The 71,442-nt window shown below is 48.8% G+C and overlaps 1 protein-coding gene and 1 non-coding gene across 2 annotated transcripts; one reads left to right on the top strand and one right to left on the bottom strand.

The window, feature by feature from the left end:
- Positions 1-23,237: 23,237 nt before the first annotated feature.
- TRNAS-GCU (transfer RNA serine (anticodon GCU)) lies at positions 23,238-23,311 on the bottom strand. Its single transcript has one exon. It is a non-coding gene; the product is annotated as a tRNA-Ser (tRNA).
- An 843-nt stretch (positions 23,312-24,154) lies between these two features.
- MMD2 (monocyte to macrophage differentiation associated 2) lies at positions 24,155-57,525 on the top strand. Its single transcript, XM_077828737.1, has 7 exons — positions 24,155-24,165; positions 37,639-37,765; positions 50,176-50,336; positions 52,782-52,856; positions 54,061-54,162; positions 56,805-56,874; positions 57,322-57,525. Exons 1-7 carry the CDS (start codon positions 24,155-24,157, stop codon positions 57,523-57,525), a joined length of 750 nt encoding a protein of 249 aa, XP_077684863.1.
- Positions 57,526-71,442: the final 13,917 nt, after the last annotated feature.

Raw genomic sequence — 71,442 nt, forward strand, 5'->3', positions numbered from 1 at the left:
AATGCCCAAGATCACAGATACCCATCTCCCCCTTTGCACTGGCAGAGTGGCTGAGAGCAGTGGAGATGGATTTACTCACATTCCGTAGCTGGTCACAATTTAGGACTAAGGAGCCAGGGGGATGGATGGGGTTCAGGGGACTGTTCCTCACTGTAGCTCACATTCCCTCTCGTGGTCCAAGTTTGTTAGCATTCCGAACACTTCTGGACATGCACCTTTTTTCCAAACCTGTGATGGATGGTTCTAAACTGCAGCACAGTCTCTTCCTCCTTGCTTTGCTGATTTATAAATTGATGGTGATTCTCTGCAACATCCAGAAGCCAGCAGTTATTGAAATTAGATGCCATCATGATAGGCACACGTTCGAAACAAGGAAAGGTTAAAAAAACTGGACATGTTCTTCTTGAGAGAAGATGAATGAGAGGGGGAAGATAGTCTTCAAATATGTTAAGGGCTCTTAGAAAGAGGATGGGGATCAATTGTACCCCATGTCTACTGAAGGTAGGACAAGAAGTAATGGGCTTAATCTGCAACAAGGAAGATTCAGGTTAGATATTAGGGAACACTTTTTAACTCTAAAGGTAGTTTAGTTCTGGAAGAGGCTTCCAAGAGAGGTGGTGGAATCCCTGTCCCTGGAGGTTTTTATCAACAGGCTGGACAAATACCTGTCAGGGATGGTCTAGATTCAGTCAATCCTGCCTCAGCACAGGGGGCTGGACTGGAGAACTTCTCAAGGTCCCTTTCAGCCCTACATTTCTTTGATTAGATGATTCTATGAAATAAAAGAGAGAGACCACCTTGTTCCTTCCGCTTGTGTGTTATACCCCTTCCCCCACCCTGTATCTGTCTTGTCTGCTTCTAATCTAAACAGGGCATGGACCTTCTCTTTGTTCTGTACCTGTAGAGGGCTAGCACAATGAGGCCTGGTCCAGGACTAGGGCTCTTAGGCACTACGGTAATACAAATAATAATAGATGTAACTAAGTAAACACCTAGGGGCACAATTCTCCTGTCCCGGGATATTAGTAACTTTCCATAACTTTTAGTGGAAGTTACTCATATCTCAGGGGAAGTGAGACCCAGGCCCTAGAGCACAAATACTCTGGGGAAGGTATCTGAACATGGGGCGGGGGAAGGTGGGTCCATGTGGGCTGGTCTGCCCAGCTCATTTGATTGCTTGGCTGGGATGTGGGGGAATTTCTCCATTTCCAGCCCTTGAGATGATATTCAGTTCAATGCAATTATCTATCCACCAAGAGTCAGATGAAGCTGTAGCTCTGGAGTTATTCTGCAACATGATTTGTGAGATTTTAGTTGCTATAACAACTGAATTAATGCCTCAAAAATAGGAACTTATTTTTCCTTCAATTTGCCTTTTGCCCTCAGAACCCAGTCTATTTTGGTCCTGACAGTTCATTTCAGGTGTCCCTTGCCAATGAATTCTGCAGCCCCACATGCTGCTCCACATGGGGATGGGCTCCCACAGGGACTGCACTTTCAGTTCATTAAGCATTACTTGTCGACTTTTTTCCTTCTCCAAAAATGCCTGTATTATGTCTAATGAAAGGTAAAGGAGCAAATAGACATCACTAAAGAGCCCTGGCAAACGCTTCTCCACAGTCATGAAGGGCTGGAGAAGCAATTTGAAATAAATCTCTAAGTGTGAGCAGCAGGTGTCTAGGAGCAGTTCTCAGAAATTATCTGAATGCGAGTGTCAGTTTTGGATCTGGGGCCTGGGTACTGTGGTGCTGACTGCTCATGGTAGGAGAAGTAGATCAGAGAGATGCTATGGCTTTACTCCTTTTCCTTGCCCTCTGACCTGTTTCATCTAAGGGCAAGCTGTAATAAATTTGTCCACTCCATCCCTTTTGGGCTGTGCAGGATACGGCTCCAAATGTAACAAACTGATAACATTTGAGGTATACCCAGGAGTGCTTTGGGCACTATATCAGAGAGTCCTTAGGAAGCCACGCCACTGAGTCAAATTTTAAAAAGTCCCAAACAAGCAAAGAAATGTTGTGCAGAATCACCTATGTATCCCTTTGCTTTCTTTTTCTTGATCACTGGCTGTTGCCCATTGGTTCATGCTGCCCCAGTCCTTGACCGATAGGGAAATACATTCTCGTACAGAAATGAATTCCCCCATGGAAACTGTCCTTCTCACATAACTGGATTCTCAAGAAACCTGGCTCTCCTGGCTACACTTCCTGACTGATTGCAGCCAAGGTTCCTGTTGTGATTCAAACAACTGAGATGAGTTTTGAATTTTAGTTGGAGGGAGCGAGGTGGCACGGGGGGTCATTGGAAGCCAAGGTTTAAATCTTCCTGATGTCAACAGTTAAATCAATTTGAAAGTCTTAGCACAGGACTTAGCACTTAACCTAGTACTGCATCACAAAATCACATAGGATTATCATTAGCAGACTTCTAAGAGAAGTTTAGGAATAGAATATCAGGGAATGCTGCACATCAGGACTAAAGCTATGTCTCTACATGGAAGGTAGGGGTGCAATTCCCAGCTTGCATAGACTCGTGCTAGTTCCTATCAAGGTGGTGCACTAAAATTTGTAGTATAACCACAGAAGCACGGGCTAACTACCCTGAGTATGTACCCACACGGTCCATGCTAGGAGGCTGTACCACTTTAATGATACCATTTTCAAACCAATGTCGTTACAGCAATGCAAAAGCTGTGTGTGGACAAGTCCTTCTATCATTTTAAAACTGGTCATATCCATTTAGATGCTACCTCTACATTTTCAGATGCAAGCTAAACCGATATAAGCCAGGTTTCAATCAGTTTAAGAATGTCCATGCACAAAGCTGCACTGGTTTAACTAGACTGGTTTAAAATCACACCTTATGCTAAGCTTCCTTTTTTTGGCCAAATATTACAAGATGGCCTGGTCTACACACAGAATTGCACCACTTTAACTAAAACTGCTCTACAGATGGATTCAGTTAAACTACTTACATCAAGTTTACATGCAACTGGTTTATATCAACTTGCATTCATACGTAAGAGCAGGGAGCTGGTGCCAAATTCTGCTTTGGGGACATCCGTGTACATGGGGGAACACCACTGGAGGCAATGGAGTTAGACAGGTATAAAATAGGTACAAGAGGAGAATCTAACCCATTAACTGTTTTCCTGGAACTTCCCTCTGGCATCGGAGCAAAACCAGATCATGTTTCTCCTGACTGGGAGGGTGAGCGCCTTTAAGACCCTGTGCGCCTGCAAAAAGGACCTCTTTTGTTGAATGAAAACACACAGGGCTACTCCCCCTCTAACTCTGCTCAGCCTGGCTCCTTCTGTTTGTGGCAGTTTTCAGCATCTAAGTTTTTTAGGGGACGGGGGAAGGTAAGAGACATAGATAAGGAGAGGGCTGTTGCCCCTCCACCCCATGGAACCTTTAGGGAGGAGGCTGCCCTATGTCAGAACAAACTTCCTTCTTTTTTCCCCTGTAACTGTGCAGGAAGGGAGCAGAGCGAGTGGCGTGCATTTGTGTGGAAGGCAAATCTCCAGTGCATTCAGCGTAAGCACATCCATTAATGCACATTATGTGGACTAGTTAGGGGGGAGGGGCAGAGATCCAGAGTAGGGGCAGGCACAGAGGGAAGGGAGAGGCCTTGCATGAAAGGCAAAGAAAGGGAGAGTGATGGAGGCAGAGGGAGAGGGACAGGAGCTGGGCTTCCCAGCTCCCCGGCAGCACCATTCTGTGCAGAGCCCTGCGTAGCTAACCGTTGCACTGCTTCATCCCCCTGCTCCCACGTGCTGTTTAAAAAAGGTGCATTTAGATTGAAAGGGGAGAAACATCCCTCCACCCCTCAGGGAGAGCAGCACCCCCTAGAAGTGCAGCTCCAGATGTCTCCAGTGCCTCCTGGTGCCCTCCAGGATGCCAGGGCGGAAAGGCACCATCTCACCAGCATCCCAGCTTGAGACAGCTTGGTCCTGGGGGAAGCATGAGCCCTGTGTAGAAAAGAGTCACCTCGCCAAAACACCTGCGAAGGCGAGGAAGGCCATGCCCTCGCTGGGAGCAAGCGAAGCCGACGAAGGGCTCTAGGTCTGGGGAAGCACTGAGTGATTCTGCCCATCAACAGCTGCTCACACCCACTTTCCCCCCGCACTCTGTCTGTCTCTGTCCATCTGTCTGCAGCTCCACCCTTGGCATGCTTTAATTACATTTTAAATTCAAATCTGCAGCTATTTGATCCGCTGGGTGTATTTATAGCTCCGCTCAAGCTGGCTGTGTGGATAAGGCAGGTTGGGCAGGTTGCTGTGACATGTGGGGCAGGATGGGATTGCTCACTCGCTTTCCTTCTTTTCCTCCTCCTCATCGGATTATTTTGCAGCAGGACCCACGTACCCTCCCTCCATCCCTCACACACACACACTGGCGCTCTCTTAGGTTGCTTTTGTTTTTATTGTATTATTCTCTTGTGCAACAGGGGGCGGGAGAAACTAAGGGTGGCCTTGATTTTTCTCTTTAGCATTTTAAACACACACAGAGTGTTTGGGTGGGGGAGAGAGAGAGAGAGAGAGAGAGAGCTGATCCTTGGTCCTGTGAGTTGCTACCTCTACATGCCTGAGCCAGCAGACAAAGCAAGCACGGATGAAGTTGGTACGGTTACCCCGGGGCATGCCATTTCCTCCTTGGGTCAGAGGAATCACAGAGACTCCCCTGCCCCCTGTCCGCTACTGAGCTGAAAATCTGCCTCTGGGATTTAACCTGCTGCTCCTGAATTTCCTCCGCTCCTGCCTGTCTCACTCTGCTTCTTCCTCCCACCTTCCCCCGCTCTTCAACACTCCCTGGACCAGAGCTGGATTCTGATGGAACTGCCAAGATGTTCATGTCCAGAATCCTGGATTTTCAGAAGACAAGATATGCCAGGTAAAGCCAAGTGGTTGTGTTCTAATTCCTGTAGCTGAACCATTTTGCATTGTGTTTTGAAACCCTCCAGGATCCCTCCCAACCTCTGCCCTTCCCTAGAGGAAGCAGGGAGTGAATTCCAGGGTGGTACTTGCAGGACAGAGTGAATTAAGCTGACAGTGGGCCTTGAAAGATGCGGCGCTCCTCAGAGCATAGGGCACCTGCAGGGCTGACACCCTTGCTTTGTTTTCCTGGTATAACAAAAATCCTTTGCACTTTCATAGCATCTCTGCAGACCTGAATGAATTCAGGCTCACAACATCCCAGGGAGGTAAGTATTACTAATCCCATTTCATTAATGGAAAAACTCAGGTAAATGTGGCCCCTGATTTTGGGGTGTTTCAATATTTGGGTGTTCTTCTTGGAACACTTTGACCCAGGGTCATCCTTTGGAGTTGTGGGTGCTCAGCACCAAGGAGCAATCAGCTCCCCACAAGTGGTGGTAACTTGTTTTAATGGCTCAGGTGTGTTGGGATACATTACAGTGGCACCTGCTTAAGAGGATACCTGATGAATGGACAATCCTGGTCAAGGGATGCATATTCTGTGCATCCAACCACAATACAATGAAACTCAGGGCATCACGCATGTTCAAGAAAGATGAATTCAGACTGGACTAGGTGCAGAGAAGGGGTACTAGGATGATCAGGGGACTAGAGAGCCTATCTTTCAAGAGGAGACAAAGAATTTGGCTTGTTGAGCCTAGCAAAACGAAGGCTTGTTCTCTCAGAATACATTCAGGAGGAAAACACCAGGCAGGGAGAAAAGCTATTTAAGTTAAAGGACAATGTTGGCATAAGAACAAATGGGTACAAACTGGCCACAAATACACCAAGATTGGAAATGAGCAGGTTTCTAACCATCAGAGTGAGATCCTTGTACAGCCTTCCACTAGGAGTGGTGAGAGGAAGGAACCTAACTACTTTTAAGGTGGAGCAGGATATCTTTTTGAACAGGACAATATGATGGGGATGCCTGTGCTAGCAGCGGATGGGACGCAGTGACTCAGGAGATCCCTTCCAGGCCCATGTCCTACATTCCTATGTAAACTGCAACAGAAAATTATTGTCATGCATCTTAGACAGAGGAAATGCAATGTACACCTGAATTGTGCATTCTAGGCCTGAAGGTAGGCTTAGTGAGTCAAATGGAAAGTATAATACTTTATACAGTATCATCTGTAGCCAGACATAACGTAATGTTGCAGTGAAAAGGCTCTATGAAACGGTGTTTGAAAACAGAATTTCTGTAGTGAATTCAGTGCTGGGGAAAGGCGTGAAACAGATGGTAGCCCATTAAGCTGAGTGCTTTATGCACAGGACAGGGACACTACAGGCAACAGCAGCACAAGGTGCCCTGCACACAGCTCCTTAGTCTGTGTGTCTTAGCCCTGACCTGGACGAAGCACCTGAGAGTTCAGTTCAGTCTCTGTATCTCTTCAGTCCTTAGCCTCTCTCCCAGCTGCTAATGCCAATTCCTGTGGTGGGGGTGGTTTCTGTGAGGTGGAGAAAAAGCTGCTGAGTTGACAAATTCCAAATGGTTATCAGATTTCTATTGAAAAGCGGCTTTCCTAGTCCGTTTGTCTTAGGAACCGAGTTTGAAGCGGATATACACAAATCCTGAACGAAGACTCTCTTCTCATCCTTCAGATGCCTATTTAAATACCATGTGTTCCTACTGACGGCCCTTCTGCAATTGTATTGTTCTCCCTATTTACATGTGGGAAAATGGGTGAGTTACAGGGCGATTGTGGGTAATGCTTTGTAACCTTGTCCAGTACAGATCCTATTTTAATAACCAAGAGAATACAGAAGGTTTTTTTTACAAAGTGCAATAGGAAAGTGATCAGATCAATTAATTGATGTAGATTTTCTGGACACAGAACCAAAGTAATATTTCGGAAGCCACTGGAGCAAGCCCTCTTTAGAAAGTCCCTCTGTCCAGTTAGAGAAACTGATCTGCTAGATGTAACTGAATGCATTTTTTGTGCAACAAGTGTTGCATGTTGAATAGGTTGCTAAGAGCCCATTGTTAGGACTGGAATAGTGGGGGATGTGAGAAGAATGCGGCTTGCTCACTGAAAATAGGTGCAAGGCTCCTCTCTGTCTTCTCTTTGTCTTCTCTGGGAAACAGAGACTGGATTTAGGAGCTGAGGAATCAGCCCAAATGAGCAGCATTGTACTTTTTTGCATGTTAAGATGAAGCTTCTCCCACATATAACCTAAGGACCGAGCGTTTGTTTTTCAAAGTCTTTTAGCTGAAGTCTTTTGATAGTTCTTCATGGAGCACAAATGATTAAAATATATCACAGTGACTAGCTGAGTGCTAGAACTGGGCAGTGCCGTGCTGAGCAGGAGACCTGAGTTTGATTGCCCGGCTTGGCAAGATCTGGAAGGGCTGGGGACCAAAAAAGGAAAGCCTTGTACTTCAGAGATTTCAGGGTAGTGACCGCGCTCAGTATATATTGACTGGTGTTGAAAGGGAGTTCTTCAGCCATCGCTCCTTGGCTGGGAGTTGGAATCTGAGTTGGGGGAATTTATGGAGAAGGGGGTTTAAAGTGCAAAAAGGGCCAAATTATACCTTACCACCATGTGTATCTCAGTGGGAGGAGAGTGACCTTATGGAGTTTCCTTGAATTTCCCCCCCAGGGTGATCATGGAGGAAGCAAGAGATGCAGCTTCCCAGTCCCAGGAAAGGGAACTGCTCCTTCCTCAGAGGGCCAGCCCCTCTGCAGCTCCTTTCTCCCCCTCCCCCGCCTTGCAGCATGGCTCCGGTTGGTGCTATTCTGCCCTAGGACTGGCTACCCACGTGTGCAGACATGGAGGCTGAGTTACTAGTGCTTCAAGCAGCTACCCATTGTTCATGGGAGAAAGATGCCATGGAGAGCATCTGCTCCCTTGTACATCTTGTTCCTTCTTCTGCATGGTTTGGGGGATGGGAAGCGCATGCTAAGGAATCCGGATCCACTGGGTTCTGCTGCCTTGTCCTTGTATAAGCAACGGGCAGGATGGGACCCAAAGAGTGACTGGTGGGGATCCTTTGAACACCCTTGCTCTGCCAGACCCACACATTATAAAGGAGATCATATCTTCCCACACACATGTAGTTCATAAGCTTCAGCTGCCATATCAAGATAACAGGGGAAATGCCATGTTTTCCTTTTCCACCATCAACAGGTGTACACAGTTTCAGGCTGTGCACCAGAGAGGAGCATTATGAAACAGAGAGGGAAGTTTCCCAAGAACCTGAGAGTGAAGCCATCAGGGAGATGCGCTTGCTGTGCATTTGAATTGGAAGTAGAATCTCCATCTACAGCTTAGCAGAGATGAAGCCCAAGGAGGAATGGAGCCAGATGTCCATGACCTAGAAAGTGACACCAGGCTGGTTCCCTTTGTTGGGCCCTTGGACTTCTTCCCCATAATCTTTTCTGCACCAGGCATGACAGGTGTGGTGCCAGGCTTCTCCGGCAGCTTTCCCTGTTCACCAGCCAAATGCCTTGGCCGTAAGCAGCCAGAGCCTGACACCTTGTGTGATTAGATGGGAGCTGGGTTTGGAGCAGGCGAAGTGCACCACTTTAAGATAAACCGTGCGCAGCTGGATGGGAAGCATGCTGTAGTGGCACATGGAAGCTCAGCACAGGGAATTACCCTTAACGGCCAGATTCTGCCACCCGTAAAGGATTGGAAAACAAGTCTTATAGTGAAAAACTCGAGCAGCTCAATCTGTTTGGCTTAACAAAGAGAGGTTAAGGGGTGACTTGGTCACAGTCTATAAGTATCTACACAGAGAACAGAAATTTGATAATGGGCTCTTCAATCTAGCAGACAAAGATCCAATGGCTGGAAGCTAAAGCTGGATACATTTAGACTAGAAATAAGGTGCCATTTTTTTTAACCGTGAGGGTAATTAACAGTTGGAACAGTTTAGCAAGGGGTATGGTGGATTTTCCATCACTGGTCGTTTTAAACTCCAGATTACATGTTTTTTTTAAAAGATATGCTTTAGTTCAAACTGGAATTAACTCAGGGAAATCTGATAGCCTCTGTTGATGATCACAGTGGTCCCTTCAGACTTGATAATCTATTAATCTTATTCCATATGCAAGCCCATTGATTGCAAAAGGACCATTCCTGAAGTAAGACACCACTTACTCAGCACAAGTAACGGGGGCAGAATTGGGTACTATGGTAGGGAGAAGAAGCCAAGAGTACCAGTCACAAAGTCTGTGCCAGGACCAGTACACATGGGAGTGATGGGCAACTCAGTGGCATATCTGACTCAGGAAGGTGGGCATGTATTTTAGAAATAGGTGCAGGTATAGCCTGGCCTCTCAGAAAGGCATCAGATGCATCTTGATACAACTTGGAGGAGGGTGGGAAACTTTCACTCTTGTGGAGTTGATTGGCCCTGGAAAATAGCATAAATTCTTGATCTCATAAGAGGAATTTGGAACGGATTCTTTTTTGGTTTCTTTTTTTTTTTCTGATTCAAGAGAACCAAGGAAGGAAGAGATTAATGTCAACAGGTCATCAATAAGTGCCCTGGAAAAATAGCCAATTGAAAGAACTTAAGCAATGAGAATTATATGAAAGAAAGCGATCAATGTGGGTGTATTTTATGAACTGTCGGATAAGGCAGGAGAATGTTCCCTGCTCGGGGGCCAAGAATGTTGCCCAAGATTCATCCAGGGTTGGCTCACTTCTAAATGTTAAATGACTTCAGAAAGAGAGGGAGAAAGAAATTGAAGAAAGTATGTAACAGCAGCGAAGAAGAAACTGAATTTGATTCCATTCCATGAGCAAGAAAACCCTTTATTCTCTGGTAGTGTATTCAGCTAGATCATTTGTATAAACAGGCCCCTTAGATAGTGTCTTCTGCTTTATTCAAATTTTCCACAAGAGCTTCCCTTTGGCACTAGCATGTCAGGCCCCCGGACAATCTGACTAGAGGGCTCCCAAGGAAGGCTGAGTACTGTAGATTGAAAATGGCTCTCACAATATAATGGAAAACCAGCTTCAGTTTGAGACACTGCTCGTGGCCCTGTGTGTGTGAAAGAGAAAGAGAGAGAGAGGGAATGGGGGCCGCAAAAGCATCTCAACTGTAAAAACTTCCCCTCTGTCATTTGTAACTTGGTGCTGCTCTGTAGTGCGTAACATCCGTCTTTGAGAACAATCAGCTTCTGCACAAAGGGCCTAATTCAGCCATGACGTAAATGTCAGTGTCAGTTACACCCTAGGTGAAAGCAGATCAGATTCCAACTGCTTTATCTTACCACCTCCACTGAGCTGCTTTTTTCTGCTATGACCCCAGTCTGACACCTCGACATATCAATTACACTTGCTTTGCACACCTGCTGAATGGCAAATAAGTGCAAGTTACACTTCTTTGCCATTGGCACTTGTTTCCCCAACTCACTTACACTCAATGTGTAATTTACCCCTCCGGCCACATCACTTCTGCACTTGACCCAGAGGCTCCCATGGATATTGCACCTGCTTCTTACACTGAGTTTGAGTGAGGTCCAAAGCCTTTGTTATTATTTATGAATGTTGTTGCCGATTTTCAGTAAAATATGGATTCTTTTTACATAGCTGGGCCAAGGACAAGTCCTGGCTCCCCTCCCTTTGGGCACACAAAAGCACTTTCTTTCCTTTGATAATCAAGAAACAGAATGTAAAGGAAACACGATAAAAAGCAACTTGAGTGCGGACTCTTTCAACAGATCTAGAGCACGGGTACATAGGGGGAAGTGCATGCTGCGGATGGGCAGAATCATAGTAATTACCTGACACAGGTTCAAGATTTAATTTATTCAGGTAAAAGGCCCCAGATTTTATTCCGTTTGTCTGTTCTTGCCCTGGGCAGGTAAGCACAGAATAACAATGAAAACAAAAGATGCAATGAAAGATGCCAATTAAATTTCCCAACAAGGAAACTATATTTGGAAGCAGGGGTGCTGGAACAATATGTATAGTGGGAGTGCTGAGAGCCGTTGAACCAAACTGTAAACCCTCTATATAATGGAAACCACTTCAAGCCAGGGGGTGCGGCAGCACCCCTAGTTCCAGCACCAATGTTTGGAGATGAATCCTTTATATATTTAAGGGCCAAAATCTGCCCCCAGATATCCACTGATCCATTGACTTCACTAGGAATTGTGTAAAATGTATCCAAGCACGGAACTTGAACGTAGTTGGAATCTGCTTCCTAGCCAGTAAATGCACAGATCCAAGTACAGTGCACAATGACAAAGAGGTACAGAGATGGGTCAGAGACGTACATGGATTCCATACAATAGGACGAAAAGAGAAAGGATGGTTCAGGCAGCACATGGGTAAATTTCTCCTTTAGATTGCTTTGTTCAAATCCAGCCCAGCTTGGTGATGACTGAAAGTCCTTGTCATCCAGTGAAATGAGTTTCATGGGTTTCTGGCTCATTCCTGCTGGGTAGGTGCACACATCACAAACATCACCATTGTAATTGTCATCATGTAACATCAGGATGGGATGTGGAGAATGAGTTACCCTCAGCTCTCCAGAAGTAATCCCTCTAGGTCAGTGGTGAGGTACCTTGGGAGCTCTCTTTGGGTATCTTGCATTATCACTGCCCAAGTGTAATGGAGGCCCTCAACCTTAGAGCACCCCCTGGAGGCCCAGTGCAGCACCACCATTGTGTCTCAGCCAGTTTCTCTGAGGGAGGATTTTAGTAAGTCCATGGAGGCTTGTCTATTGAACAGCACTCCAGCAGGGGTCTAGTTTTATTCAATCTGAAAAGCCAGAGCCTCACACACGGAACTGCTCCCCAGCATCTCTAGCTGAAGGAAGGCGGGGGGGGGCTGAGTCAACCCTTATCATGTCCAAGTGAGGCCTTCATGACCCGAACCCTTTTCTAGAATCAAGGGCCTCTTGTCATTAACTGGGGGAGAGTCTTTCCTCCAGGGTCCAGGTCCCCATGGAGGTCAAACCTCAGGACAGAATATAATTCCTCTTTTTCCAGGCCTTCTGCTGTTGCCTGGTGAAGTATTTCATGGGAGCCAGGTTTCTCTGAGATGCAGCATTCATTGTCCCTTCCTTTCAGAAACTCTCCCACCAGGAGCATTCTTTCTTTGTTTCCTTTGCCTGTGGGCCCCACTCACCAGATTCCCCTGAGAAGCCTTCTCCGTATGTTCTGGGAACTGTTCCTCTTCCCAGCAGCCTCTGTTTCTCAAGTGTAGGCCTCCCTGTGCAAAGCTTCCATTTATCTTGCCTAGGTGCGTCCCTGCCTAATTACCTGCCTCCCAGCAGCTCAAAGAGTGAGCACATTGAGTGTAAGTGAGTAGGTAAAACTGAGCTGCCTCATTCCTCCTTGTGGAGCCAGTCAGAGGTAGGCTGGGTCCCTGGCCCACTCAGAGGGCCAGCTATTCTCAGGCTCGATGGTATGTCTGATCTAGGAAAAACAGAGGCTATCAGTTCCCAGCATATCTATACCACACCTTTCACCAACACTAAAAGAAGAGACCCAAAAACCCCATAATTAGCACAGTAAGACCAGAAATGATGCGGAAATGAAGTATGAGGTTAAGCGAGATCCAAAACATGGAGAGAACAGTGCTGCTTGTCCTACATTTGGAGTACCTTTCTTTGTCGATCCGTGGTGGAACAACTGCTCTGCAGTCAGTCATTCATTTTGCTTGAACTGCAGGGGGTCTGGAAAGTTTTGCCCCAGGCTGCCTAGCAAATAAATCTTGATATGTCTGAGTATGTGAGGTTGGCTTACACCTGCTCAGACATGCCCTCCGAGGGACCACAGGTGCCTTGCACAGCTGTTTTCTTTTTTCCCCCTTAACCCATGTTGGACAAAACTATGGCAGTGAAATGCTTTAAAAATTGATGTGGTCCATCGCACCGAGTACAGAGCTGCTCAAAAGATTAATGACATCACAGATAAGTGCTTATTTGAGCCAGGCTTGTGCCCCGCCTTCCCTTCCCAGGGCGAGATTCTGCCTCTATGTGGACCCAAGTAATCCCACTGAAATCAATGGGGCTACTTGCAGAGTAAGGTGCTGTAAGAGGCTGGGCTGTTCCTTTAAGGACATGCGACCAGGGAGCCAAACAGCCCTGTTGCATTAGCAGATCCAGGTGGGAAAGGATCAGATGATCCCTACAAAGGGCTCAGAGTGAGAGGGCTCAGCTGGAGGAAAGCTGCAGGAGGGATGATGGCTCCTGGAACTGATCCTGGAGCTGAGAGCGATATAGAGTGCAAGGCCTCTGGGCCCCTGCAGCCTGGGTTGGGGACAGGGGTAGCTTTGTTTTGTGTTATTTTGTGAGCTTTCCTTTGAATTAATAAACCATGTCCCCAGGGAAGGCCTGAAAGAGACTTGGATGTGGCATTAGCTCAACCTGGGCTGCGGAGACAGGCTGGCACCCAGCAGCCTCCAGGCAGTAGTTTGTGTGAGTGGCAGAAGTGTGAAATGGCCCATAGCAACAAACCCCTGATGAAAGCAGAGAGCAGTCTGGTCTCACTGAGTAAGCAGCTCTAGCAGAGTTCATTTGTGCCTCAATTTTGGCTCAAGAGCAAACAAAGTATCATCTTAATATACAATGCATCCTCTCTGGGGAGTATGTCCTGTCCTGGCAGGGGGATGGACTCAAGCCTCCAACAGGTCCCTTCTGTCTCTAGCAGCAGTCTTGGCCCCATTGGTGCTGTACAGTCCCCATGTAACTACCCTGCACTGACTGATAAAATGCACAAGAAATTACAAAACTGTTGACCAATGGGGGATGTCCATGAGTGCACAAGACAGAACTTTCCCAGGAGTCACTAGACTATGAAACTGAGCCCTGAAAGAGAGAAGAATGCACGCAGGCCTCACTGCTCTTACAGCTAAATGTAAAACTTGTTTTCCTGACTTGGCATGTACCCATGGTACAACACTTTCAATAATTTCAACACACACACACAAGGAAACAAACTAAAATCCATGAACTAAATACTTCTACAGACAGGAAAGAGAGAAAGGGTGTTATTTTTATTTGGAATTCTTGCAAGGTGTTCAGCTACAACAGTAAAAGAGGTGTCATACAAGGACCTAGATGGCTAGATAACAAGGCGATCAGAGTCTGAGTGACCACAGGGAACGTGATACAACAAACAAATGGTGCAACTCAGAGTTTGTGTTTCACCAGAGCCAAGTGGAACTTGAAGCTTAAAATTTTCACGTTCTGTTCAAAATCTAGACCCTGCTATTTCTGAATGTGACACAATGTGAGTCCCCCTGATAAAGAAATTGGCATACTCCGCATCAGTTTGCAGAAGTTAATTAGCAGAGATAGGCCAGAACCAAACCTTAGATCCAAGCATCCAAATGTCAGGAAAGCTTGGATCCAGATCTACATCCAGCCCCAAAATTCGCTGCTCAGGATCATCTCTGGAAATTAAAGGATTTTATGCTTGGACTGACAGAAAGGATCAGATGGAGAAATGAGATTTAAATAATTATCTTCATTCTTGACTGGCTACACTGCACTGCCCATCTTTAATAAAGAATGTTAGCTGAGAAAACGTAATATTAGAGATGGTCAAACGGTTACCAACAACATGCATTAAAAGCACAGCTAGTGAGTAGTTTGCAAACCAGTCGCGATCTTCAAATGTTTTTGTTGTTCATAAATATTCACTGAATAATCTGGATAGCTTAGTGTTATTTATATTGCAGTAGCATCTAGAAACCCCAGCTGAGATCAGGGCCCCATTGCCCAAGAAGCTATGCATATGTATAAGGAGAGGCAGTCTCTACTCAAAAAACTTATTATTTGTACTAGAGAGTAGAAGTGACTTGCCCAAGGTCGGATGGTATATCAGCAGCAGCGCTGGGACTAGAACCAAGGTTACCTGACTGCTAGGCCAAGGCCTTACGACCACACTTCCCACAAAGTGTTTGTCTCAACTATACACCAAAGCAGCCTGGAGCATCTGACAGCTCAAGAGAATGGCATGTACTTATTCAGGGGCTTTGAAATAGATGCCGTGCCCGGGGATGCTTTGCAGAGTTTTGTGGATCCGTTAACAGCCTGGACCGAGAGTGTTAAACAGGGCAAGATGTCTGTTATACCCTTTATTGAGGTGATGGGCCAGATTCTCTGGTCCAGAAGGGCTGTGCTCTCTGGATAAACATAACAGTGAGTAGCAGCGGCGTATTAACGCCTAGGCCGACAAGGCCTAGGCCTAGGATGGCAAATTTGCAGGGGTGGCAAATTTATAATAGCAGCCAGAGGCTGCTTCCCCCGGCGCTGATTCACGCCCTCTGCCCCCGGCCCCGCCCCAACTCCACCCCTTCCCCGCCCCCTCCGTGCCCCTATTGATCCCCTTCCCCAAATCCCCACCCCGGCCCTGCCTCCTCTCCTGAGCGTGCCGCGTTACCCCCTCTTCCCCCCTCCTTCGCGAAGCTGTTTCGTGCACAAGCACTGGGAGGGAGTGGGGAAAAGCAGGACCTGGCTGCGCGCTCAGGGGAGGAGGCGGAGGAGCAGAGGTGGGCTGGGGTGGGGGGCAATTATTTCAGGGCCTAGGGGCGGCAAAATCTTCAGTCCACCACTGGTGAGTAGAGGTATGTTCGGACCATCTTTGTAGTCCCTATATCCTGTGGCTAGCTCAGACTAGTCCCTGATATGAGAGCAGTGCAAAGACTGCTTTAACTTATTGCCGGTACCCCAGGACTCCAAGGAGCCAATCCAGCAGCCATTGTTGGTGTACAGGGGTGCTCCAGCCATATCCTGTCATGTCCTTCATGCCAGAAACTCCATTAGGCTGGCACTTTGCCATGTAGGGATTCTCTTCGCATTAGCGTAGCCAGCTCAGAGGGCTGCCAGAGAGGCACATACTAAACAGAGTAATGGTCAGTATTTCTCACAGTAACTACTTCTATAATACGACCTTCATTTCTAGTATCCGGGCACGTAGTATTGTATCTGCTCCCTGACTGGTTGGCCGAAATATTTTAAACACGCAAATATCAACTAATACATGTTGGGGGCATTCTTGCTAAAATTTGCAAAAGACTTGGGATTTGCAAGCATTTTTGCAAATCAGCCCCCGTTTGTCAGAAAGCCCACAAACAGCAACGGAAATGAGCAGCAATTTAATCTCCAAACATGTTCAGTCATCCATGGCTTTAAAAAATGATTTGCTATTATCCCAGTATCAGGAACGGCCATGTAAGAGTTTGAGTTACCACAGAAATAAATGTGATAAAATATGCTGGAAAAAATATATATCTACAGATATGGCGGGGATCTTCAAAGGCACGTTACTTGGCAGATAGGTATTAGCTCTTGTACTTTAGAGGGCGTAGGCGCCGAATCCGTGGGTGATCCGGGGCTGGAGCACCCACGGGGAAAAATTAGTGGGTGCTCAGCACCCACTGGCACCAGTCAAAAGCGTGTCTCTCTCACCAACAGAAGCTGGTCCAATAAAAGGTATTACCACACCCACCCTTTTTCTGTAATGTGAATAGCCTCCCTCCAAAACTGGCAGAGGTGCTCGGAGGAGGGGGCAGAGAGGAGCAAGCAGTGGGCAGGCGGGGGAAAGGGCAGAGAGGGGGTGGGGCCTCAGGAGGGGGCAGAGTGGATTTGGGGCCTCGGGCGGGCACCCACCGGCAAAACCCACTCACTAAATCCCAGCCTTCTATATATGGATTTGGATGTGTGTACATTGTATGCGTAGGGTTGCCAACTTTCTAGTCGCACAAAACCGAACACCCTACCCCCGCTCCTTCCCTGAAGGGCCCCCCCCCCCCCCCCCCCCCGCGCTCACTATATTCCCCCTCCCTTGGTGGCTTGCTCTACTCCACCCACACTTACTTTTACTGGGCTGGGGCAGGGGGCTGGGGTGCGGGAGGGGGTGAGGCCTCTTACTAGGAGTGCGAGCTCCAGGGTGGGGCTAGAAATGGGGGGTTCACGGTATGGGAGGGGGCTCCAGGCTGGGGTAGGGACTTGGGGTGTGGAAGGGAGTGAGGGCTCCTGCTAGGGGTGGGGCTGGGAATGAGGGATTTGGGGCGCAGGAGGGGGCTCTAGGCTGGGGGGTGGGGCCAAGGGATTCGGAGTGCAGGAGGGGGCTGCTGGTTGAGGCAGGGGGTTGGGGTGTGGGAGGGGGTGAGGGCTCTGGGCTGCAGGTGCTGGCTCTGGGGTGGGGCTGGGTATGAGGGGTTCAGGGTGTGTGTGGGGGCTCTGGGCTGGGGCAGTTGGTTGGGTGCAGGGTGGGTGGCTCTGGGCTGGGGCAGAGATGAGGGGTTTGGGGTGAAAGAGGGGGCTCCAGGTTTGGGAGAGGCTCAGGGCTGGGGCAGGGGGTTGGGGCTCGGGGTTGGGCTGCGGGCTTACCTCGGGTGATTCCCGGTGACGGTGCAGCGGGGGGGGGGGGGCGCTAAGGCAGGCTGCCTGCATCCCCCACATCCGAGGCTGGGAGCAGGACTGTGTCGCCGAGGGGGGGGGCACGGACAGGGGTAAGGGGGCAGAGGCCACAGCTGGGGGTGGGCGTGGGGTGAGGAGCGGTGCCCCGGGTAGGGGCCGGTAGCCAGGATCCCACGTGTGGGGCCAAGAGCAGAGCCCCGGCGGTGGGGCCAGCAGCCGTGGCCCCAGGAACAGATCCCCGGGAGCGAAGGCATGGTTGCAGGGTTGGGGCCAGAGCAGGGCCCCAGGGTCAGTGGCCAGGACCTGAGCCCCACTCCCCGCAGGTGAGGTGAGGGGTTGGGGAGCTGACGGCCGGGAGCAGGGCATAGGTGGGGGAAGCACTCCCTGCACCCCTAATTCCCACACCTATTCTGGCACCGTGCTGTGTCCCCCCTGGAAGCAGCCAACAACCAGCAGGTCTGGGTCCTAGGCAGGGTGGGGGGCAGGGGGAGGAGGCTCCACGTGCCCCTCTCACCCGCAGAGTTGGGCCCCTCCCCCCCGCTCCCATTGGCCAGGAATTGGGAATGGGGAGCCAGTGCTCAGGGTGGGGGCAACGTGTGAAGCCCCATGGCCCCCCTACCTAGGACCCAGACCTGCTGGCCGCTTTTGGGGCGCAGTGTGGCGCCAGCCAGGACAGGTAGGGACTAGCCTGCCTTAGCGCTGCAGCACTGCCGACCGGACTTTTAATGGTTGATCGGAGCCACCAGGGTCCCTTTTCGACCGGGTGTTCTGGTCAAAACTCGGACACCTGGTCACCCTATGTATGTGATGCGTGTATATGTGTGTATGTATTGTTGCTCTCTGGGCCTGAGCAGTTAGCCGTTACTCAGGGCCTTGCAGGGTTGTTTCTGTTAGGGAGAAAAATCAGTAATGTGAGTCAGGTATAGTCTTGGTTTATGATTTTGTTTATTTACAAAGAATGTACACAAAGTCCTCTTTCCCTGCACACAGTCAAAACAAACAACAGCAGGCAGCTTCCTTACTCAGAAATCCCCTTGGGTGCCACTTCAGCAAGCTCTGTGCCCAAGAAGTTCTGTCTCTCTGCTTCCTTTCCTGGTCACACTCATGCCACTCCTCCTGGCTTTCTCTCTGACAGACATCGCCTAAAACCAATCACTCCATTTAGTCTGAGTCACCTTACGGCCTAGTCCTCGGGCAGTAGACCCCTGCTGTTTTTATTCTTGAACTGCGTCTGTTGAGCCTGAAAGAGTGTTTGTCTTTGGACCCAAGACTCACCATCCTGTTTCTTCGCATCTTTTTGCATTGATATACATTGTGTGTGTTATTGTGCTATTGTTGGAATCCCATTTTTCTAGGCTGTGTATAAACACATGAAAATACACGGCCCCAGCCCTGAAACATATGCCATCTAGGAAGACAGGTGATCTAGATAACGAGCCTTTTGTATTTCCATTTTTCGGACTCACTCTGCTCCCTCCAGAATGTTGCCAGTCCCTTTTGTTACATTAAAACAGCACAGAGAGAGAATGCTTTGTTCTCTCACCCGCATCTTCCCAACACACACCCACTCTGCCCTTGTCCAGGATGCTTCCATCTGAAATGCATGCTGCAATCAGTCCAAAAGCTGAAAGTGGCAAGTTGGTAGCAGGTTGAATTCCACCGAGGGGAAACGGATTGTAAAACCAAGAGCAGATTTAGAGTCTTTTTTCCTCCCAGCATGGAGGGCAAAGGAGGACGGAAGTTGTATTTAAAGTGTAGGACACACAAGGCTGAACTTTCCGAACCTGAATTACCATATGTGCACATAGGAGCTGGGAAAGGAGCCCACAGATGCAGAGAAGCGGGCGCTGAGTACAACACGTACAGATATGAAGGCATGTGTGGGTGTTTTTGCAGATGGCAGTACTAGATGGGGTTAGGATTATAGTTTCCATTTGTAAGTTTCAGTGGGAAAGCTTTCCCTGCAGCCTGGTAAGAAGGTATTTTAGAATTTTTATAGTACAGTCATTTGGTTTGGGCAAAACATGTTATTGTTACTGCAGAGCTTGGGATTTTGTTGCTGGGACTCCCACGTGTTGGCACAGGACCCATGGTCTTGATCATTGCTTAGGCGAGAGCTGGGGAAGAGGGGTTGACTTGCTGTAAACAGGGGAGACTGGAAGGTCAGGAGGGGCAGACACGTAGGGTTGCCAACATATTTAAAAAATAAGGGACTATTTTCTTAGCACCCCTGCCCCATCCTCCTCCCAATATTATCATCATCATCATCATCATCATCATCATCATCATTATTAATAATAATACTAAACAGTACTCACCTACCCTACATACCCAGGGTGTTTCTTGCTGCTTTTTGCAGCACTCAGCAACTCCAAATCTTGTTGTACAGAGATGAAACAATAAGGGACGTCCCTTGTAATAAGGCCAGAGAGGGACTTCCTGGCACTGGTGATATCATCTGTCAGAGGCCATTGCTTTTCTATCTCTTGCTTCGTAATGAGACGCTGTCACTGAGCTGATCGGGGCTGGATTTATTTGCCAATTCCATGATGATTTCTGGAGTGAGTGTGACGGATGATTGTCAGGGAAGAGGCTAAAGAATAATCCTCTTTAGTGGTTCGGAAGAACCGACAGGGCTGCTGGGTGTTGGCCGGGGGAGGGGCAGTCAGTACCAGTTTGCTCTGTCTGAAAGATCAAGGAATGAAATTAAAGATGGGCCAGAATTGGAGAATCTGGATGTTCCCCACAAGTTTAAAGTGGTTGCCTTTGGTGTCCTTGCCAAACGGCAGCTCACCTGCTGCCCACTCATGTGATTTTTCCAAACCTCTCTTCCCCACCATGTTGTGGTGTTCAGTAATCACTCCCAGCCGAGGAGTCAGACAGAGGCTTGTTACTTTCAGTGTCTGAGTTCGAACTGATCACTGTTGCTTAACATGAGCCTCTGTGTAACATAACAACCGGTTGCAACTAGCTTTCGCCAGAGCCTTTTAAGGGTACAGTTCCCCACATACATGACAGATACCACAAAAATACATGGAGCAGCAATTCTCCTCCTACCCAGGCCCACAGCTGAGCACCTACACCAAAGTCATTGCTAGTGTGAAGGGCAGCAACGCCATTTAAATCACTGGAGTTACACCAGGGCTCAGATTGGCCCCAAAAGCATCATGCATTCATACAGAGAGACACCAGACACATTCAAAAGCCAGCATCCCAATACACAGAGGCACTGGTCAGCACTCGTGCATATGGGCAGATGGAGAGTACACGTGCTGACACCCATCTCTCCTTTTAGAGAGTGCTGGTGTTTTCTCACAGCCACCCCTGAGCTCAGTCTGGGGCTTGTCTACACGACAGGTGCACTAGTTAGCAGGTTCACCCCCACCCCCACCCCCCCCGCATGTAGTAGGGGCAGTACTTGACTATGTTCCCCCGCACAGGGCTAGAGCCTTGGACAGCACAAAGTTTTATCAAGGGCACAGTTAGGTCCTGTCCAAACTACAGAATGGTTGTAAATAGGTCAGGGGCCTGCTGTGCTGTAAGCAGATCCCCTGGCTTCATCTATTTGTGATGTAAATAAGGCCTGGGACATGCCCTCACCCCCCTGGGCTGGCTGAGTGTCTAAGCACTGCAATTATTCTTGTTTTAGCAAAGAGCTGAGAATTCCCAAGGGGTGGGTTTCCCCAACAACTCCTTCCATTTGACAGATGTCTGCATATCCACATCGTGTTTTTTCCAGTAGACTCCCCTATTTCAGTCTCCAGCAAGTGGTTACCTGTAGCTTTGTGTCATGGTGACTTTTCTTGATGTGAGAGCTACAAGGAATGTGGCCCACGGCGTAACCTATGGAAAGTGTGTGGGGGAGGGATGGCTCCAGGAGTCGTACTCGTCCTGCTACTGTTAACACCTGGCATGCAAGGGGTTAAGTGCTTGAGACAGGGAATTGGTAACTTGAGGGAAGGAGCTTCATCTTTGTATGTGATGGGCTTTCAGTGACCCGTCATAAGGCCATTAGCTGAGGCCTGTCCATCAGGTTGGTGGTGTGGGATGTTCTTAGCACCTAGATCTCCATTCAGCCTGGGTGGGCACACTGTTTAACAAGACAGGCCTAAAAGTAGCTGCTAGTATGGGCCTATTTACCATATTTACCTATCATAGGTTAGGGGCTATGTAATTATATACCCCATGTATTCATTGGGAATGGAGACAAGGGATGTCTTGGTGCAACCTCTTTGACTTATTATTAATTACTAAACAGACATAGAGAGCACTGTATATGTGCATGGAACTTTAGGGAACAATGCAATGATCGGTCCCTGCTTCTAAGATGTGACAATCATGCTGATACTTTCCAGGGTTTTTGATTACCACTGGTGCAGCTTAATGCCTGACCACAAGGGGTCAGGATTTCTCAACAAGAAGCATTTGTCCTCCTGGCAAGTGCCCTGGTCCCATCTCTTGCCAAGAGATTTTTCTAGCCACCTGCAGCCTGGAAAACTGTGTGCGAGGGAGGTTTTATGAGCGCTTTGCGGGGGAGTGGCGGGGGGGGGAAGACTTGTTAACTCTCACATGGCTTCCCCACAGGTGTATAATGTACACATCCCAAGCTTTATATCACACTAATCACCTCTTAGTAGAAATAATACCTAGCTGTCATATAACACTTTTCATCAGTAGACCTCAAAGCACGTTACAAAGAAGGTCAGCATCATTACCCTCCTTTTTATTTGGGGAAACTGAGGTACAGAAATGTGAAGTGACTTGGCCACGGTCACCCAGCAGGTCAGTGCAGAGCAGTCCCCTGAGTCCCTGTCCAGTGCTCTAGCCACTGAATCACACTCCCTCCCACTGTTTGCTCTTGCTCCTCCTCATGTGTATTTAAATGGAGGTTTTGTCAGCATAAATCTGAGAAGGACACACTATACGCAATTGGGGAAGCCATGTCTGAGTGGTGCAGCTCCTCCCACACAAGTGCATATAAACCTTTACCCCACATGCCATGATGTGTTCTGTCTATGCCTCAGGGAGTGTGTGAAATCTCAGTGCTTCAGATCCATGAGCCTCAGATCATCCACCTGAGTCTTCAAGCTCCCAGATGCTCTCACACCCCACCTAACATCTAAAATCTGGTTTTAACCTGTTTTCCTCTCTACCCTGCACAAAGCGAGAGCTAGAAAGCAGCTCACAGGTCTGTATGATGCTCAGAGCATCCTCATTCTTGGATGACAGGGAGTAAAAACACAGAGAGAGAGAGAGGGGATGAATATGGGAAACCAGCTCTGGATTTTCCTTTGATTCTGAGGGACAAGAGTTTCTTTGTGCTGGAGTCAAGAGTTGTGGGCATGGGATTTTTTGTAGCTTGCTCTCTGGGAAATGGGGCCAGGATCAGACAGGCCTGAAGGAGGGAAATGGGAAACCCTTTGGCAGCAGTTAACAACCTGTGCATATTAATTCTGGCAAAGGCTGCCATCCTCCCATTTAGGACTGACAGCTCCACAAAGCTCAGCTAACTGTCTGCCAGAAGCAGCCACTGGAGAGAAAAAGGGGCTGGAAGCCCTCTTGTTCAGTTGCCGATGGCTCTCGTCTGTAATGGGGTGCAGCACGGGAGGAAACAGATTCTTCATGGTGACCCTGCTAACTCCCTCGCCTGGGGCAATGAGTGCATTTCACACTGAGCTTCTTCCAGATCAGAGAATCATAGAATATCAGGGTTGGAAGGGACCTCAGGAGGTCATCTAGTCCAAGCCCCTGCTCAAAGCAGTACCAATCCCCAATTTTTGCCCCAGATCCCTAAATGGCCCCCTCAAGGATTTAACTCACAACTCTGGGTTTAGCAGGCCAATGTTCAAACCACTGAGCTATCCCTCCCCCCAAAAAAGGGGCCTTTGAGCTCTTAGCACGTCTTGAGTAGCAAGGGGTGACCGCCATCCCCAGGTGGGCTTGAAACACCATCCTTTCGGTTAGCAGCCGAATGCGCTGACCCATTGCGCCACAGAGACATGCTCCTGCTGGAGCCTGTGTGCAGGAAATTGTACTTACTTCTTCCTTGCAGGAACAGAAGCTACCGCAGGGAATAGTGTGGGAGCCCATCCCACGACTCCCCTCCCAGCCTTTCTCAGCAGTAGTCGCTGGATGGGATAGTGTAGGAGCAGGTTTGATGGGGGAGCTCAGTTACTCCAGTCCCAGCTTCCCTTAGCTGCTGTGGGGCATCTTGAGGTAACTTTCTATTTTGCCTTCTTACAATTTCTCTGTCTAGTTCCTTTATGGGATGCCATCTAACCAGGTATGACTGGCAGATTGTTAGAAGCTGGCATCAGCACTGCTGTTTGGAGTGATCTGTGAGGGGAAGAGGGCTGAGTCACTGAGATGGAGGTGTATCCATCTCCTCATTCTAGAGTCTTAGGGCAGAACGCATCCCTTCCCAAACACTCCATCTCCCCTAGAACAAATAACAGCAGTTCCTCCAATCTTCTCCCAAAGTTGGCCTCCATCATGGCAGCACGGGTGAGTAGCTGGCCTATTTCCTCACATGTGCAGCACCTATGTCTAGTCTTTCCCTTTCTCTCATCTCCATTAGGTTGGGTGTCATGCTGTCCGATAAGTATATTATCTAGTGTTTTATTGAATGTTTTAAAGGGGTATTATCAGATTGTTCAAGCCCTTAAATGTATCTTTCATTCCTTTGTCTCCACCCAGGGATGGATGGAATCATGTGTCTATACTACAATAGGATGTAAAATTGCTACTGTCTTTGGATTTTGTGTTTTTTAAATAGTGAAGTATTTTTTAAAAAATCCTCACATATTATAATTTGGGATGTGACCACTTGCATGAGGACTAACATGGTCACCAGGTATGTCAGCACACTGCATTGCTAATGCTGCAGTTTGGGGTTTGTCTAGACATAAAAATTAATCCAGAATAAGGTAGCGTGTGATTTTTTTTAAAAGCAGATTAACTATTCCTGATTAACTCCATGTGTGGATGCTCTTGTTCTGGAATAAGAGTGCCTTGTTCCCATTTAATTTAATCCATTAAATTAATTTGGAATAAGGCACTCTTATTCCAGAATAAGAGCATGTATGCATGGAGCTAATCAGGAACAGCTATTCCAGAATAACTGCCTGTGTAGACAAGTCACTAGACTTGGCAGGGCTCATGTGAAGTGTCACTAGCCCAGAGCCAACGGAATAGGGAAAGTTAATCTGGGGACTTCAGTAGGTAGATACCGTCTCTTTAAACACCATGAAAATTGGTCAGTTATTTAATAATGTAAATATATTTTCTATTTCCCTGTGTGTTTGTGCAAGCTATTGTGACGAGTTGGACTCCTCGTTCAGGGTGCCTCTGGATGTGCTGGGGTCCCACTGAGCCCGCCTGTCCCACCAGCTTGGGTTTCCCTTACTCTGTGCTGCTGTGACAGGCTCTCAAGCCCTTTTCCAGCACACACACAAGTAGGGACACACCCAGCTGTAGAATCACACAGAGTCTGCGATCAGCTCTGTGTGGGAGGACTCAGCTAGGGGAATGGCCAGCACTTCTGTGCACGCACCCTCTGGAGTGTAAATCCAAAATTATATTGTCTTGCGTTGTATAGAAATCTATATAGTGCAAGCTCATGAAAGTCGCCCCTCTCCCTCAATGTGGAGGAAGATATGGACAGCTCAAGTGTAATTAGAATCTCCGGTGCCCTCTCCTAACGGGGCTGTCTGAAGACAGGTATTTCATCCAGACAGCAGCTCAGGTGTAAGGCTCTGATGGCTGTCCTTCCACTGGAACGGGCAGTGCTCCAACAGGGCAGCCCTGCAACAAATGTACTCTAGGAAATAGTAGAGGGAGGGTGTAGCGTGAAGCTCACAGAGATGATGGTAGAAATCCTGCTGGAGGCTCATTCAGCTCGTCAGACTCGAGGCAAGCTGTTGTGGGTGAGGCAGGGAGATAGGGTGGAATCAGTCTTAGACGATGGATTTTGGCCCATTTGGCAGCAGGGTCCATGAGGGAAAGCCTGGAGCAGGGAGAGCATTGAGACTGTAAGCTCTTCGGGGCAGGGATTGTCTCTCTGTTGTGTGCAGCGGCTAGTGCAGTACAGTCATGGTCTGTGATTGAGTTGCTAGGCACTACTGCAATGCAATGAATAATGATGGGATCAAAGGCAAGAGCTGGGAGATGGAGGAGACAGGATGCCGGGTGGCCATTGTTTCATTTTGTTTTCACCAGGGGGGCCAGACTGGAGGATAAAGCATGTGAATGTCTACAGGCCCCGGCAATGGAAAGCCCAAGGGGGGAGGCTGCAGTGAGGCAGAGTATCAGCAACCTCCCCAGTTGCAGGACTCCAGGGCAGACCAAAACGTGGCTGGTGCTGACTAGGGTCCACCTGTGGTTATTGTGGCTGGGAGAAGCACCCAGCTATTACAGCCTCTCAGCGTCCTCGAACAGCTGGGCTCCCTTGCCCCTGGTAGAAATTAAAGCTGTTCCCCCACAGGGAGTCATTCCACCACTGGCCCTCCTCTGGAGCACAGCAGGCCCAGCCACCACAGGGGTATGTGCATTGTCAGCAAGTGCCAAAGGCGTCGTGCACTTTGCAGGATCAAGCTCGCAGTACAAAGAGGAGCTGGGTCGGAGGATAGGGTTTGTGAGCAGTATGGAGCCTGAGGAGGACAAAGTACAGTCAGAACAGCCTATTCTCATTTGAACAGGCACATTTAGGTGCTGCATGCTCTGATCATCTAGACATCACTAATTGCACCTGGTTAGAAGGTGCTTTGCTTTGTCTGATCAATGCAACCAGCCCAGCTGCTGCTAGGAAGTTTGTTCAGAATGCCCCATGGAGCATGCAATGGAAGGCACTTGGGGAGTGGCTACTTGATTTGCTGCTGCAGAGCCCAGGAGACATCCTCTCTGTTCCTTGGGGCTTCTGGTAATGAAGCTGTAGGCATTGGTTTACATGGGGTCTGTAAGGGGAGACAGACCTTCCTGATTTGTTGAGGCTGAGGAGAGAGACCTTGTGGGGTTTGGGAATGAGGAGAACAACCCAGGAGAGAGAGGGACCATGACAGCGCATGGTTACTTTGAAACTGCAGTGAAACCAAAGCCGCCTTGGATTAGAGCGGATGAATCCCCAGGGGTTGAAAGCTCAGGCTGTGGGCACTCCAATGTGTGTCAACATGTAGGCAAAGCAAATGGGAAATCAGTTACATGATCCAAACTCCAGCTTTGCAGCTCGCTAACTTTAAGCTGCAAAGAAACTCACTAGGGGGTCAGACTTTCAAAGGCACAATTTTGTGCCTGCTCAGCTCCCAAAGAGCTTTGAAAATCTGTCTGTCTCCACAATTCTCCTTTGAACTCAACCTTGCAAAAGGGCTGTGGAAATACCAGCCCAGGCACAAAATCTATTGCCTCTCCTGTCCCAGGATGCTAATGGGGGGGTCTTATTTATATTGTAGGTTTGCCTGAGGCATTACAGACAAGTCATTGGCACAAAGCATTCAGTCTACAACATTCAAATTTAAAGGTACCACAGCGAGGGATGACAGTGAACAAAGGGAGTGAGAGGGGATGAGTGTGGCAAAATCTAATCGTACTCAAAAAAGGTTATCCCAGACAAATGAATATGTAGAATTTTATAAGGCTACATAAGCCCCCAATCAAATACAGGCCTACAAGATGGAGCACTCAGTGGTCAGATTCTTCTCTCAGTTACATTGGTATATGAGTCCAGAACAACTTGACTGACATTAATGGAGTTACTTTCCATTCCCATTGGTGGCCCTGAGAGCAGTGACAGGCAGTTTGACCAACTGGGAAGTTAGGTACCTGTGTTGTATTCTTTGTGGAGTTTTTGGACAGGTCTTAGTCAATAAATCTAGATCCCCATAGGGCCGTGGGCCTCTCCAGCCACATCAGCTGCTGCCCAGCTGCTATTGTTTTTTACTTATCAAATACTTTTGTGTTAAATTGGTGCTGGTGAAAGTGCTGGACTGGGAGCCCTAGAGACTGAATTCCTTGGCATGTCCACAGAACAAAGCACAGCACAGACAGCTCCATGACAACCTTCCCATCCCTGATTAAAGAAGCCACCTCTAGGCATGAGCAGACTTCCTCCAGCCCCGGCCTGTCCTGTGGCTATCAACAAGGGAGGTGGTTGGTGTTGCCTGTTCAGGTGGAATTGGACTGAGACTATCAGCTCAGCATCTAAAATCAACCTGGACACTTGAGCTAACAGCCCCGCATTTCTTCGTGAGGGGCTGGAGTGTGTTCAGCAGAGGCTCCATGCTTGGTCTGACTGAGCCCAAGGCTCCTGACTGCTTTGGAAGAGGTGGGTCGAGTTAGGAGGGGCTTCTTTTTAATTGGGGAGCCGCGTTCCTCACCACTGCTTTGTAGGCTGGTTTGTAGATCTGGTTTTGCACAGACAGTGGCAAAAGGTGAGTTCTACATTTAAAATGAAAATAATTAAACTCCTTGGTCTCCCCCTCTATCCTCCCCCCGAAACTGCGCTCATCGGAGTGTGAGGACCATCAGTCACTACTGACGGGGAAAAATGATCTGAAATCTCTCTGCCTTCACATCAGAGCATGATGCTCACTTCAGCTATGTCTACACTTAACACAATACAGCAGCAAAGGTGCAGCGTGTCAGTGTAGACATGCACTACAGTGGTGGGAGGGATTCTGTCCCATTGCTGTGGTTAATCCACCTCCCCAGGAGGTGATAGCTAGGTTAATGGAAGAATTCTTCCGAGGTCCTAGCACTGTCTACACCGGGGGTTAGGTTGGCATAGCGACATCTCTCAGGGGGATGGATTTTTCACACCCCTGAGAGACACAGCTATGCCAATGTAGGTTTTCAGTGTAGACCAGCCCCAGAGACCCCGCAGACCCAACCGCCCCTTGACAGGTGCATTACCTACGCCGATGGGAGAACCCCTTCTCTTGGTGTCGATAATGTCTATGCTGATGTGCTACAGAGGCGCAACTGAAGAGCTGCTGCTGAGCTGCTGTAGTGGTTTAAGTGTAGACAAACCCAAAGGGAGGAGGAAACAAAGGCTTTGTCTACACTAGCACTTTTGTTGGCAAAACTTGTCAGTTGGGGTGTGGAAAAAAAACACACCCCGATCCACACAAGTTTCACTGACAGAAGTGCGGGTGTGGACAGCGGTATGTTGGCGGGAGATGCTCTCTCGCCGACATAGCTACCGATGCTCGTTGGGGCTGGTTTAATTATGCCAGCAGGAGAGCTCTCTCCCGCCTGCACAGAGCCGCTACATAGGAGACCTTAGCTGTGTCGCTGTAAGGAGCATAGTGTAGACACAGTCAAAGATGTGAAGGCAAGAAGGAAAAGAGAGAGAGAGAGAAGTAGAAGAGATGAAAGAGGGAAATAAATACATAAAATCACAGCCCTGGCTACCTCAGGGGAGGAAGGCGGCAAAATTAAGCCATTGGCCTATTGTGAAGTTACATCTGATCTCTTGGGAGCCACTCAGATAATACAGTGAGGGATGCTTTTATCAGAACCTAGATAGACTGATCAGAGCTGAATTTCCAACAAATCCCAGCTCCCACTCCCAGGCCCTTGAGCCATCCGGTCCCCTGGCCTAGCTCCACTGTGTGTGTGTGTGTGAGGATATCCTTACATGCTGGTATTCAGTTCTGCCATTCCTGGACATTTACTTCCCTGCCCAAGTTCAAAAGGCGCACTCCCCCGTCCCAAGGGCCTGTGGGAATCGGCGTGACACATGCCCCTGAGGTCAGCCTCGCTTTTATTATTAATAATAATAACGATCATCAGAGTCGGCATGGGCGAGAGACAAAGTGAGGTTTTGTTTTTTAAAAAAATCTCCTCGTGCGTGTTTCCAAGGAAACTGTGACATCACCGAAGAACCCTGAATGTCTGGGCCATGCAGAAAGGATTTAAAAAAAGAAAGAAAGAAAGAAAGGAAGAAATAAAAGCACCCAGATGGGGTTTCAGTGAGGCTCTGGACAGTTACCTAGCAACTGTACAGTAAAATAATGTCCTGTTGTTGGAGAGAGATTGTTACAGGATGTTGGGAAGGAATGCGAACAAAATCCGGGCTCAGGCAGGGAATTAACAGAGCCAAAGCTCTCTTTGTTTGCTGGGGCCTGGCTCGGGGGGGTTATTAAAGCCTATTAGTGAGACTAATAAACAGGGCCAGGGAAGTTGAGTAGTAAATGCACCCATGTGTGTCCCACAAGAGTAGCCCCGACTGAACAGAATAGGCCTAAGTCTCAGTGACAGGTTAGATCCAGGTTGGTCAGTTCAGCATTGATTTATTTTTATACAAACCAGGTCTAACCATGGCAGTGAGGCCAGGCTGTGAGCCAGCTGTGTTAGACCCTGGGATTTCTTGCCTGGGTGTGAAGGGTGTCGTCTTCCTCTGGGTTTGTTCAGCACCTAGGAACTAGAATCGTAGAATTATAGGGTTAGAAGAGACCGCTAGGGTCATCTAGTCTAACCCCCTGCCACGAAGCGGGGGGCCTTTCAGTCCTACCATTGGGCAAATAGAAAATGATAACTGGACATGGGCCTGCACTGGGTGATGCAGAACTGAGCCATTCCAGGAGGCAAGCTCCCAGGCAAGCCAGGGGAACATGCCAGCTGCTACACCCCTTAGGCAGGTGCAGCATGCATTCCTCTCTATGGCTGGCCCACTCTGCCAGCCAGTGGAGGGGGAAAGCATAGGCCATGGCTCCAGCTTCTTCCCACCTGAGAACACCTACAGGAGCACTGCTGGGGTCCTGCTATTGTACTCAAGTGACCGTGCAAGTGAGCACTTCGTGTGGCTGTGTGTTCCTATAGTGACTGGCCCCAGCAAAGATAAATCCTGCTACTAAAGCCTGGTCTATAGTACACGGTTATTTCGGAATTAGCTGAGTTACTTCGAAATAAAACTGATTCCATCCACATGACCAAACCAGTTTTTTCGATTTAAAGGGCTCTTTAATCCAATTTCTGTACTCCACCTTGGCAAATGAAGTAGCACTAAAATCGAGATCACAGTTCCGGGTTACAGGTACTGTGGATGCAATTCGACGTTATTGGCATCCGGGAGCTATCCCAGAATGCTCCCTTATGACCACTCTGGACAACACTCTCAACTCCGATGCACTAGCCAGGTAGGCAGTAAAAGCCCCGGGAACTTTTGAATTTCCTGTTTGGTCACCATCAGCACAGGTGACCATCAGCACAGTCCACCATCACAGGCGACCATGCAGAGTCCACCATCACAAGAGACCACGCAGTCCCGGATTCGCAGACGAGCTCCAGCATGGTCCGAACGGGAGGTACTGGATCTCATCGCATGTTGGGGAGACGAATCTGTTATGGTAGAACTATGTTCCAAAAAAAGAAATGCAAATACATACGCTAAAGTCTCCAGGGCCATGACGGAAAGAGGCTACTCCAGGGACACAGAGCAGTGTCGTACAAAAATCAAGGAGCTCAGGCAAGCGTACCAAAAAGCCAGGGAGGCAAACGGGCGCTCTGGGTCACAGCCCCATACATGCCACTTTTATCGTGAGCTGCATGCAATTATGGGGGGGGGTGATGCCACCACTACCCCACCACTGTCCATGAACACCTGCAAGGGGGGAGTAGAACGGAGCGAGGAGGATGAGTTTTTGGAGGACAAAGAGGAGGAGGAGGAGGAGGACAGTGCACAGGTGGCAAGTGGGGAATCCGTTTCCCCCCCTAGCCAGGAACTATTCTTAACGCTGGAGCCAATAGCCTTCCCCCACTCCCAAGGCAGGCTCCCGGACCATGACCCTGGAGAAGGCACTTCTGGTGAGTGAGAGCTTGTTTGGAGCCACACGGTAGGGGGTGGGGGGAAACCCAGCCGTGCTGGGCTGTTCGCGTTTAGTTTAAAGGGCTCATCCCTGCTCAGAACCTCATCAGAGCCACATGGTTTGGGGCAGGGGGGAGAGGAGGGTGTTGTGTGAAGTGATCATCCCAGAGAGCCCACAGGCCCTCCTTTTATATGGCAAACCCACCAGGCATTGCTTGCTATGGGAAAGGGGGCCCAGCAGTTTGAAAGCATTGAAATTAATGTGGAAGAAGCAGAACCCCACCTGCCCCTAGGGCTTACCATGGCTGCCTGCAAGCTGAATTCTGTTGCCCAGCCGCATGTGGTGGCTTACTCACACCAAAGTGGCAGGCACTTCAGTATAAGAGGCAAAATGCAACCTTGTACAGAAAGAACATGTGCTGTGTACTATGAATTGCCTGTTTCACTGAGAAAGAGTATCCCCTTTGTTCTCTAAAATGTATCTTTTAAAATACTACCCTTCCTTTTTCTCCTCCCTTAGGTGCAAATGTTTCAACGTGGCCCCTATCTACTCAGTCCCAGAGGCTGGTCCAGATTAAAAGGCAGAAAAAATGAACTCGGGATGACATGTTCGCCAAGCTCATGCAGTGCTCCCACACTGAATGCGTGGAGGCAAACAATTGCGGAGTCGCGTAAAGCATTACATGAATATGAAGAGAGGAGGGACGCGTGCGATGAGAGCACGCAGGATGCTATGGTCAAGCTCATGGGGGAGCAAACTGACATGCTCTGCTGTATGGTGAATCTAATGCAGGAAAGGGAGCAAGACCACAGACTGCTGCTGCAGCCCCTGTATAACCACCCTCCCTCCTCCCAAAGTTCCATATCCTCTTCACCCAGATGCCCAAGGACATGGGCGGGAGGCTACGGGGACCCACACAGTCAACTCCAAAGGATTGCACAAGCAGCAGAAAGCTGGCATATCCGAAATTTTGATTTGGTTTCTGGACTTGTCCTTCACTCCTCCTCCACCCCGCTAACCCAATACCTGCTCCCCCCACCATGTCTAGCTTCTTATTTCTCTCAATGTTTTGTGCAACAAATAATAAAGAATGGTTTTTAAACAATTGTGACTTTATTTCCTTTCATATATATAGGAGGCAGGTAACTTTAAGAGAAACAAACACAACTGTCACACCGTACCCTGGCCAGCCATGAAACTGGCTTTCAAAGCTTCTCTGATGGGCAGTGCGCCCTGCTGCGCTCTTCTAATCGCCCTGTTGTCTGACTGTGCAAAATTGGCAGCCAGGCGAGTTGCCTTAACCTCCCACCCTGCCATAAATGTCTCCCCCTTACTCTCACAGATATTGTGGAGCACACAACAAGCAGCAATTACAATTGGAATATTGGTTGTGCTGAGATCTAACCAAGTCAGTAAACTGCACCAGCGCGCTTTCAAATGTCCAAAAGCACACTCTGCCACCATTCTGCACTTGCTCAGCCTATAGTTGAACTGCTCCTTACTACTGTCCAGGGTGCCTGCCTACGGCTTCATAAGCCATGGCATTAAGGAGTAAGCTGGGTCCCCGAGGATAACTATAGGCATTTCAACATTCCCAACAGTAATTTTCTGGTCTGGGAAGTAAGTCCCTTCCTGCAGCTGTTCAAACAGACCAGAGTACCTGAAGATGCGAGCGTCATGCACCTTTCCCGTCCATCCCACGTTGATGTCGGTGAAACGTCCCTTGTGATCCACCAGTGCTTTCAGCACCATGGAAAAGTGCCCCTTGCGGTTTATGTTCTGGCCGCCCACGTGTTCCAGGGCCAAGGTAGAGATACACATTCCATCTGTCGCCCCGCCGCAGTTAGGGAACCCCAGCGCATTAAAGCCATCCACAATGGTCTGCACATTTCCCAAAGTCACTACCCTTGATAGGAGCTGGTCAATGATTGTGTTGGCTACTTGCAGCATAGCAGCCCCCACAGTAGATTTGTCCACTCCAAACTGATTCCTGACTGACCGGTAGCTGTCGGGCGTTGCAAGCTTCCACAGGGCTATGGCCACTCGCTTCTCAACAGTGAGGGCTGCTCTCATTTTGGTGTCTTTGCGCTTCAGGGCAGGGGACAGAAAGTCACAAAGTTCCATGAAAGTGGCCCTACGCATATGAAAGTTTTGCAGCCACTGGGAATCATCCCATACCTGCAACACTATGCAGTCCCACCAGTCTGTGCTTGTTTCCCGGGCCCAGAATCAGCATTCCATGGCATGAACCTGGCCCAACACCACCATGATCTCCCAATTGCCACATGCCGTGTTTCTAGGAAGTCTATGTCCATGTCCTCATCAGTATAGTAATCACGCTGCTGTCACTTCCTTGCCCGGTTTTGCAAGTACTGTACATACTACTGGATAATGTGCGAGGTATTTACAATGGTCAAAACTGCAGTGGAGTTCTGAGCGGGCTCCATGGCTATGGTGCCTGCACAGGTCATCCTGGAAAAAGGGCATGAAACATAGGAGAGCAGAGTGGCAGTGGAAGAGGTGCTGTTTGGTTCACGATAGCCAAAAAAAGGCAGGAAATGGCTGTCTTCTGTAGCTTTCATGGAGGCGGGAGCCCTGGACAGACAACATGGAGAAGCTCGGAAGCGCAGCAGTAGTGGGAGAGCAGAGTTGGCGGTGGAAGCTGTGCTGCTCGGTTCACGATGGCCGAGCAGAGTTGGCAGCGGAAGCGTTCGATGAGGAAGAGAAAGAGTAGATACTAGAGATTACATAGGAAGACGAGAGGAAAGGCGAGGTGGATTCATAGTAGCAGGAGAGCAGCGGTGCACCGTCTGCTGAAAGCAGTATGGCGTCTGCACACCAAGAGGGCGTGAAATGATTGTCTGCCCTAGCTTTCACGAAGGGAGGAGCAACTGATGACACATACCAGAAACACCCGCGAGAATGTTTTTGCCCCATCATGCACTGGGAGCTTAACCCAGAATTCCAATGGGTGGCGGGGACTGCAGGAACTGTGGGATAGCTACCCACAGTGCACCCTCCGATATTCGATGCTAGCCTCGGTACTGTGGACCCACTCAGACAAATTCACGCGCTTTAGTGGGGACACAGAAGACTGAATGTATAAAATTGCTTCCGAAAATTCAAATAGAATAATTTTGAAATAATTTCATACTGTAGACGTACCCTAAATGTCAGATTCCTTTGGCTCAAGTGGCATGGGCGGTTTTGAATGCTGAAGGTTCAGCTCCTGCTGATGACCATGATATCCCTACCATGTTACATCTCGGTGCTGTAAGATCCTAACGGATGCTGCCATGCAATGGAGCCATGCCTCAGTGCTGGAGGGTCTTTGCTGCTATGTTTCAGCACAGCATCCATGAGAGTCAGATCCCTGTGCATAGGATCCTGGGGAATGACACTGCCCTAGCAGAATACAAGGAACTCCCATTGGCTTCAGTAGGGCTTACTTGTACACAGCTAGGGAAGAATAGGTACCTTGGATGCTGTTCTGTAGGTCTCTGTGTGCTGACGTGTAATATACCAGAAATAACGTGGTCATGTCTCTCTGCTGGAGATTCCCAGATACACTGATCTGATATTGTAGAGATAATACAATTGTGTCTCACTGTCTAATCAGTGTTGCTGCAAAGGACGAACAGCTGTTTCTTCCTCAAAGAGCTCTTAAAACAGTGCTGTATTTGCCAGGGAAGAGTAGCCAGCTAGCTCGCCTAAACCCGACAGGATACTTTGCTCTAGATGTGCTTAGCGGGTCAAATTCCACACACAGTTTCACCTGTGCAGTCCCCATTGACCACGTGGGCAGTGACACAGGTATAACAGCACACGTTGACCCTTCTACATCTGGTTTTATGTGGACTATGGTCATTCTTAATAGGGCATTGCCCTGACATGGTGTAACATCCCAGGGTCATGCCATGGATGAAGGACACAACTGTAACACTAAAGCCGCATTTTAGACACCATTAGCAATTGAATACTTATTCTGAAGATGACAGTAACACCAAGTGCTCCACTCCTTAGCTCAATCCCTTTGATTAGGGCATATGGCCTTGATTATCCCATGCCCAAGTATGAACCCTACACTTTGTCCAACCTTCATTATCTTGGATATGTTTTTCACTATGGAGACACATCTAGTTTGTCTACTCTTGTATGTTGAAGTTCAGCATGATACATCTAGCAACTGACAAGCCCCAATGTTATTTCTTTATCGGGGTTTAGATCTGGTGAGGTAAATTGCTGTGTTTCTTCAACCATCGAGAGCAATTGGATACTTCAGATTAAGAGAGAGCAAATCAAAACTAAAGTGTCCGTGAGAGCATGGTTTGTGTTGTTCCTCTGCAGCACTTTGCACTGAGATGGGCTGCTTGTATCTTCAGGTGGGGGAATCCTTAGAAACATACAGAGGTAGAGCGCGGAAAACAAAGGCATATTAGTGCAATATCCCATCTAAATGAATAGAGAGGAATGCAAAGTGTGACATTTTCCCTCTTATTCAGGTATACACACACAGACATGCACCACAACACAAAATCAGAGGCACACAGCTGTGAAATGATGGTGTGAGGGCAAGCTAGGCCTTGGGACTCTTCCTCTCTTGGCCAAACATGGAGGAGGTCCAATGATGATTGGTTTCCCTCACCCCTTCTTTTGGCTGCCATCATTATGCCCCCCCAGCTGTCCTTTGTTTTCCAACCACATACCATAAAAGGGGTGTGCCACCCCCTGGAACAGGAAGCACTGGGAGAGGGCAGTGCAGTGGCTTCCCCATCTGCCTTTAGAGGAAAGGCGTCATGTAAAGTCTGACAACTCAAGGCAGAGTGTCAGTGGTGACGCCAAATTTGCTTCTCCCACAGGTTCATCACCCTCCAGCACCGCCGGCATCAATGGAACTGCACTGGAATCGCTGAGAGAAGAATATGGCACATGCTGTTTAACCTTAGAGAGGCAGAATGGCCTATGTGTAGCACATGGGACTCAGGGGATCAGAGCTTGTCTCTGTGGTTGATTTGCTGAGAGTCGTCTACCAAGTAACATCACTTCTCAGTGCCTCAGTTTCTCCAAGTGTAAAATGAAAATCATAACACCAAGCCTGCCTCATTGGAGTGCTGTCAGGCTTAACTGTTCCATGGTTACTTTTTAAGTGCTTTAGATCCTTGGATGGAAGGTGCTATAGACAGGAAAAGGACTGTTATTCCCTCTCACCAGTTCAGCTCCTCCTCCTCCTGCCAGTTTTCCCAATCACCATCTGTGCGTCAGTCCTTCCCCTCCCCTGAGCCATGGTGAAAGTGCTGGGCAAAGCAGTGGTTTTGAGAAGTGGATCTATATCCTTGCTGTTAGGACCCTGTAACCCTATTTTTTGTGCCTGGCTGAGAGCACCCTGTGCCTACAGCGGAAAACTGTGCAGTTCCAAGCGTGGCCTGTGGAAGGAGCTAGCACACAGAAATAGGCCCTGGCCCAGCGAATCCAAGTGGGACTCGAAGATCCAGAACGCTGTCTTTCTTACGTGTGCAAGCAGTTTTCTCTCTCTCTTCCCCTGGCCTCCTCATTCCAACCCTGAGCTCAGACAGTTGGCAGTATTGCCCACATGTCCCTGTGGAGCCTTCCTTCCTAACAGAGCTGGGTGATGCCTCCTAAAATAACAAGTGCATCTTCTCAGTGGGTTGTGTGCGAATATTTGAGCTGTGCTCAGTTTCCCTAGGTGGCAAGATATCACTAGGGTAGGGGAAAGACAGCAGCTGTCACAGGGCCAGAGGAATTTTAGGGGACACCTCTTCTGATCTTCCCTCTTTAGGAACATTAGCACGGGCCATTTCTCCAGCATCCCCTGGAGTGGCCCCTTGCTGGCTGAGTTTGAGTCTTGCATAGCAGCAGCCTGTTGGCCCAGGATCCTGCCATACGTGGCATCTCGTGGGCACATGTAGCTGTGGGAAGTGGGTGCAGCTCAGAGGTGGTCATCCAGCATAGGGAAAGTGTCTACCCAAGAAACTGCTTGCTTGACACACTAAAGAGTCCTAAACCAGCCATGGGAGGGAGTGTGCACTGCATCAGAGACCGAAACTCAGGGGTGATCTTGTAACTCTTGCTTCCCTGGCCAGTGGGGGCTCTTGGAAAGTGACCGCACAGGGTGAAAGGGTGCATGATGAATAGAAAGGTGAGTGCAGCAGTGTGTGTGAGCAGAGAAGGTGCAGCCATCAGCCCCGTCAGACACTGCTGGGACCAGACCAATAGGCAACACTGAGTTTAGTTAGCCTGGCAGATGTACTTAGGGGCCACTGTGGGGTCAGAGGGTGGAGGAACATACACATCAGCTGCTCCCAGTGAGCTCTAGGCCTGTTCATGAATGCCGCTCTGCAGAACCCATCACAAAGCTTTGGTGGAGCTAGAATTGGAGCACCAACGCTTCCACCCCATGCTCCCAGAGCTGGGATTGGGTTACCTGGAGGGCACCACACTCACCAGAACCCAATCCCAAGTGTAACTGATCCGACGTGATCAATACATGGATTGTGGCCCTGCCCCAGGACTCCGCCCTCTGACCCTGCTTCTTTCCCGGTTTCTCGTTCAAGGTTTATGAATCACAGGGTCCCGTCCAACCGGAGGTACCAGCCAACGGAGTATGAGCACGCAGCAAACTGTGCCACGCATGCCGTGAGTCGCCTTTGCGTTGCCTTGAGGGGTGGGGAGGCACGTCTGGCGGGAAGGCAGAGGTGTATGGCTCTCAGCTCCCGTTGTGTTCCCAGAATGGAAGGCAAAGCTGGGGCTTGCTCCACTCCCTGTTCCCTTACAAGTGGGTTCAGGAGCCATCACAGGTTGAATGTAAATTACATTTAGGGTTGCATCTTCTGACTGGCGCTCAAGGGCTGGGATGTGCTCAGCTACATCTGGAGCCTGCACACCCAGTCACTGCACATGCACATGGCCAGGAGCTTGTTTGCAGGAGCTCGCCACGTCCCCTTTGTTTGTTTGCAGGAGCTTGTTTGCAGGAGTTCGCCACGTCTCCTCTGGTCTCTGGTGGCTTTTAAGTAAGAGTCAGGGCTCATTGTAAGTGACTCTTACCTGACACAGATAATCTTGGGTGGCAGTTTGGGTGAAAGTGATCATGAAATGATCAATTTCCCCATTCTAAGGAGAAGAAGGAGCTAGAGCAGCAGCCTGAGGACAATGAAAGCAGACTTTAAAAAAATCAGACTTTAAGGCTGAGGTGTTTAATGCCTATTTTACTTCAGTTTTCACCAAAAAGGTTAATGGTGACCAGATACTCAATACAATTAATATTAACCAGGGGGAAGGAACTCAGGCCAATATAGGGAAAGAACAGGTTAAAGAATATTTAGATACGTTAGATGTATTCAAGTTGGCAGGGCCAGATTAAATTCCTCCTAAAAACTAAGGAACTAGCTGATGCAATCTCAGAATCATCAGCAATTATCTTCGAGAACTGATGGAGGATGGGTGAGCTCCCAGAGGGCTAGGGAAGGGGAAACATAGTATCTGTCTTTAAAAGGGGGAACAAAGAGGAACCTGGGAATCACAGAGCAGTCAGGATACTAGAACAAATGACTAAACAATCAATTTGTAAGCCCCTAGAGGATACTACAATTATAAGGAATAGCCAGAATAAATTTGTCAAGGATAAATCATGGCAAACCAACCTATTTTCCTTCTTTGACAGGGTTACTGGCCTAGTGGCTGTGGGAAACAGTAGACATGCTATATCTTGATTTTTGGTAAGGGTTTTGACACACGACAATCTCATAAGCAAACGAGGGAAATGCAATCTAGATGAATTTACTATAAGGTGGGTGGACAACTGGTTGAAAGACCATATTCAAAGAGTAGTTATCAATAAGGCTACAATTTAATCATGGGTATTTTTAGTAAAAATCATGGACAGGTCACGGACAAGAAACAAAAAATCACGGCCAATGACCTGTCCATGATTTATACCATAAATACCCCTGATTGAATCTTAGGGTGGAGATGCTGTGGGGGGGGGATCCTGCGGCATCAGTGGCAGGGGGGAAGCCCCGGGGGGCCAGCAGCTGCTTCGGCAGCCACCATAGGTTGAACCCTGGGGAACCAGTGGCTGCTCCAGCCACCACCAGAGCGGAGCCCTAAGACCAGCCACTGCTCTGGCCACCCCCAAGACCACTGATCAGGTGGTCCCTGGAGCGAGCCGCATTAGCCATTGCTCCGGCAGTCCCTGGAACCAGCTACCGGGGCCAGCAGAGCAGCAGCCGGTGCAGTTGCCTGCAGGGCTGCTCAAGCGGCTGGCTGCGGAGCTGTCCCCAGGGCTGCCTGAGCAGCTATCTCCGGGGCCAGCTGCTTGGGCAGCCCAGGGTTTAGCCACACTGGCTGCTGCAGAAGTCATGGAGGTCACAGCAAGTCACGGAATCTGTGACCTCTGTGACAAACACGGAGCCCTAGTTATCAATGGTTTGCTGTTGAACTTAAAGGGTGTATATAGGGGGGCCCTCAGGGGTCAGTCTAGGTCTGGTTCTCTTCAATATCTTCATTAATGACTTGGATAATGGAACAGAGAGCGTGCTTATAAAATTTGCAAGTGGCACCAAGCTGGGAGGGATAGCAAGCACTTTGGCAGACAAGATTAGAATTCAAAAGGACCTTGACAAATTGGAAAATTGGTCTGAATTCAATAAGATGAAATTCAATTAAGATTAGTGCAAAGTACCACACTTAGGAAGGAAAACTCACATTCACAGCCACAAAATGGGCAATAACTGGTTGCCAGATGGTAGATGGCTACATGGTAGTATGCTGCGGGGTTACAGTGGGTCACAAATTGAATATGAGTCAACATGGTGAGGCAGTTGCAAAAAAGGCTAATATCATTCTGGGGCATATGAACAGAAGCGTTGTACGTAAGACACAGGAGGAAACTGTCCTGCTCTGCTTGGCCTTGGTGAGGCCTCAGCTGGAGTACTGTGACCAGTTCTACGCACCACACTTTAGGAAAGATGTGGACAAATTGGAGAGAGTCCAGAGGAGAGCAACAAAACCGATAAAAGGTTTAAAACCCTGACCTATTAGGAAAAGTAAAAAAAACAAAACGGGGCATTTAGTCTTGAGAAAAGAAGATTGAGGGGGGACCTGATAAAGGTCAAATATGTTAAGGGCTGTTAGAAAGAGGACTGTGATCAGTTGTTTTCCTTGTCTACTGAAGAAGCAATGGGCTTAATCTGCAGCAAGGGAGATTTAGGTTAGATATTTGGAAAAACTTTCTAATCCTAAGGGTAGTTAAACTCTGGAATAGGCTTCCAAGGGAGGTTGTGGAATCCCCATTGTTGGAAGTTTTTAAGAGCAGGTTGGACATACACCTGTCAGGTATGGTCTAGATTTACTTGGTCCTTCCTCAGCGCAGGGATCTGGACTTGATGACTTCTTGAGGTCCCTTCCAGCCCTATGCTTCTAGGATTCTAAGATCTTGCAAGCAGTTTGAATGAGAGGACAGCAAGTAGGAGCTGTGGCTGCAGTGCTGACATCATGGGGATCTGAGACACTTTTATAACAGGGCTTTATACATCCCTGCATCCAGTGATCAAAGTAGATTGGAACAGGATGGGGAGCTGTCATAAATATAAGGGGAAGGGTAAACACCTTTGAAATTCCTCCTGGCCAGGGGAAAGCTCCTCTCACCTGTAAAGGGTTAAGAAGCTAAAGGTAACCTCGCTGGCACCTGACCAAAATGACCAATGAGGAGACAAGATACTTTCAAAAGCTGGGAGGAGGGAGAGAAACAAAGGGTCTGTGTCTGTCTGTATGCTGCTTTTGCCAGGGACAGAACAGGAATGGAGTCTTAGAACTTTGAGTAAGTAATCTAGCTAGGTATGTGTTAGATTATGATTTCTTTAAATGGCTGAGAAAAGAATTGTGCTGAATAGAATAACTATTTCTGTCTGTGTATCTTTTTTGTAACTTAAGGTTTTGCCTAGAGGGGTTCTCTATGTTTTTGAATCTAATTACCCTGTAAGATATCTACCATCCTGATTTTACAGGGGGGATTTCTTCATTTCTATTTACTTCTATTTTCTATTAAAAGTCTTCTTGTAAAAAACTGAATGTTTTTTCATTGTTCTCAGATCCAAGGGTTTGGGTCTGTGGTCACCTATGCAAATTGGTGAGGCTTTTTATCCAACATTTCCCAGGAAAGGGGGGGGTGCAAGTGTTGGGAGGATTGTTCATTGTTCTTAAGATCCAAGGGTCTGGGTCTGTAGTCACCTAGGTAAATTGGTGAGGCTTTTTACCAAACCTTGTCCAGGAAGTGGGGTGCAGGGTTTTGGGAAGTATTTTGGGGGGAAAGACGCGTCCAAACAGCTCTTCCCCAGTAACCAGTATTAGTTTGGTGGTGGTAGCGGCCATTCCAAGGACCACGGGTGGAATACTTTGTACCTTGGGGAAGTTTTGACCTAAGCTGGTAAAGATAAGCTTAGGAGGTTTTTCATGCAGGTCCCCACATCTGTACCCTAGAGTTCAGAGTGGGGGAGGAACCTTGACATGGTGGCATAGTGGTGGGATTAACCTGAAATCATTTTGAGATCCAGTTGAGATTTTTTGAACTAGAAATACAGATTTTAAAAAGGAATTTTTTTTTTCCTTTGGAAATCAGTTGAAACTGAAAGCAGATTGTTTTTCTCTGCTTTGTGGCCAAGCAGAGACAAAAGGGGATTATCTTGTGAATTGCAGGTTTTCTTTGCCTGGAGGCAGGGTACTTAACTCCTGCAAGGAAATTCACAGTCTTCCAACCCAGAGGTTTTTTTTTTTTTTTTTCCTTCCTAAAAGTAAATAGGGGGTGTGTGCTCTACCCATTTGCCTGGAGACAAAAGTGGCAGGGGTTTTTTTTTTTGGATTTTGATTTTTTTGTTTTACAAGGAGCACAGGTTTGAAAGGGAATTTTTTTTTTCTTTGGGCTGGGTAAGCAGGTTTCCAAGTAGCTGGAGGTTTTTTGCTTTAAGTTGGGCCCAGAGCAGAGACAAGGGAATTGTCTTTTTCTGTAGGCTGACAATCACTATCAGAGAATAGGTATTCTATTCCAGCACAGCAAAATTTTACAGCCAAGTTTTGTTTGTTTATTTCTAAACCTCGGGTGTAAAGTTAGTTAAAAACAGAGAGGTTAGAATGACCGAATCCTCAGCTCGACTACAGCTGGAATTAGCCAAATTTCAGGCTGAGGAAAGACAAAGGGAACATGAAAGACAGATAGAACGCATGCGGCTGAAGAAGGAACAAGAAAGGGAGGCAGAACAACACCAAGCGGCTGCTCACAGGAGAGCTATGGAAGCAAGGGACAAAGAACTGGAGGAGAAGGAAAAAGAGAGGAAGTATGTGAAGGAGATGGAGAAGATAAAGGCTCAGCAGAATATCCCAACAAACCCTAGTAATCCTTCTCCAAGTACCACTTCCCATCCCAGAAAGTTCCCCACCTACAAGGCAGGCGATGATACTGAGGCCTTCCTAGAAAACTTCGAAAGGGCCTGCCTTGGGTACAACATCTCTACTGACCAATACATGGTAGAGCTGAGGCCGCAGCTCAGTGGACCTTTAGCTGAGGTGGCAGCTGAAATGCCTAAAGAACACATGAACAAGTATGAACTGTTTAAATTCAAGGCGAGAGTCAGAATGGGGATAACACCCGAGCAGTCTCGTCGGAGGTTCAGAGCCCTAAGGTGGAAACCAGACATGTCATTTACCCGACATGCCTACCACATTGTGAAACATTGGGATGCCTGGATATCAGGAGCAAGTGTTGAATCTCCAGTAAATTTGCCCTTCCTAATGCAAATGGAACAGTTCTTAGAGGGTGTTCCTGAGGAAATAGAAAGATACATCCTAGATGGGAAACCCAAAACTGTAATCGAGGCAGGAGAGATTGGAGCCAGATGGGTGGAGGTGGCAGAGAAGAAGAAAACTGGTCGCAGTTGGAGCGGAGACCAGAAGGGACCACCCCAGACCACACCCTATTACCGGGGGCCGCCCAAGGCCCCACCTACCTCCCAAAGAACCCTCCAGACCCCTTATCGTCCTGCCACCCCGTTCTCCAGCAACCCTCCTCGCCCCAGTGACCCGTCAGCTGGACGATGTTTTAAATGTAACGAGCTGGGGCATGTAAAGGCCAACTGCCCTAGGAACCCCAACAGATTACAGTTCATTGCACCGGAATCACACCAGAGATCCACAGGCCCAGATACCTCCCAGATACCCTTGGAGCGGAGGGAAACTGTGAGTGTGGGCGGGAAGAAGGTCACCGCGTGGAGGGACACCGGAGCACAAGTGTCAGCTATCCATGCTTCCTTAGTGGACCCCAATTTAATCAACCCAGAGATCCAAGTGACGATTCAACCCTTCAAGTCCAACTCTTTCAATTTGCCTACAGCCAAGTTGCCTGTCCAGTACAAGGGCTGGTCAGGAATGTGGACTTTTGCAGTCTATGATGATTATCCCATCCCCATGCTGTTGGGGGAAGACTTGGCCAATCATGTGAAGCAGGCCAAGAGGGTGGGAATGGTCACCCGCAGCCAGGCTAAACAAGCCGTGAGGCCTAGCTCTGTTCCGGAAACTTCTATCAGGACCCAGTCAGAGGTGATGGACCCGGACCCCAGGCCAATGTCTGCAACAGCAGTAGTGGATCCAGTCCCAGAGACCCAGACGGAACCAGTCCCAGAACCGGAACCAGCCGAACAACCAACACCAGACCCTGTGTCAGCACTGAATCCAGTACTTGCAACCTCAACACCAGAGGGCCCCACTGAACCTGAACTGGCAGCAGCCGATAACCCTACACAAGAGGCTCAGCCGGAGCCTGAATCCCAACATAGTGCACCAGCGGAGAGCGGTTCACAGTCAACAGAAACAGCTCCATCCCCTATATTGCTTCCAGAGGGACCAAGCCTAGGTCCACAATCCAATGAGGGACTGATGTCTCCAGCATCAAGGGAACAGTTCCAGACCGAACAGGAAGCAGATGAAAGCCTCCAGAGAGCTTGGACGGCGGCACGGAGCAACCCACCGCCTCTCAGCTCTTCTAATCGATCCAGGTTTGTTGTAGAAAGAGGACTTTTATACAAGGAAACTCTTTCTGGTGGACACCAGGAAGACTGGCATCCTCAGAGACAGTTGGTAGTTCCAACTAAATACCGGGCCAAGCTCTTGAGCTTAGCCCACGATCACCCTAGTGGCCATGCTGGGGTGAACAGGACCAAAGACCATTTGGGGGGATCATTCCACTGGGAGGGAATGGGCAAGGATGTTTCTACCTATGTCCAGTCTTGTGAGGTGTGCCAAAGAGTGGGAAAACCCCAAGACCAGGTCAAAGCCCCTCTCCAGCCACTCCCCATCATTGAAGTTCCATTTCAGCGAGTAGCTGTGGATATTCTGGGTCCTTTTCCGAAAAAGACAGCCAGAGGAAAGCAGTACATACTGACTTTCATGGATTTTGCCACCCGATGGCCGGAAGCAGTAGCTCTAAGCAACACCAGGGCTAAAAGTGTATGCCAGGCACTAGCAGACATTTTTGCCAGGGTAGGTTGGCCCTCCGACATCCTCACAGATGCAGGGACTAATTTCCTGGCAGGAACTATGAAAAACCTTTGGGAAGCTCATGGGGTAAATCACTTGGTTGCCACTCCTTACCACCATCAAACAAATGGCATGGTGGAGAAGTTTAATGGAACTTTGGGGGCCATGATACGTAAATTCGTAAATGAGCACTCCAATGATTGGGACCTAGTGTTGCAGCAGTTGCTCTTTGCCTACAGAGCTGTACCACATCCCAGTTTAGGGTTTTCCCCATTCGAACTTGTATATGGCCGTGAGGTTAAGGGGCCATTGCAGTTGGTGAAGCAGCAATGGGAGGGATTTACACCTTCTCCAGGAACTAACATTCTGGACTTTGTAACCAACCTACAAAACACCCTCCGAACCTCTTTAGCCCTTGCTAAAGAAAACTTACAGGATGCTCAAAAAGAGCAAAAAGCCTGGTATGATAAACATGCCAGAGAGCGTTCCTTCAAAGTAGGAGACCAGGTCATGGTCTTAAGGGCGCTCCAGGCCCATAAAATGGAAGCATCGTGGGAAGGGCCATTCACGGTCCAGGAGCGCCTGGGAGCTGTTAATTATCTCATAGCATTCCCCACCTCCAACCGAAAGCCTAAGGTGTACCATATTAATTCTCTAAAGCCCTTTTATTCCAGAGAATTAAAGGTTTGTCAGTTTACAGCCCAGGGAGAAGATGATGCTGAGTGGCCTGAAGGTGTCTACTACGAAGGGAAATGTGCTGGTGGTGTGGAAGAGGTGAACCTCTCCATGACCCTTGGGCGTATGCAGCGACAGCAGATCCAGGAGCTGTGCACTAGCTACGCGCCAACGTTCTCAGCCACCCCAGGACTGACTGAACGGGCATACCACTCCATTGACACAGGTAATGCTCACCCAATTAGGGCCCAACCTTACCGGGTGTCTCCTCAAGCTAAAACTGCTATAGAACGGGAGATCCAGGATATGTTACAGATGGGTGTAATCCGCCCCTCTGAAAGTGCATGGGCATCTCCAGTGGTTCTAGTTCCCAAACCAGATGGGGAAATACGTTTTTGCGTGGACTACCGTAAGCTAAATGCTGTAACTCGCCCAGACAACTATCCAATGCCACGCACAGATGAACTGTTAGAGAAACTGGGACGGGCCCAGTTCATCTCTACCTTGGACTTAACAAAGGGGTACTGGCAGGTACCGCTAGATGAATCTGCCAAGGAAAGGTCAGCCTTCATCACACATCTCGGGCTGTATGAATTTAATGTACTCCCTTTCGGGCTGCGAAATGCACCCGCCACTTTCCAAAGACTTGTAGATGGTCTCCTAGCGGGATTAGGAGAATATGCAGTCGCCTACCTTGACGATGTGGCCATATTTTCGGATTCCTGGGCAGACCACCTGGAACATCTACAAAAAGTCCTTGAGCGCATAAGGGAGGCAGGACTAACTGTTAAGGCTAAGAAGTGTCAAATAGGCCTAAACAGAGTGACTTACCTTGGACACCAGGTGGGTCAAGGAACTATCAGCCCCCTACAGGCCAAAGTGGATGCTATCCAAAAGTGGCCTGTCCCAAAGTCAAAGAAACAGGTTCAATCCTTCTTAGGCTTGGCTGGTTATTACAGACGATTTGTACCGCACTACAGCCAAATCGCTGCCCCACTGACAGACCTAACCAAAAAGAAACAGCCAAATGCTGTTCAGTGGACCGGAAAGTGTCAGAAGGCCTTTAACAAGCTTAAAGCGACACTCATGTCTGACCCTGTACTAAGGGCCCCAGACTTTGACAAACCGTTCCTAGTAACCACAGATGCATCCGAGCGTGGTGTGGGAGCAGTTTTAATGCAGAAAGGACCTGATCAAGAATTCCACCCTGTAGTGTTTCTCAGCAAAAAACTGTCTGAGAGGGAAAGCAACTGGTCAGTCACTGAAAAAGAATGTTATGCCATTGTCTACGCTCTGGAAAAGCTACGCCCATATGTTTGGGGACGGCGTTTCCACCTGCAAACCGACCATGCTGCACTGAAGTGGCTTCACACCGTCAAAGAAACTAACAAAAAACTTCTTCGGTGGAGTTTAGCTCTCCAAGATTTTGATTTCGACATCCAACACATCTCAGGAGCTTCTAACAAAGTGGCTGATGCACTCTCCCGTGAAAGTTTCCCAGAATCAACTGGTTAAAATCGTCCTTAAGATGTGGAAAATATTGTTAGTCTTTATGTACTTGGTAGTATATTTAGAGATGCATGTGTCTTATTAACTCTGTTTTTCCTAGAGCTCCAGGAAGAAATCCCAGCCAGTGTTTCACCCTAGCTGAGATTTGGGGGGCGTGTCATAAATATAAGGGGAAGGGTAAACACCTTTGAAATTCCTCCTGGCCAGGGGAAAGCTCCTCTCACCTGTAAAGGGTTAAGAAGCTAAAGGTAACCTCGCTGGCACCTGACCAAAATGACCAATGAGGAGACAAGATACTTTCAAAAGCTGGGAGGAGGGAGAGAAACAAAGGGTCTGTGTCTGTCTGTATGCTGCTTTTGCCAGGGACAGAACAGGAATGGAGTCTTAGAACTTTGAGTAAGTAATCTAGCTAGGTATGTGTTAGATTATGATTTCTTTAAATGGCTGAGAAAAGAATTGTGCTGAATAGAATAACTATTTCTGTCTGTGTATCTTTTTTGTAACTTAAGGTTTTGCCTAGAGGGGTTCTCTATGTTTTTGAATCTAATTACCCTGTAAGATATCTACCATCCTGATTTTACAGGGGGGATTTCTTCATTTCTATTTACTTCTATTTTCTATTAAAAGTCTTCTTGTAAAAAACTGAATGTTTTTTCATTGTTCTCAGATCCAAGGGTTTGGGTCTGTGGTCACCTATGCAAATTGGTGAGGCTTTTTATCCAACATTTCCCAGGAAAGGGGGGGGTGCAAGTGTTGGGAGGATTGTTCATTGTTCTTAAGATCCAAGGGTCTGGGTCTGTAGTCACCTAGGTAAATTGGTGAGGCTTTTTACCAAACCTTGTCCAGGAAGTGGGGTGCAGGGTTTTGGGAAGTATTTTGGGGGGAAAGACGCGTCCAAACAGCTCTTCCCCAGTAACCAGTATTAGTTTGGTGGTGGTAGCGGCCATTCCAAGGACCACGGGTGGAATACTTTGTACCTTGGGGAAGTTTTGACCTAAGCTGGTAAAGATAAGCTTAGGAGGTTTTTCATGCAGGTCCCCACATCTGTACCCTAGAGTTCAGAGTGGGGGAGGAACCTTGACAGGAGCTCTAATCCCGCCAGCCAAGGAGGAGGGGAAGCTGTGGGGCAAACCCACTCTCCTGACCACCCCCTTGCTCTGACCCCTGCCTGCATCAAAGTGGGTTTTTTTTTTCTCCCCCACCCATTTTGCTTCATGTGGTGAAGTTATTTGGTTAGACAACCAAAGTGTTTTGCTAAGAACTGCTCACGCTGGACACCCCTACGGTCTCCGTGAAAATGGAACATTCCTTTTTCACAGCAGGAGATGGCCGTTGTGGCAAGATAAGAGGGCCTGGCATTGTTGGGGAATGGAAGGATCTGATTGGCTGAGAGTGAGGTAAGTAAGGCAATAACATGTGGCAGGGCGTGGCATGTAGCATGAGGCTATCTCACCTCCGGTGCATGGGGAGGCATGAGGCCTCGCGTCCCCAGCACCGGAGGGATGGGGTGTGACCTGATAACCCACAGCCGGGAGGCTGAGTGTCTTTATTTTTCTACGCCTGGAAGTCTGTTTTTAAGCCACGCCTGCTTTATGGGCCCAATCCCACAGCCCCAAGTCAAGACAATCTCCCACTGGTTGCGGGAGAATTCTGGAGGTGCTAGGATCAGGCAGGGCTGGACTCAATTGCAGCATCTGATATGAGGAAGGTTTTTCGTCCTCGTGAAGAAGCCCTTCCCTTTTGGGAATGCTTCCCCACGACTTTGAAAACCCATTGCCTTTCGGAGATTAGAGCCTGACCCAAAGTCAGTTGAAGCCAATGGGAAGATTGGATTGGATCAGGGCCTTTGGATCAGGGCCTTTAATAAGGTGTAGAAAAGGGCCTACAGATGGCAGGTGGCATCAGAATAAGAAACCTAAAGACACCTGTTCCAGGTACCTTCCCCTATGCACCTATTCTCTGGGGCTCTCTCAGGAGTTAAATGAAAGAGACAGAGCCTTGCTCTGGGCAGTTTCCATTCGAATGGCTGGCTTTGTGTTGTGTCTTACAGACGGTGCATTCGGTAGCAACTATCAGATGCTAAATATCAGGAAGAACTCCTTGAGATTGAGCTCTGTGGAGTCATCTCTCCAAGAGAAGTGGTGGGAGCTCCACTGCATGGGATTGTTAAAACTATACTGGGCGCAGTACCAGGCAATGTAAGGAACTGCCCTCCTTTGATGGGGAGATAGGGTGGGTGACCCGAGAAGCTTTCTCCAAATTTGAGTTCTGTGATTGAGTAGCAGAGTCAGGAGCTGAATCCATCCCTGCAACTTCTGGGCTTTAGCCGCTAGGCCATGCTCTGTCCCCTGGAAGCAGTATGTGAACAGCTTAGGGAAGCTTTGTGCCGTAGGCAGGTGAACAGCTTAGGGAAGCTTTGGGCCCTAGGCAGGTATACCAATTGGTCTTGTTTTTCTGAAGCGTTGTGAGAAACCCTTTCTTAGTCAGCAGTTAGGCTCATGGATACCATCCAAGTGACTAGGCCATGGAGGACCAAACGGTGTGGTTATCATGTGACAACACCATAGCTAGGAGCCAATCAGATTGCTTCATTCTTCCAACACCCCTTTTGAAAGCCCTAGATGACACCTTCGAAGCTCATGCATTTTGTATGGCCGTGGGTGACCTGGTGGTTGTGCTGTTCCTCACAGGGGCACTCGCTGAGGTATAGATTGTTCAGCAGTTTTGACTAAGCAAATTCTGTTATTTATCCCCCTTCCCAGATCCCCGGGGTAAATTGGGCAGGAAGCCTCTTTTCTTAGGTTTACAACAGGATCCTCTTCTTCCTGCTTGGTGGGAATGAGGAAAATGAAAAATAAAAGGAATGAAGGGAAATCTGTGATCTCGAAGCACGTCAGAGTAGAAAGAAGGGGCAGCGGGACCGGGCTGCCTCTGACATGTAATGCCCTAAGCCCCTTCTGCCCCCCCACTGGAAGGGGCTGTCTCTGATCTCTACCCCTCTGTGCCTCCTCTGTCCCGTGTGGGGAGGGGGCTTCTTGCACAACTCTAACCTCAACAGTTTCCTGAGCCCCACCCTTGGAGGGGGCTCTGCTCACAGTCTTCTCTGGCGGGGGTGTTGGGGACTGATCGTGGCAAGTGGGGTCTGAAATCATGTAAATAATACAGAGCAGTGCCTGTCCCAGCCTCTGTCCCTCAGCTGGGCTGGACAGATTCATCCATAGATGAGGAACCATCTGAAAGGAAATCAGCGATAATAGTTATTCCATTGAATAGTTATTCTATAAAGGCCTTCTCTAAATGAATGAGCCAGAGACAGCCAATGGAGTTCTTCTCCCTTCCAGTTTTGGATCATCCCCAGCATCCTTGGCAGCTCCATCCTCTACGTCCTCTCAGATGACCATTGGGAGACCATCTCAGCATGGATCTATGGGTTTGGCTTGTCTGGCCTCTTCACTGTCTCCACCATCTTTCACACCATCTCCTGGAAGAAGAGACACCTCAGGTAGCAAAGCCATTTGTCACTACAGGCCCTGTTCTCTGGGGGCAAATAGAGAAGGGTTGTGAAGGCAGAGATAGAAACAGCCAGGTGACTAGAACCACCATGGGCAGGACAAAGAGCTAAAAATGACACACACACCCTCAGTATTTTTCTCATCACTTTGTGTGGGCTTCTACTTCCCCATTAATCGCACCAGCACCTGTGCGCTCTCTCCTTCCCACACTCTCTTACTAAAGACACAGTCATTAGGGCTAGTTGAAAATGAGCTGTTAGTACCATTATACAAGGCACTGGTGAGACCTCACCTGGAATACTGTGTGCAGTTCTGGTCTCCCATGTTTAAGAAGGATGAATTCAAACTGGAACAGATATAGAGAAGGGCTACTAGGATGATCCGAGGAATGAAAAACCTGTCTTATGAAAGGAGACTCAAGGAGCTTGGCTTGTTTAGCCTAACCAAAAGAAGGTTGAGGGGAGATATGATTGCTCTCTATAAATATATCAGAGGGATAAATACTGGAGAGGGAGAGGAATTATTTAAGCTCAGTACCAATGTGGACACAAGAACAAATGGATATAAACTGACCATCGGGAAGTTTAGACTTGAGATTAGATGAAGGTTTCTAACCATCAGAGGAGTGAAGTTCTGGAATAGCCTTCCAAGGGAAGCAGTGGGAACAAAAGACCTATCTGGCTTCAAGATTAAACTTGATAAGTTTATGGAGAAGATGGTATGATGGGATAATATGATTTTGGCAATTAATTGATCTTTAACTATTCATGGTAAATAAGCCCAATGGCCTGTGGTGGGATGTTAGTTGGGGTGGGATCTGAGTTACTACAGAGAATTCTTTCCTGGGTATCTGGCTGGTGAATCTTACCCACATGCTCAGGGTTCAGCTGATCGCCATATTTGGGGTCGGGAAGGAATTTTCCTCCAGGGCAGATTGGAAGAGTCCCTGGGGATTTTTTGCCTTCCTCTGTAGCATGGGGCACAGGTCACTTGCTGGAGGATTCTCTGCACCTTGAAGTCTTTAAACCATGATTTGAAGACTTCAATAGCTCAGACACAGGTGAGAGGTTTATTGCAGGAGCAGGTGGGTGAGATTCTGTGGCCTGCATTGTGCAGGAGGTCAGACTAGATGATCATAATGGTCCTTCTGACCTTAATATTTATGAATCTATGATCCTGTCAAACTGTTTATTGGCTCTGCTACCCCCTAGCTAGTATGGGTGCAAGCCACTGCCTTCTGCTGGACAATTGGGAAACTGGGTTTTCAACTAAATGAAATAGTTCACAAAAAGTGTCTTCTTTCTGTGGAAAATTTTGTTTTTTCATTGAAAAATCTGATGCCCCAAAACCGAAATATTTTGGCCAAAAATCAAAACATTTGAATTCAGAAATGCTGCTATGGTGCCTCATGAAAGCTGCAGATCTGTTGCCTGATGTCCCCATTCTCCTCTATGGGCTAAGCTCCCATGATGCACTCTGACTAGCAGTTCCCATGATGTACTGTCTCTCCTCTCCAAGAGGAGACATCATGGTGCATCATGGGAGATGTAGTCTGACTGGGGAACCTGACCTGTAGAGAAGGATGAGAGCAAGAGGTAACCAAATTACAATCCCCATGTCGCATCTCAGCAGAATTTCTACATCAAAGTATTTTGATTTTCAGACAAAATATTTCTATATTTGAATTTTTACTGAAAAAAAATCACAATTTTCCACATTAAAAAAATCTTCCAAATCTTCCATATTCATTGTATGCTGGGGAAGGGATTAGACACTGAGATGATTCACGAACCTCTGGAGACCTAAGTTCTAGCCCAGTTTAGGACATCAGTTATAATAAATCCTTAGCTATCTGAGAGTTCTGTTTGCCACTGTTCTACACCATGTGGCCTCTCAGAAATGGCCCGATGTCAGATCCTCATCTTCCACAGGCCCCTACTTCTCAAGAACTGTTAGTGGTTAGCCACCTGGGGCCTCTGACACACAGCTGAGCAGTTCTGATTCTTTCCAGTAGAGGGCAGTGGCTCTCACACAGTAGCTACTTGATAGCAGAGTCAATTCAACTTGATCCCCTATGACCACTTAAAATATCCAGAGAACTGGGCTTGACTGGCGATCTCTGGTGACAGGAGACTCCTGCTAGCAGCAGAACAGGGGTACTGCAGGTCAGCATCAAGGTGCAGAGGGGCAGAAGAAGCTTTGCACAGCACCATATCTAGTGCCCGTCAGTGCTATCAAGTCTTTAAGAATCATTATATTCATCTCATTGATCAATACGTTGCATCTTAGCATTTATTTAGTTTCCCAAGTAAATCCATTGATCAATACGTTGCATCTTAGCATTTATTTAGTTTCCCAAGTAAATCCATTTGCTCCCCACTGGCCGGGTCCGCATGCTGTAACTCCCTGCGTGTGTTTGTCTGTCCCCTCTCCAGAACAGTGGAGCACTGCCTTCACATGTTTGACCGGATGGTGATCTACTTCTTCATAGCAGCATCTTATGCCCCCTGGTGAGTTCACTGTGTGATAGCTGGCTGGTCTCTATTGGGGTGGAGGAGAAGGAATCCAGAAAATAGTATCACACTTTACATCTAGATTAAACATTTAAAAAAAACATAAAAATCCATCTTGAAACAAAAGTCCCACTCCTGCATTTTAGCCCTGGCTACACTCTGTCCGAAGTCCATGGCTGTACGTGCTCAGTGCCTCTAAAAACCAGGCCACTGATTTAGGTGCCCAGGTTTGGACTGAGGGAGCTATATGGACACCCAGGTTTGAAAAGTCTAGCCCCTGTGCCTTGCCTGAGGCTGGACAGCAAGCATTTGGCCCAGCACTCAGGAATTCCTGGTATCTCGGCATTGCCAACCCAAGAATCGTGAGTCAGGACCTGGAGAATCCTGAGATTTTAAAAAATAATAAATGTGAGGCCTTTTTATGGGCCTTTTGAGCCTTTAGGGTTCGTGGTTTTCAAAGTTTGTCCACAACCAGAGCGCCAGAAAGTTACTTATTTTTTAAATGAAAGCTGAGATTCTCACATAATCACGTGGCATCAGGAGCTGGGGCATTAAGAAGAACACGAAATGTTATAGATTCAGGAATAAAACCACAAGAGTTGGCAACAATGCTGGTCCCATGCGCTATTAGACCACGCTTTCCTAGGTCACAGCACTCTCCACCCACGGCTCACACAGTACCCATCAACCTTAGACTCACTCAGAACTCTGCCGCAGAAAGTCTGGGTACATTTGCTTCACACACTCACCTCTGGCACAAGAGGCAGGCCATCACAGTCTGATTTTACCCAGAATAAGGTGAGGAAAACTGTTCCTTCAGCAGCACTAGTGATTATTCCGAAACAGGATATCATATTTATCCTTAAATAGTCTTTATTTGTAAGACAGGCTGGCAGAGCTCTGGCTTTGCTGGGTCTCTGCTGCATTCTAGAATTTTAGAAATAGAAGGATGAGAGAGAGCTTCCTCACAGCAGTGCTGGGGTACCAGCAATGCAAACTTCCTGTATGTTTCAATTTCCTTTTTTTTTTGGAGGCTTTCTCTCCTCCCAGCACCCCTGCATCCATCAGTGACTGCCTCTCAGCATAGATTTCAAACCTTCTGCTTCCCCTTGTGGCTCTGGGTTGGTTTCTCATGGCCAGCTGCTGTTCTCTGCGTCCTGATGGCTCTTTCACCTTTCGGTCTCTATGGGGTTTTTTTCAGGTTGAACCTACGGGAGTTGGGTCCCTGGGCCTCCCACATGCGATGGATCATCTGGATCATGGCATCCGTCGGAACCATCTATGTTTTCTTCTTCCATGAGCGGTGAGCTTGTCTAGCCTCTGCCAGTCTGTCTGTCTGTCTGTTGTTCAAGAAGGCTGCACAGCCTCCCCTTCCTTCCCCTGCCCTGTTTTCAATGTGAGTGGGCAGCAAGGAGGAGGCAAGTATGCCCTAAAGCAGTCCCCTGTGCATTCCCTGAGCCACAGCCCCTCCCCACATTCCCCCTCGGGTGGTGAGTGTCTGCACCACCGGGCGCTCAGGCCAGTCACCAGATGCCATAGTTTGGCTTTCAATCAGCCATGGAACTTGATCAAGATGTGTGCTGCAGTTACACAATTCTTCCACTGGGTGGCAGCAGACAGCAAAAAGTGGCATGCTCCTTCCAAGCTCACAGCCGGAGGGAGTTCTTAGTAGAGCCAGGGCCCTTTTCTGTACCTGCAGAGCACCACACATAACCCGAGGCAGAGCGTCAGTGCCCTGGCCGGGCCCCCCAGCACGGTCAGCACAAATCGCCAGGAAGGGAACTGCTCTATTACACTTAGAATATTCCTGAGCCGTTGCATTGCTAGGGGGCCTCCCTCCACCCATCCCGATGCACTCTGTAAACCAGTCGTTCTCAAACTTATTTGACCGGGCCCCCCTTGTTTGTGTCTGTAGTTATGTACGCCCTCCCCCCGGCACACACACAAATCCATAGACCGCCACCCAGCTCTGAAGGCAGAGCGGAGAGCAGTGGCTGCCTGCTGGGTGCCCAGCTCTGAAGGCTGCACCATGCCCGCAGCAGTGCAGAAGTAAGGGAGGCGATGTGAAAATGCATCCGATGAAGTGAGCTGTAGCTCACGAAAGCTTATGCTCAAATAAATTGGTTAGTCTCTAAGGTGCCACAAGTACTCCTTTTCTTTTTGCGACTACAGACTAACACGGCTGCTGCTCTGAAACATGTGAAAAGTGATATTTGTCAATATCACTTATCACAGCAGACTTAGTGCCCCATTGCCACCCCAGGGCTGACAGCCGGAGCCCTGCCGCCTCCAGTGACAGTTTGGGGTGCGGGGGAGAAGGAGAGCCTGAGCCTGGGCCACCTACTGCTGAGGAATTGAGGCAGGGGAGAGGAGAGCCCAGGTGGCAGGGCTCCAGCTGTCAGCCCTGGGGTGATGGGGCTCTGGCTGTCCTCTTTATCTCTGCCTGCTGGGTATGCACGGCCCTTCTGCATGACCCCCAGCCACCCAGGGCTGACAGCCAGAGCTCTTAAAAAAACCCAACACCACACAGCTCATGCCGCCATTGACACATTCCTGAGCCTCCCTTGGGCAGCCTGCCCCATAGTTTGAGAACTGCAGCTATAAACCCACATGATCTTAGCCTGACAACCCTGTGTGAGGTAGATCTTCAACACCATGGTGCTGGAGGCTATGGAATGTCCTAAACCAGATACATCTGCATTTTGGATAGTGGTTTTGCAGAAAAGGTGACTGTGGCCCAGAAGAGTTAAGTAACCTGGTTCAGGTCATACAGGGAGTCAGTGGTAGGGACTGATTTAGCATCCGGGCTTCCTGGCTCCCAGACTTGTGTTTTAATTACAAGATCATTCTTCTTCGCTGTCACAGACAGAGCTCAGGCACTGGGCTCCTGGAGGCAGGGCTGGGCAATGCACAGCCTTCCCCTGAAATAACCGTTATCCAGCTAACCCCCCGGACCATTATCCAGTACCTGCCTGGCAAAAATGTACCCCATGGAATGTACTTTGCATATTCAACATTTTATGATACATATGGTAAGATACAAGGCACTGATTCTTCACCCAACTTTAATGGGACTTGGCAGGAGTGCAGGGGTTTGCTCACACAGGATCAGTTCAGGCTCGGGGCCCTGCTTTGTGCGTTCTTTGGGGCAGGGACTGGGCCTTCTTCTGTGTTGTTCAGCTAGCACATAGTAGGCTGCACCATAACACAAAAACGGTGTATCTGAGTCAACAGAAATACATAGAAGCTGTCAGGATACTCCCACAAGTACGTACTCTGCACGCAGACAGACATCAACCCGGACACATTGCACTTGCTCAGACAGACGCACCTCTAACAATGGTCCAATGCATCCGCTTGGTTATCTGGGAGCTCTGAGGGGAAAAGCCCCTCCTTGGGGGACAAACAGTGAGCAACAGGTAATGGGGGCTCAGTCTCATTTAACCTGCCCTACCATCATGACAGGGGCCTGGGATCCTCAAGCTCTCGGATCCAATTCCAACACTGCCTAGAAGGCGGTTCCAACAAGGGGAGAGGGAGGAACAGTACAGATGAGTGGGAAAGGGGAATACAGGACTGGTGAGGGGAAAAGGTGACGTGGGAAAATGCCAGTTCACCTTCACTAGAATGCTTTCAGGGAGACATGCAGGGAACCCAGGCTTGTGAGCACATTCCTTAGGGATTACCTCTCCAGATCCTGACCAGTTGTCCCCTCACCTGCCCTCCCCTGAGATCTGTCCTGGGTCTTGCTTGTCTGTTTGGATGGCTGGCGCTGTGGGGCGGGCTCTGGGTCTGTAAAACGCAGCGGATGTGTGCGGGGCAATAGAAATTATTCATTGCACTCCGGCCTCCTCCCCGGAGCAGGGAAGCTGGGGTTTTAAAGCATTCGATTAAGTGATTCCCCCGGTGCCCTGCTGCCACTGAGTCTGTCTTTCTCCGTCACAGGTACAAGCTGGTGGAGCTGGTGTGCTATGTTGTCATGGGAGTCTTCCCTGCCCTGGTGATCCTTTCGATGGTAAGTGACTTGGCCCAGGGCTCAATGCGCTGCTCCCTGTCCTCTGAAGAGCCTGGGCCACAGCTGGAAGGATTTGTCTAGTGTGACTCCCTGCCGTTAAATGGTTGCTGTTTTCCTGTACATGGCGCCCACTTCTCAAACTTGCATGGTTCCATCAGGGCATTTGGACTCTCAAAGTGGCCCTTGGAACTAGGCTCCCTAATCTGGGCTCTGAGCTTAGGCTCCTTTTGGGTGGAACGGTCCCTTATAAAGGTGAAATACTGGGCCGAATCCCTGCTGGCTGAGGTGGGAGCGACACGCCATTGGGGCTGTTTGCCCTCGCACTCCAATTCACTCCAGTTGCTGCCGCTGTTCCGTCTCAGCTGTGCCCGAAGGGGAGGGCACTGCAGTAGGGTCAGTGTGGCATCCCCACCGCTGACCCTCATCCCTCCTTGTGTTTGCGAACAGCCAAACCGAGATGGCCTCTTGGAGCTGGTGGCTGGTGGGCTTTTTTACTGCCTGGGCACGGTGTTCTTCAAGAGCGACGGGCGCATCCCCTTTGCCCATGCCATCTGGCACCTCTTCGTGGCAACCGGAGCGGGCATACACTACTATGCCATTTGGCGGTACCTGTACTGGCCCGAAGTGCTGAAGGCAAAGACGTCCAGATAGGAGCCCCAAGGACATGGGACACGCCAATCGGCACTTGGGGGAAGATTTCCCAAGGAGCTTGGCTCTGTTTCCTGCCGGAAAGCCATTCCCAGGGCTTGGTCCCCTGATGGGAGGGAGTCTCTGGTGTCCGTATCCAGCCAGTCTCACGCAGACGGAAGAGCCTGAAAGGTTTATTTTAAACTGATTTTAACCTTGTATAGTGTTTGGTTGTTAGGCAAACGTTTCATAACAAAATGAACAGTTAATGGTGTTGTTGGCGGAGCGGACTGGCCCGACCGGGGCAATGGTGTTTGTGCTAAGGTTTTGTTCTCATGGTCCCAAACAACCTCGAAACCTGCAAAACCCTCGTCTGGATGAGAGCCCCAAACCAGCAGGTGCCCAGCCTCTGTACTTCTGGCTGCTGGACCCTCTGGCTGCTTTCAAGGGGAGAGGCTACCTTAGATAGAAGCCGTTAGCTCCAGGAGGGACACTGGAGGCTGGTGACGCATGAAGGTGGACAGGAGGAATGGACACTTAACACCAGTGAACAGCACCAGGATTAGAGCATAACATACCGGGTTTGTTTCCCACTCTAACGAGCCTCCACTAGCAGATAGTTAAGGGGACAACTTCTTAAACAAGGCTCCTTGATTCTGCCCAGAAAGGAGAGCAGGCAGGAGATGTCAGACCTCACAAGAGTCAACCATGCCTGTCGTCTGATGGGGCTCTTTTTGAAGGTTTTTCCCCCTTAACAGGCTAGCTCCCTGATTCCTCTGCCCCCACTGTGCAACTAATTTCGGGGAAAGCAGGCTCTTGTAGCAGCAGATGAGCAAGGTGAACCTGAGCTTGGTTTAACCAGGGGCAGTTAAGATCCCTGGCCCACAGCGTTCTGAATGCAGAGAGTGGGGTTGGAAAAGAGGTTCTGGGTTTGGCCAGTCTGTAGCTGCAGGATAAAATCTTAGTGTGGGGTCTGATTGGGATCCCAAGTGTGGAGGTGGGACGCGAAGGGAGTTGGGGAGCCTGTCTCATCTTAGGATGAGTTACTACTGATAGGACCAAGTTCAACTCTGGCCCGGGGACCGACAGGCACTGGGGCTGAATTCCCTTTTTGAATACAGTTGCCAGTGTCGCAATCTGCCAGAGAAGGAGCAGAGCTGGCCATTCCTAGGTTTCTGTAGGGAGAGTTGTTTCCATTGATGTTTTAAATCTCGTCTCTGTAGAGTGGGGAGGTTTCACACCCTGTATCCCTGTGCACAGCTCTTTAGCTGTATCCAGAGGAAACCGCTCCCATTCTAGGGCTTTCATCACGCTTGTTTCCATGCAGACATTTCGGTGCGTACGTCTATGCAGCACAAAGAGACCCATGCCAACAAGTCTCAGAGCCTGGGTTGACTGACTCGGGCTCACGCTGCGGGGCTAAACATAGCAGTGTGGACATTTAAGTGTGGGCTGGAGCCTGGGCTCTGAGGCTCTCCTGCCTTGCGGGGTTTCAGAGCCCAGGCCCAGCTCAAGCATCTACACTGCTATTCTTAGCCCTGCATCCCCAGCCCCCATCGGTTGACTCTGGCTCTGAGACTTGCTGCTGTGGGTTTTTTTGCTGTGTAGATGTACCCTTAGCGGATTCCAGCAGGACCCTCCGCTCCTTCTGTATCCTTAAGAAAGGCTCTGTATATGCCAAGGTGTCTATTCTTCTCTGCTCTCCTCCTGCTGCTGGGTGAGGATCCTTTCTATCGCCACAGACCCTCTAGTTACTAAGGGGGTGTCAACATGTGCATGGTAGGCATGCCAGGACAGTGGGCTAAGCACCAGCAGTTTCTGTTTACTTCTACTAGGGTTGCAGGTGCTCAGCGCTTTGGAAAATCTGTGTTGTCCAAGGCTTTGGTATGCAGCAAATAGGGGTCTGGTGAAGGGGTAACCTGGGGGCAGGGGTCTTGAGGAATCAGTTCAGTGGAAACCCCAAATTCCAAGGGTGTCTCTTGGCTGGGGTAGGGATTTGGCCTCCATGCCCTGGGATTGAGTTTTTCCCCTAGTTCCCAGGCCTTAGTTACAGCAGGGAGATAGGAGGGAGTTTCACTAACAGAGCCAGGGCAGGCCTGGAACCCTGCACTTTCTCCCCAGGATTTGAGGTTTGTTTTAAGTGTTTAATCAGATCACTGAAAATTCCTGGCAGCCCCTGTCCCCAAATGCTGCTGAATGGTAATGTCTTAGTTTACGTAACAAAACAAACAAGCCATCGCCCCTGCTAGTTCAGAGTGATCCCCCCCCCCCCCGGCTATGGAAGCCTCAGAGTGACCCCCCACACACCCCGGTTATGGAGATGGCTATTCCAGCAGCACATCTGCCCTCACCAGCGCTCTGCAATCCAAAGACCAGCTGAACTGATAAGCTTCCAGTTGGAGCCATCTCTTTTATCTGCTGGGTTTTCTGCAGGTGCAATACCTCAACTGGCCACACAGGGATGAGGGGGCAGCACTGAGTTGGGGCCCCAGGGCTTGAAACGGACACTGTCCAGGTTTGCTCGCAAAGGATGTGATCCATAAAAGCACTTTGTGACTGGAGGGCCCAGGGTCAACAAAGCCTTACATGTGACTGAAACTTGAATCCATTCCAGGACTCCCAGAGTCCCTGAGCACTAGAAAACCTTGCGTCGAGGCCAGTATTAAGCGTACAACTCTGTACATTCCTTATAGATGGGCGTTCAGACATTTCATACATGATGCACTGTGCTTGCCTCCCCACCTTCAGCCCCAGCTGTGGTTCAAAAGCAAGATCCCCATTCAAAGCATTTGCCACTGGTGTGCCTTTGCCCGGCAGAGGGAAAAGGGTGAATCTGGATCGACCCTTCCATCTGGCTGGATCACGATTCACTCGATATCAGTTTTTTGCAAACTAGAAATGTCAACCTGCTAGAATAATCTAGAAAATGTGGATCAGGATTCAGGGGTTTTGTGCGTCCTCCATGTGCTGCATGCAGTCGGTAGGCTTAACCAGGGTTAGCTCCGTTCTCTTGATGGTTGTCAGCAGCCTAGATTTGTAGTTACTCTTAGGCAAACCTTTATTGCTCCAATACCCATGTGTGATGGACTCTTCCATTTAGCATGCAGTGGGTGTGTTGAGAGGGGAGATGGATCATGATGATGCTATCATTTTGGGTAGATTTATTGAATAGGGTTATACTAAAGAAGTTCCATGTCGGGGAACTCTGTTGCATTGTATGTCTAGAGCTCCACTCATTGCAATATCTTGGTGCTGGCCCCTTATAAAACACGCTCACAGTAGTGGGAATGGATGGCAGGGAGAGGGGTGGTCGGGAGGCATTTGTCAGCCAGGAATGAGGGGCCTACTGGGGCTAAGGATCTCCCTCAGGGAGAATGTTGATACTCTGCAGATGATCAGATGCCTTTGTATCTGCGCTGGGTTCAGATGAGCTTGCCAGATTCTTTACCCAGTTCTTTGAACCACCCTGAATGTGCAGAACGTACATTCTGTTTCCTTTCTCTCTGGTCAGTGTCTGCAGATTGCTGCCCTTTGTTCCATGTCCCAGCAGGATTCTGACCCCAAGTCATTAACCTGTCTTCCAGCGGGTACAAAAGAATGATCATCAATGGGAGATATCAGAGCTTTTACGGTTCAAATGCCCTCAATCACTGTTATTCCCAGCAACTGTGTAGTGAGTTTTTGAGTGAACTGCCATCAACTTGGATTGGGTTTTTTAATACAGGATCATTAGGAATTGAAAGCTGTTTTATTCCTGTATTCTATCTTCCTGAACTGTTATGGGTGAGTGAGATTATGGCCTTGATCTATACATGCAATATAAGGTAACTGAACATGTAAATATCTGACTGCAATTCCACCCTCATTATGGGACAGGTGAGTGGGTGGGCCTCTGCTTTATAAAATGGACATGATCTGTTTCCTTGATCTGTTGTTGGGAAGCTCTGGAGTGGAAATAATCTCTCAATCTAGAAAGAAAGGGTCAGGGTGAAAGTCATGCTCTGATTTTTAATTATTAATATTGAAGTTGGCATTGAGCTGGTGCTGCCTACAGATCTCAGACCCTCACTCCACAGCTCCCTACCTGCTGGCCTCACAGCTGAATTTCCAGAACCCCTAGCCCAGAGTCTGGAAGCTGGGGCAGAGATTTCCATCTCCGGTCATTAACTCCTTGGGCAACTCTTTGCTGGTCCCTTCGGAAGAGAGACAGTGAGCCAAATTAATCGCTAATGCATCTCCATTGACTTGAGATACATACACCAGGGATGGGCTTGGCCCAGTGACTCTATAACAGAGTTGAACATGATAGGCCTCTGATGTGAAGTGCACAGCCTTAGCCTCTGGTTTCAACCCTACAGAGAGAGCACTCTGGATCTCTGTGGGTAAGTCTTCAGCGCGGCTGGGAGAGGCACCCTCTGCCCAGGTAGACTGACTTGTGCTAGCTCTGTTGACACTAAACATATCCGGGTGGAAGTTGCAGCACACTCAGTGGCTTGGGCTAGCCACCTGACTCTAAGCCTGCCTGACTTCCGAGCTGCAAGCATATTTTTAGCATGCGAGCTAGAACAGAGCTAGTGTGAGTCTGTCTACCCGGGCTGGGAAGCTCGCTCCTAGCTGCAGTGTAGATGTACCCTGTGGGTCTTGAGCTTGCAGATCAGTGACACTGATAACAGCTATAACCTTCCTTCTCCAACCTAAAGGATCAGCAGATCTCCTTCCTCAGTTCACCTGAGCTGCCAGCAGCTCAGAGTCCAACCCAGATCCCCATGAGCCGTCTCTGTCAGGCCTTTGCTGGAGACAGGCCTCCAGTCGGGTCTGCTTGACTCAAGTGTCTCTGCATCCAAGCTGATCCTACTGCCAGTGCCAGGGTATTTTTCTCCACAGGAAATAAATTTGACACATTCAGAACAGAGGCACTGTTGTCTTGTAGTTACCAAAGGGACTGGGAGTCAGGACTCCTGGGGTCTACACACATCTCTGTCACTGACACACAGTATGACCTTGAGCAAGTCACTTAATCTCTTTATGCCTCAGTTTGTCCATCTGTAAAACTAGGATGATATTTACCTGATATGCAGGGTTGTTGAAAAGCACTGTGAGATCCTTGGATGCAGGCAATATAGACGTGCACTGGATTATTGTGTTACGGAAGAAGCATTGCAACTCAGCAAAGCTCAGAAAAATCAAATGTGACCCCTCTTCCAAAGGACGATGCAATCCTTATTGTCGCTGTGGGCCAAACTGGCATGGAGAATTTGTATGCACACCCAGTAGAGGGTGCAAAACTGTCCTAAGCGCACAGTCACCCTATTTGCAAGTGCCAATTTGCATTTGCACAAGAAGGGGACCAACATGTGGCCTTGTGTATTAATACGTCACTCTTTCCCCATAAGGGATATTGCCCGAAAGAATGCCTCCCTTTTTAGCCCTACCCCCAAATTCATAGGCAGACCCGGAAAGCTTCTGAACTGACTGATTTCCCTGCTAATCCCCCGGGTTAATTGGAACTGCAGCATCATTTGTTTGACAAGATTTGGGATGTTTTGTAGGAGTGCAGCCACTGTTCCCCATCCCACGCACTTTCAAGGACCTGACGCTGTGGGTGCTGAGTGCCCTCAACGCTCATTGACCTGAATGGGAGCTGAGGATGGGGCCCTAATGGACAAGCCGGGCTGTGTATTGTCATTCCCCAAAGAGAGGTTTAGAAAGTGCCTGGTTAAATTTGCCCCTCTTGAAATGCTGGCTGGAGTCTCACTTGTAAGTTTCTCGTTCAAGAGGTTTATGCTTTGATAAGGAAAATAGGCAAGTGGCATTGCTGGATAAACATGTCCCGACCAGGAGCTACCCTGCCTGTGTTCACACGTCCATTGGTTAGGGCACCAATGCTCTCTTTCCCACGTTGCTTGTGTGAGTGCGTGCATATTTGTGAGTGTGGCTTTCCTCGGTCTTGTACCGCCTCTTAGCTAAGCTGCCTGGACTCTGCAGGTGCAGAAGCTCTATCCTATCGCATGTCTAGAGGGGAAAAGCCCTGTATTCCTAGATGTCCAAGCAAGGCCTATGTGGCTGCCCGAGTCCCTCTCCTCTTCCGGGTAGGGGAGTCACAAAGCAATCAGGCTGGGTGGAGTTGGAGTCAGGCAGATGCAGGGGAGGCAGTGAACATGTGACTCCCCCAGTGCAGAGGTGGGTCCGGGGGGCTGGAACAATCTGTGTCGCGGGGGTGCTGAGAGCCATTGAACCAAACTGTAAAACCTGTATATGATGGAAACCACTTCAAGCCGGGGCGGGTGGCAGCACCACCACTAATTCCAGCACCTGTGGGTGGCCCCTGCTGCAGCCCACTGTCGGCCACCGGGGAGAGCTGACGTTCTGCCACACTGAGGTTGGACTGGGAATGCAAGGGACAGGGGATGTTATTAGGGGAGGGAATCGGGTAACACTTAAAGTATCTTAGTAGCCACAGACAGATTCCAACAACCCAAGAAACCTGAGCGAATCCAAGTGCCCTACCCACTGGGGGAAAGAGACCGCTCCAAGGAAACAATGAGCCAAAGTCGGCTCCCAGTTGCACTGGTTTAATTCCATTGATGTCAACAGGGCTGCACTGGGGTTAAGAGAGCGGAATTTGACCCCTTACCGTCAAGCAGCTATTCCACTGCCAAACTCTCAAGTGTTTAGGAACTGAAGGAAACCTCAGGCAGAGAAATTGGTTCCACCGGGCATCGCCCCCAGGGAGCTGGAGAGGCAGCTGGGTGGGCTGTTGGTCACGGGACCATCTCACTGGAGAAAGGGGATGTTTCCAGTGGTTAAGAGGTGGGAGGTGTAGCTCGAGTTACTATCCCCTCTGCCTGAACTCTCCATAGCAGCTCTCTGTGGCAATGTAAAAGTGCCCCCCCCCCTTTCCAAAACAGATCTAAATGTCAAATAGCCTCAGTAGAAGAGACGGGCCCAGTCCAGAGCCCGAGACCCAGACTTTGGGGGGTGGGGGGCGGTTGAAATGCCCTGGGTTGAGTCCATTTCATCTCAGAAGGGTGTTCGAAATAGGAATCTGTATGGCTGTTTCCTCTCTGCGCCTTTCTGTGCCCCTTCCCCTGCTTCCATGGTTCTTACCCTGTGGCTGCTCTTAATCCTTACCAGCTGGTAAGGAAAATAAACCCATGTATGAACAGCTGGCTGTTTGGGGCCATTTTCTGGTTATGATAGAAGGAGGTGTGGCCTGAACACAGAACTGGGAGGCAGGACTTCCTGGGTTCTATCCCCACCTTTGCCACTGACTTGCTGGTTGACCTGGGGCAAGTCACTTAAACATTCTGTGCCTCAATGTCCCTATCTGTCAGATGGGGATAATGATACTGACCTACCTCACGGGGCTGATGAACTGATGTTTGTAAAGCACTTTGAGATTGCCCAGTGCTGCACAAGTACTACGTTCTTGCTCCTGAGGGAGACCCACTTCACCTTGAACCAGATGGCTGCTTAACAGAGTTAGATCTGAGTCTCTGGGTCACATCAGAATGAGAGCAGCTCCAGCCTACAGCTTTATTCCTACTTCACTTTCATTAACTCATTGTCACAGGGACAGGGTTCCATAGGACAGAGGTGTATGGTAGAGAACCCCAAAGCTGATTTCCTCTGCTGGGCAAATGTCTTGTCATAACAAAGGCCACAAAGTGACCAATGAGGCACCAAAATTTGCAACTGCCATAGAAGAAGCAGTAAAATAAACAAAGGAAAAGATGACCACAGCTGGGAGCAGAAATTGAGAAATGGTTCTGCTCCTTTAGTACCTGCTGTCTTTATTTTTGCACTTCTGGTCTTAATCGTCACACTGCCTATAACAAGTGTGCTCAGAAATTCAAGGTCCAAACAGGTGCGGCAGCAATTCCTCCTGCCTAGCCCCCCACCTCCTATGCAAAACACTCCACTTTATCTCCTGGTCCTGGTGGGGATTCATCCCTATAGGAGGTGGGTGGGTAGAACTACCCACCTGGCTTTGCTTTCTTCTCACAGCTCTCCACAGATGCCCTCTTGTCCAGAACCATATCTCCCTCCATCCCACACAGGCCTGGTCTCCTAGCACTTTGGTTATTGTAAGTTAACGACACCAGGAATGCTGAATCATGTGACCGAAGGCACAGAAAATTAGGATATAGAAACTCATCACATGCTGTTTACAGATTCCTGCACTATCAAATTTCATTTCTTCCACATTGTATCCCGGATCTTGGGCTGCACCACATTGAGAGGTTTGGTTGCAATACACCAGACCAGACACCGTCTCTGCCACCCCTTTACATTTTGGAGAGGACTTCCCCACAAAGCAAACCCTTGTGGGTTAGAGTGGCTTAGAGACAACAAACTATTTGATTTGGAGGGAGTCTTCCTAGCCCCCCCTTATGCCCATCTTCACTACCACTTTAGCCAGAGCTCCTGCTTAAAGCCAAATCAAGGGGGAGATTTTCAAAGGCAGAAATTAGAGTTGTTTGCCCACTTCCCATGGCTTGTCAATGGGAGGTGAAAGCCTAACTCCCATTGTGCCTCTGAATATCTGCCCCAGCTTCAGATCTCATTCACACAGTCCAGGATTTGCCGAGCAGGAGTCTCCATTAAAGTCAACTTCCAGATCGTCTTGTGCTTTATAAATCCTTTCTATTGTATAACCAGGGATTATCTGATTGTCATAACCTTTGATACTAACTTTTAATGACTTGTAACATTTCGGATGTCTGTGAATGAGACTTGTAGAGTGATTTTTTTTAGTGTCTTGTATTTTATGCCATCCACTCTTGTGAATGAGTATTTTATATTTAACACAGTATTTAATAAAAAATATAATGATAATGCTAGAGAACATTTCTTGTGGAGTAGGATTTAAATAAAGACTCAAGATACCTCATTTGTGCCTGCTTTTTCTCCAGGGTGTTTGTTAAGTCCAAATGAGTTTTCTTGGAGGATCTTAAACAAACCAACAACAAAACCACACCCACCGATCTGATTTCCTACTCTCCCAAAATAGGATCACTGAGAAATGAGGAGAGGAGAATTGACAAGCCAAGATGTAGCATAATCACCAGTCCAATGCGACATTGTTGTTTGGCCAGCATTAAGTCGTATTCTTTTTCGGTACATGACTGATTATAGAATATAGTCCAAAGCAAATAAAGACTAGCCAGAGTGATAGGCAGTGGAAGACACTTAAGAGCTGATCCTGCGATGAGCTGCACGTGGAGAACTCAGTGACAATGAGGCTCCATTTGCTTTGAATGGAACAAGAGTGCCAAAAGGTCTCAGTGCATACATGGTATTTCCACGCGTAGTGAATGATGGCTTAGAGCAAAGCAGGTCAATGGGTGGTGGGTTGGGAAATGGTTTCACTGTAAGAGGGTCTGATGGGGGCGGAGATGCTATCTGGTCTCTGGGAAAAAGGGGTTAATTTAATGTCAGCTTTTAGCATGAGAGAAGGACTATAAATTGCTGGGGGCGGGGGAGATTCTGGTGAGAAGAAGAATGCTGCTGGAGAGCTTGGGCTCCCCACCAAGGTTATGGGCCTGGACTGATCTCCAAGAGGGGACATTTCCCTGGAAGAACAGAATTTGATGGTTGTTCCTGTCTTTTTTGCTGACTCGTTCCAGTGGTTTACAGAGACATCCACCTACAACGTCTCAGCTTGCAGCTTTTCCCCGAGAAGCTCTGGATGGAGGATTTTCAGGCTGTTGGGTGAATCCAGGAGAGGTTCCCCTTAAGAAAAGAAAGAAAGCCCCACAGTGGCTTCATTTCCAAACACCTTGTTGCCACCTCTGGCCTGTTATTTTTAGTCTTCCTCCTTTCACTTGTGTCAAATGTAGTGGGTGGAACTCAGCAGAGGCTGGTGACATGATGAAAGCAGGAAACCAAGTGTGATCTGTAAAGGGAGCCTCAGAGCCAGTAACGATCAGACGGTACGGGATTCAACACAGGAGACACAAGATCTTAGTGACTTCAGTGGGAGCAGGATTCGGCTCCTAGTTTCTAACTGCACCTACAACGTCTCTTTGTGAGTCAATACACAGATCAGCAGCATGCTATGAATGGATTCTGATGACGAGCTGCTGGGACCTATATACCAATTACACTCCTCAGCCATTCTGGCTTCTCACTTCCCCAGCTTTGCATACTTGCTTCCTGAAAATGATATCAGCTTGCATGAGAAGCCAGAGTCTGACGGAAGTCAGTTACACTGGTGTAACTCCTCAGTGATTCCTTTGACTCGCATCATTCTGGATTTACACCAGAGTAACTGAGATCGAAATCTGACTCCAGCTCAGAAATTCATTCGGAGTTCTTCTGACGCACGCAGATTGGCTTCCCCCTGCTGGAGTGCTTGGGCCATGCAGTTTGATCTGTTAACTGCATCCCTCATCTCTCTTGCAGCGACGTTGGGACATGTGTGGCTGTTTGTGTTGAGAGGTGTGTGGGCATTCTAGTGGTATGAGTGATGAGGATGTGCTGTAATAACTGAGCATATTTCCTTACCAGCTTTAGTTATAAACTGGCCCAGTACCCCTCTGTATGGTCACCAGTCTGTGCAAGTGGACCCAATTGCTGGGTCCCATATCATTCTGAGTCTGCTGGATCCAGGTCGTTTCATCACTGTTTCTAGCTCTGGAATGCTAGGCAGACACCTGGGCCCAGTCCTCTCATCTTGCATCCTTCCTTGGGACACTGGACACGAACTTCCTAGACCCCCAAATCAGTGTCTGAGACCTTCTGAGTCCTCCCAGTCTCACACACTCCCTCAGAGCTCTGCCCAGGGTGTGGACACTCATTTAATTCCTTAAGAGAAACCCTGGCAAGCAAGCAAAGAACACAGGCTTAGTGAGGGAATTTCTTAACCACAGTGACTTTGCCATTAAAAGCACTCAGGTTGCAGATAATTGAAAATAACCAAAGTCCTGAGAGACATTCTCCCTCCTGCTGAGCTCACCCCTTCAGTGAGAGTGTAGTTTGTCAGAACTTCAGGCGGGGCAAAGTCTTTCCTGTACTGCCTTCTTATGTGTGCCAGTGGTCAGGACCCCTTGCAAAGAGCCATGTGTTCACACTCCCAGTCCAGCCAGTCATGTTTGTTCCTCTCCCTTGCAAGCTCCTGTGTAGAATGGCCTTTGTTCCATGGAGATGAACCGTTAATTGATGGCCCTAGATCGCAGTCTTGATGGCTCTCGGCAGTGGTCCTAAGAATGGCCATACTGGGTCAGGCCAATGGTCCATCTAGTCCAGGATCCTGTCTTCTGACAGTGGCCAATGCCAGGTGCGTCAGAGGGAATGAACAGAACAGGGCAATTTTGAGTGATCCCTCCTTTTGCCCAGTCACAGCTTCTGGCAGTTGGAGGATGAGGGACATCTGGAGCATGGGCTTGTGACCTGCCAATCCTGGCTAATAGCTGTTGATGGACCTATCCTCCATGAACTTATCTCATTCTTTTTTTCAACTCAGTTATACTTTTAGCCTTCACAACACCCACAGCAACAAGTTCCACAGATTGGCAGTGTGTTGTGTGAAGAAGTACTTCCTTATGTTTGTTTTAAACCAGCTGCCTATTCATTTAATCAGGTGATGCCTAGTTCTTGTGATATATGAAAGGGTAAAATAAGAATTCCCTATTCATTTTCTCCATACCTTTTTGCACTTCTAGTCTTCAGCATCACACTGCCTATAACAAGTGTGCTTAGAAATCCAAGCTCCAAACAGGTGTGTCAGTACATCCTCAGGGGGCCTGGATCAACGTTCATATTGCACTCCCCATCAGCACCTGGCCCAAGCCGGGGAAGCTAATGATCCAGCCAGTGGACCAAATTTGGTGATGAATCCTGGTCACATGCCACCTGAGGCACATTGTGCATATGCTAAGAAGTACTTCCTCCTATCCACTTTATCTCCTTGTCCTGGTGGGGATTCATCCCAAAAGGAGATGTGTGGGTGAGGAGATCTACCCACCCGGCTTTGCTCACTTCTCACAGCTGTCCACAGATGCCCTCATTTCCAGAACCATATCTCCCTCCATCCCACACAAGTCTGGTCTCCTCACACTTTGGTTATTGTAAGTTAAGGACACCAGGAATGCTGAATCATGGGACCGAAGGCACAGAAAATTAGGATACAGAAACTAATCTCATGACGTTTACAGATTCCTGCATTATCATATTTCATTTCTTCCACATTGTATTCCAGATCTTGGGCCGCAGCGCACTGGGGTGGTTTGGTTGCAATATACCAGAAGCGACACAGTCTCTGCCACCCCTTTACATTTTTGGGGGGACTTCCCCACAAAGGAAACTCTTGTGGGTTAGAGTGGCTTAGAGACAGAAAACTATTTGATTTGGAGGGAGTCTTTCTAGCCCCTTCCCCTTATGCCCATCTTCACTACCACTTTAGCCAGAGCTCCTGCTTAAAGCCAAATCAAGGTGGAGATTTTCAAAGGCAGAATTGAGTCATTTAGTTAAGAATAGGTTATTGATTTAGTGATTAACTTACCTTAACAAAGAATCTGAAAAAGGCCACTTTTATACCAAATGGAGAGTATCCAAACTGAGCTTGCACTAGTTCAATGAAATCCATTTAACCTAATCAGTTCAACTAAACCAGTACAATATAGACAAGGCCTTATTTCCCTCCCACCCGTTGTCTATCTTTGTCTATTTAGATTGTGAACTTTATGGGGCAGGGACTATCTCTTGCTATGTGAGGTGTTTGCTCAAGGGGGCCTGATCTTAGTTAGAGCCTATAGGCATGACCACAATACAAAGGGGAAGGGAAGTGGCAGCTGCCAGGCCATTTAGATGGCCATTGCTGAGGACAATAATGTTTATGTTTTGTACAGCTCCGAGCACATTTTCAGCCCCGGGAAATAACAATTCACAATAATATTTCCTCTCTTGTGGTGTCTGCCACCCGAGGATCACAGAGCTCTTGATAATAAGTGGTATAGTGTAAACTCTTTGGGCAGGGCCACCTTTTTGTCATGTGTTTGCAAGACAACTAATGGCCAATACTTGAGCCCTGATCCAAATGCATAGTATCTCTCACAACAACCCAGGAAGCAGGTGAGAGACGCAGGAGGGATCAGTTACCCACCACTGACGTGCATCCACCTCTGGCGGGGAAGGCGGCAGCTGTACAAGAGACCCGCAGGCTCGGGCTAGGAGGCTGCTCGGTTCCTGTTTTGCACCTTCCCGCGTGGGTCTGACAGACGGGCCGGTTCGATACCCGGCCCATGCCTAGGGCTGGGCCGGTGCCCCCGGGACCCGCCGAGCTCGCCCCGCGGCCCCCCGGCCCGTGGCGCTGAGGATCCCGAAGGTGGCGCCCTGGAGCCGCGGAGCCGCCTCCTCTCCACGGCCATCTCCGCCCCGGCTGGCGGGACGTGAGCGCTCCGGGCTCGGCGGGGCTCGGCCAGCGCCGGCTCCTGCCCTCTACAGCCGGGCTGGCCGGGGCGGGGAGCCGCGGCAGCGGAGAGGCGCCCGACGAGACCCCGGCTAGGGACGGTGAGTAACGACTTGGGGGGCGCGGAGCCTGCAGAGTGCCCCGGGCAAGGGCAGGGGCCAGCCCGGGGCAGGGGCAAGGGCGAGCCTGGGACAGGGGAGAGCCTGGGGCAGGCTGAGCTGGGGGGGGGACCCACTAAAGTGTCTTCAAGTTGAGGAGCCAGAGACCGAAAAAGGGGGGCGAGGGAGACAGAAGACCCCCCCCCCGGGGGGCTGGCAGCAGGGCTCCCCTAGGGCTGGGGGCAAGCAGCCAGCGAGAGGCAGACAGACAGACAGACATGCGGGCACACACACGCTTGCGGGGCAGCCTGGCACACGGACCCTGGAGAGGCTGACAGGCATCGAGAGAGACGCAAACACCCGCTGAGCGAGACACCGACAAGCAGCCAGAGCGAGCCAAGGAGACACGCAGGCACTGGGATGGGCAGCCGG

The sequence above is a fragment of the Eretmochelys imbricata genome, chromosome 10, assembly GCF_965152235.1.
Source record: "Eretmochelys imbricata isolate rEreImb1 chromosome 10, rEreImb1.hap1, whole genome shotgun sequence".
Taxonomy (NCBI): domain Eukaryota; kingdom Metazoa; phylum Chordata; order Testudines; family Cheloniidae; genus Eretmochelys; species Eretmochelys imbricata.

Coding starts and splice junctions, on each gene's coding strand:
- MMD2 (XM_077828737.1), top strand. Junction 37,766..50,175: donor CAAACTGTGCCACGCATGCC/GTGAGTCGCCTT, acceptor TCTCCCTTCCAG/TTTTGGATCATCCCCAGCAT. Junction 54,163..56,804: donor GTTTTCTTCTTCCATGAGCG/GTGAGCTTGTCT, acceptor TCTCCGTCACAG/GTACAAGCTGGTGGAGCTGG.